This window comes from Loxodonta africana, chromosome 26, assembly GCF_030014295.1.
Source record: "Loxodonta africana isolate mLoxAfr1 chromosome 26, mLoxAfr1.hap2, whole genome shotgun sequence".
In the NCBI taxonomy this organism is placed as follows: domain Eukaryota; kingdom Metazoa; phylum Chordata; class Mammalia; order Proboscidea; family Elephantidae; genus Loxodonta; species Loxodonta africana.
Window position 1 is genome coordinate 25,968,484 of NC_087367.1, and position 72,089 is coordinate 26,040,572.

At 41.0% G+C, this 72,089-nt stretch overlaps 1 long non-coding RNA gene across 1 annotated transcript; it reads left to right on the forward strand.

Moving 5' to 3' along the window:
• The first annotated feature begins 47,697 nt into the window (after nucleotides 1-47,697).
• On the forward strand, nucleotides 47,698-56,413 carry LOC135228702 (uncharacterized). Its single transcript, XR_010319481.1, has 3 exons — nucleotides 47,698-48,571; nucleotides 48,900-49,007; nucleotides 55,054-56,413. It is a non-coding gene; the product is annotated as an uncharacterized LOC135228702 (long non-coding RNA).
• The last annotated feature ends 15,676 nt before the right edge of the window (nucleotides 56,414-72,089 follow it).

Consider the following 72,089-nt stretch of genomic DNA (forward strand, 5'->3'; position numbering starts at 1 on the left):
ACAAAAACCACAACTTATTAGTATGCTGTCTACAAGAGACATATTTTAGACAAGAAGACATGAATTTATTAAAAATCAAAGGGCGGAAAAAATAAATCAGGCAAATGGTAACAATAAGAGGTCAGGAGTGGCAATAGTAATCTCAGATACAACAGACTTTAAGGCAAAATTAACTATAAAAGACAAGGAAGGACATTATATGGTTATTAAAAGGACAATTCACCAAGAAGATATAATCTTAATAAATATCTATGCATCCAACAACAGGGCCCCAAAATACATAAAACAAACTCTAATGGTACCAAAAAGAGAAATAGACAGTTCCACAATAACAGTAGGAGATTTCAACACACTACTCTCAGTAAAGGACAAAACTTCTATAAAGAAACTCAACAGAGATATAGAAGATCTAAAAGGCAAATGAACAACAGGACCTCGTAGACATATAATGAACACTCCACTCAACAGCAGCAGAATACATATTCTTTTCCAAAGTACATGAACCTTCTCCAGAATAAGCCAAACAGAAAGTCTCAATAAAGTCCAAAACACTGAAATAATACAAAGCATTCTCTCTGATCACAGTGCCATAAAAGTAGAAATTGATAACAGGAAAAGCAAGGATAAAAAAAATCAAATATGAAAAACTGAATAACTCCTTGCTTAAAAACAACTGGGTAATAGAAGAAACCAAACAGGGAACAAAAAACTTCTTAGAATCAAATGAGAATGAAAACCACTGGGACACAGCAAAGGGAGTGCTCAGAGGTAACTTCACAGCAACAAGCACACATCAAAAAACAAGAATGGGCCAAAATCAAAACATTAGACCTACAGCTTGGAATCAGAAAGAGAATAGCAAAAGAAGTCAATAGCCACCAGAAGAAAGGAAATAATAAAGATTTGAGCAGAAACAAACAAGAGAACAGAAAAAAAAAAAAAAAAAGAATTGATGAGACCAAAATTTGGTTCTTTGAAAAGATAAACAAAATCGACAAACCTCTGGCCAAATTGACAAAAGAAAAACAGGAGAGGAAGCAAATAACACAAATAAGAAAGTAGATGGGTGGACATTACAACAGACCCAGCTGAAATAAAAAGGATCATAAGAGAATACCATAAAAAATTGTATTCCAACATATTTGAGAACCTAGAGGAATGCACAAATTTCTAAAAACATACTACCTACCTAAACTAACACAAACAGAAAATCTTAACAATCCCATAACAACAGAAGAGATTGAAGAGGTAATTAAAAAAATTCCCAACAACAATGGCAACAAAAAATCCTGGCATGGAAGGGTTCTCTGTAGAATTCTATCAAACATTCAGAGATCTTACACCAGTACTACTCAAACTATGTTAGAGAATAGATAAGTAAGGAATACTTATCTGAATACTTATCTGAATTCATTCTATGAAGCCAGCATAATCCTGATACCAAAACCAGGAAATGACACCAGAAAAAAAGAAATCTACAGACCAATATCTCTCATGGATATAAACCAAAAAACCAAATCCACTGCCATTGAGTTGATTCCGACTCATAGCGACCCACAGAGTTTCCAAGGAGCGCCTGATGGATCCGAACTACTGACCTTTGGTTAGCACCCATAGCACTTAACCACTACTCCACCAGGGTTTCCTCATGAATATAGATGCAAAATTCTTAACAATGTTCTAGCCAATAGAATTCAGCACCATATCAAAAAATAATACACCATGACCAAGTGGGATTCATATCAGGTATGCAAGTATGGTTCAACATTAGAAAATCAATCAATGTAATCCACCAGATAAATAAAACAACAGAAAAGAATCACGTGATCATTTCAATCAAAGTAGAACAGACATTTGAAAAAGTATAACACCCATTCTTGATAAAAACTATCAGCAAAATAGGAATAAAAATTCCTCAACCTAAAAAGAGCATCTATACAAAACCAACATCTAACATAATTCTCAACAGAGAAGGGTTGAATTCATTCCTTCTGAGAGCAAGAACAAGACAAGGATGCCCTTTATCATCACTGCTGTTGAACATTGTGCTAGAAGTCCTAGCTAGAGCAATAAGTCAAGAAAGGGCATCCAAATTGGAAAGGAAGAAGTGAAAATATCCCTACTCACAGAAAATATGATAGTATACATAGAGAACCCTAAAATTTCCACAAGAAAAGTACTGGAACTAATAGATTCAGCAGAGTAGAGAATACATTATCAACATACAAAAATCAGTTGGATTCCTATACACCAACGAACAGAAACTTCAAAAAGGAAATCGAGAAAACAGTATCACATATAATCACCCCTAAAAAAATAAAATACTTAGGAATAAATCTGACCAGGGGCATAAAAGGCCTATGCAAAGAAAACTACAGAACACTACTGCAGGAACCAAACGAGATGTACGTGAATGGAAAAATATACATGTCAGTGGATAGGAAGACTCAACGTTGTGAAAATGTCAATTCTAATGAAAGCTACAATTCTAATGAAAGCTATCTACAGGTAGAATGCAATCTGGATCCAAATACCAATAGCATTCTTTAATGGGTGGATAAACCAATCACTAACTTTATATGGAAAGGAAAGAGGTTCCAGATAAGCTAAGCATTATTGAAAAAGAAGAACAAAGTAGGAGGCCTAATACTATACGATCTCAAAACCTACTACACAGCCATGGTAGCCAAAATGGCCTGGTACTGGAACGATGACAGACAAGTACACCAATGGAACAGAATTGAGGACCTAGCTTAACACCATCCACCTAAGGTCAGCTGACCTTTGACAAAGGTTCAAAGTCCATTAAAAACTGACAAAACAAAATATCCATCCATAAAAAACAAAGCGCCAACACAAACACCAGAAGAGAAACCAGATAACTGGGAGCTCCTAAAAATCAAACACCTACGCTCATCCAAAGACTTCACCATAAGAGTAAAAAGGCTACCTACAGACTGGGAAGAAGTTTTTAGCTATGACATTTCCGATCAGCACCTGATCTCTAAAATCTACATGATACTGCAAAAACTCAACTGCAAAAAGGGAAATAACCCAATTAAAAAATGAGCGAAGGATATGAACAGACACTTCACTAAAGAAGACATTCAGGTAGCTAACAGATAGATGAGGAAATGCTCAAGATCATTAGCCGTTCAAGAAATGCAAATCGAAACTACAATGAGATTCCATCTCACTCCAACAAGGCTGGCATTAATCCAAAAAACACAAAATAATAAATGTTGGCGAGGTTATGGAGAGACTGGAACACTTACACACAGTTGGTGGGAATGTAAAATGGTACAACCACTTTGGAAATCAATTTGGCACTTCCTTAAAAAACTAGAAATAGAACTACCATACAATCCAGCATTCCCACTCCTTGGAAGATATCTTAGAGAAATAAGAGCCTTTACACTAACAGATATATGCACACCCATGTTCATTGCAGCATTGTTTACAAAAACAAAAAGGTGGAAGCAACCAAGGTGCCCATTGATAGATGAATGGATAAATTAATTATAGTATATTCACACAATGGAATACTACACATCAATAAAGAACAATGATGAATCCATGAGACGTTTCATAACACGGAGGAATCTGGAAGGCATTATGCTGAGTGAAATTAGTCAGTTGCAAAAGGACAAATATCTCATGAGACCACTATTACAAGAATTTGAGAAATAGCTTACACACAGAAGAAAATATTCTTTGATGGTTACGAGAATGGGAAGGGAGAGAGGGAGAGGGGTATTTGCTAATTAGATAGTACACAAGAACTATTTTAAGTGAAGGGAAAGACAACACACAATACAGGCGAGGTCAGCACAATTGGACTAAACCAAAAGCAAAGAAGTTTCCTGAATAAACTGAATGCTTCACAGGCCAGTGTAGCAGGGGTGGGGGTTTAGGGACCACGGTTTTAGGGGACATCTAGGTCAACTGGCATAATAAAATCTATTATGCATTCTGCACTCCACTTTGGAGAGTGGCGTCTGGGGTCTTTAAACTCTATAGCAAGTGGCCATCTAAGATGCATTGATTTGTCTCAGCCCACCTGGAGCAAAGGAGAATGAAGAACACCAAAGACACAAGGTAATTATGAGCCCAAGAGAAAGAAAGGGCCACATAAAGCAGAGACTACATCAGCTTGAGACCAGAAGAACTAGATGGTGCCCAGCTATAACTGATGACTGCCCTGACAGGGAAGACAACAGGGAACCCCTGAAGGAGCTGGAGAGCAGTGGGATGCAGACTTCAAATTCTCTAAAAAGACCAGACTTAATGGTCTGAATGAGACTAGAAGGACCCCAGAGGTCATGGTCCCTAGGCCTTCTGTTAGCCCAGGACACAAACCATTCCCAAAGCCAACTCTTCAGACAGGGATTGAACTGGTCTGTAGGATAGAAAATGATACTGATGAGGAGTGAGCTTCTTGGATCAAGCAGACACATGAGACTACGTGGGCACTTACTGTCTGGAGGGGAGATGAGAAGGCAGAGGGCGTCAGAAGCTGGCTCAGTGGACATGAAAACAGAGGGTGGAGAGAAGGAGTGTGCTGTCTCATTAGGAGGAGAGCAACTAAGAGTATATGGCAAGGTGTATATAAATTTTTGTATGAGCAAATGACTTGATTTGTAGACTTTCACTTAAAAAAGAAAAAAGCACAGTAAAAATTAAAAAAAAAGTCTGGATAAGACAAAAAACTGAGCTCTTCGAGTCCTTTTACACAGCAGTCTCGCTTATGGAAATTTATTCTAGGGAAATCATTCACTCGTATGCCAAAGATACGCATAAAGGTTATTCATCACCATATTGTTTATAATAGGAAAAATGTGTAATAACTGACCACAGCTCATTTTGGTTTGTGCATATAATGGAATACTTTGTATCCTTTTATAAGATGTTTCAGAAATGTTTAAATTGATACAAAATATGTTTGGAATATATCATTAAGTAAAAAGGGTAATTCAAAAAGTATTTTATCATTCATACACAGAAGAACAAGTATTAAGGAATAAAATTGATTGTCTTTGGGTAGAAAAAAAAAAAAGACCAGACCCATACCTCACATTATACATAAAAATTAACTCAAAGTGAATCAAATGCCTCGACATAAAACCTAAAACTATAAAGACCATGGAAGGAAAAATAGAGACAACTCTAGGGACCATAATATATGGCATAAATAGAATACAAGCCATAACTAACAATGGGCAAGCACCAGAAGATAAACTAGATAGCTGGGAGCTCCTAAAGATTAAACACTTATGTTCATTGAAACACTTCACCGAAAATGTAAAGAGAACCTACAGATTGGGGAAAAACAAAAAATTGGCTATGACGTATCTGACAAACAACTAATCTCTAAAATCTACAAGCTACTACAACATCTCAACAACAAAAAGATAAATAATCCAGTTAAAAAATGGGCAAAGGATTTGAAGAGATACTTCACCAAAGAAGACATTCAGGCAGCTAACAGACACACAAGGAAATGCTCACTATCATTAGCCATTAGAGAAATGCAAATCAAAGCTACATTGAGATACTGTCTCACCCCAACATTACTGGCACTAATCAAAAAAAGAAAATAACAAGCATTGGAGAGGTTGTGGGGAGATTGAAACTCTTGGGCACTGCTGGTGGGAATGTAAAATGGTCCAAGTACTGTGGAAAACAATACGGCACTTCCTTGGAAAGCTAGAAATACTATAATATTCAGCAATCCCACTCCTGGGCATATATCCTAAATAAGACCTGTCACATGAAGAGGCATATGCACACCCATGTTCACTGCAGCATTATTCACAATAGCAAAAAGGTGGAAACAATCTAAGCACCCATCAACATATGAATTGATAAACAAATTATGGCACATACACACAATGGAATGCTCCTCAGTGATAAAGAACAATGATGAGTTCTCAAAATATCTCACAATGTGGATGCATCTGGAGGGCATATGCTGAGTGAAATAAGTTAATCACAAAAGGACAAATATTGTATGAGACCATTTTTATAAAAGCTCAAGAAAAGGTTTACACAAGAAAGAAACAATTTTTGATGTTTATAAAGTAGGGGACGGGTAGGAAGAGAAAATCATTAACTAGATGGTAGATAAGTTTTAACTCTGGTGAATGGAAAGATAGTACACAATATAGGGGAAGTCAGCACAGCTTGAGTAAGACAAAGTCACAGAAGCTTCACAGGCACATCCAAACACTCGAAAAGTCTGAGTTACTGGGGCTGAGGGCTGGGGACCATGATCTTGGGGGTCATCTAGGTTAATTGGCATAACAAAGTTCATAAAGAAAATGTTCTACATCCAACTTCTCTGCTCTGAGTAGCATCTGGGGTCTTAAAAGCTTGCGAGAGGCCATCTAAGTACATCTACTGATCCCATCCCATCTGGAGCAAAGGAGAATGAAGAAAACCAAAGACATAAGGCAAATATTAGTCCAAAGGGTCAATGGGCCAGATGTACCATAGCCTCAACTAGCCTGAGCCCCAAAGAGCTAGGTGGTGCCTGGCTACCACTACCGGCAGCTCTGACGGGGATCACAATAGAGGATCCCGGACACAGTGGGAAAAAAATGTAGAACAAAATTCAAATTCACAAAAAACATAACAAAATAAAAGCAAACAAACAAACAAACAGAAACAGTCTTATTGGTCTGACAGAGACTGGAAGAACCCCTGATACTCTGGCCCCCGAACACTCTTTTAACTCAGAACTGAAGCTACTCCTGAAGTTCACCCTTCAACCAAAGATTAGTCAGGTCTATAAAACAAACAATAACATACATGAAGAATATGCTTCTTAGTTCAATCATGTATATGAGACTAAAAGGACAACACCCCCTGCCCAAAAGCAATGACTAGAAGGCAGGAAGAGACAGGAATAATGGAGGAATGGAAACCGGAAACTGGGATGTAGAAGGGAGAGTGCTGACGCATCAAGGGGATTGCAACCAATATCGCAAAACAATTTGGGTATAAATCGTTGAGTGAGAAACTAATATGCTCTGCAAATTTTCACCTAAAGTGCAGTTAAAAAAAAAAAAAAGCATCCCAATAAAAAAAACAATTTTCTAAAAGAGAATTGTTTAGACTTTTCACTACTTCTCAGCAGTCCCAAAAAGACCAAATGATGATATATAGTGATACATATAGTGATACATTAAAATGTTGAACCGAAATAAAAATCATACTAGAATCCCACAGCCAGCTAAATCATCATTCAAGAGTCAGGGTAAAATACAGACATTTCAGACAAAAACCGAGAGAGTTTACTATTCATAGAGTATTTTTGAAAGAAGTAGTATATACTTCAGGAAGAGGGAAATTGAACCCAGAGAGGAGTGGGGTAAAAAAGCAGCGATTTTTTTATTTTCTACATTTTTCTGATGTCTCAAAATTAAAGTAAAACAAAATAAAATAAAACATTTTCTATCTATTTATCTATTCTATATCTATCTAAAGAAGCACAGCTCCTGGTTGCAAACTTCTCCGAATAATTAAGTTCTAGACTAAAGGTAGTTTTTTTTATTTTTTTGCCTCTCAGCAGAATTGTTCTCAATCAAAAGTACCTGAGATAGGTTTCCTTAGGAAAAAGAAAGGAAAAAGCAAAACCTTCAACAGGTCTTTAGAGAATTGTTCTCTGGTAAAAGTTTGTGAGTCTCATGGTTTTAAAAACATACACTTCTACAGGTCACCTCTGGCTGAAAACCAAAAGCTTTGTTACAAAAAAATTACTGAAATTCTCTGCAAGAAGGTGAATCATCCATTTATAAGGCAGTCGAAGTCTCAGGAGACCTTGTCTAATGCAGATGAATGAGTTGAAAAGAATGCTAAGCCTTTGTTTCACAGATTTTAATTCTCTGACTAGATACTTCTCTGGGGGTAGTGAGAAGGAAATTTATGGAATAGTAAAAATTTGTAAACTTAAAGTTAAGAAGACATTCCTAAAGGAAATGTAAGATTTTGTTTTGTTTTTAATGTGGAAAATGGCAAGAGGGGCTGTAAAAATGATGGATGCTGGAGAACCGATGTTTCAAAACCTGTAAGGAATGCAAGGTACCAATGAAGAGAACAATACTATATCGGGAAATGAAATGTGGCAATAAAAATCTCTAATGGGGAAAGGAGCTTTCCAAAAAGAGGTTTTGTAATTCTATCATTCATTTGGCAAAGGTTCGAGCCCTTTTTTGGGTTGCCAGGAAAGATGCTTAAATCACAATTTTTATAGTTTCCTTCAATGGAATTGCAGGAAAATGGCCAAATATGCATGATTGAATATGGAATCAAATCTGATGAGCTGTGTTGTACTCTATATTGGGACTTGAATCCTCAATTTGGCTCCTTCCTTAGCTTCTTAGTCATTGTTCAATTGAGGGAGATTTATTGAGCCCGACTCTGTGCCAGAAAGTGTGCAAGGAGTCCAGAGGTCCTACTTCATTTCTCGAGGCCATTATTCTCCTTGGCAATTACTTCACAACTCTTCTCAATCTTCCAACACTTCATCCATCCTCTTCCCTCATAGCTGATGACCTTTCTCCTTATCTCATTGAGAAGATAGCAGCTAACAGAAGAGAGCATCCACTGTTTCCACCAGCTGTATCTACACATCCATCCTCAGCCTGCTGTCTGGTTACAGTGATTAACTGTCTGGACTCCAACCTGGGGCCAAACCCTCCACAGGTGCACTGGATCCCTTCTCCTGTCATTGACTCAAGGACTTAGCTCCAGCCATTCTCCTTTATCTTCTGCATCAGTTTTTCTCTGGCCTGGGATCATTTCCACTATCATTCAAGCACCTCCCTTGTTTCTACATGCACCCTCCACAAAGAGTTGTCTGTACATGCAGTCACCACTTTCTCTCCTCTCATTCTCTCTTGAAACCCTCCAAACAGGCTCTCATTTCCACCACTCTACCAAAACAGCTCTTGCCAAGTTCACTGACAACTTCATGTTGCCAAGTCCAATGATCAGATCTCAGTCCTCAGCATTTGACACAGTTAATCATGTCTTCTTTTTGACAGAATTTCACCACTTATTTTGGTTCTGTTTCTTATCTCAGTGTCCTTTGATTTACAAGGTTATTTCTTATATTCCTGACCTCTAACTCCTGGAAGCAGCAGTCAAGAAATCAAATAATGCATCGGATTGGGCAAATCTGCTGTGAAAGATCTCTTTAAATCATTAAAAAGTGAAGATTTCACTTTAGTGACTAAGGTGCACATGATGTTCACTTAGAGCACAATAAAAATTATTAAAAAAAAATTACCATCATCCTTCTCCTGCATTTATGACTGGTGCCCCACACATACTAGCTCCTTGTTGTCAATTGTTGAATTATATTCCCTCAAAATATCTGTTGGAATCCTCTCTCTTATACCTGTGGAAATAACACTGTTTGTGAATAGGGTTTTATGTTATGTTAGTGAGGCCATATCAGTGTAGGCTGTGTCCTAAATCTAATCACCTTTGACTTATAAAAAGAGCAGATTAAACACAGGAGTAAGCACAAAATAGGGGGGGCGGGGAGAGATATTTGCTGTATGAACATCTCAAGGAACCGAGGAACACTATAGCTACAGAAGCTAAAAGAAATAAGGATTTTCCCCTAGAGCCGACAGAGAGAGCCTTCCCCTATAGCCAGTGCTCTGAATTCAGACTTCTAGCCTCTACAATTGTGAAAAAATAAATTTGGGTTTTTTAAAGCCATCCACTTGTGGTATTTCTGTTACAACAGCACTAGCTAACTGAGCCACTCTCCTATAGTTTAATCTCCATAGACCCCGTTAAAAAAAAACCCAGATGAATCTCCATAGAGTCATCAGTAAATCCTTCTAAAACTTAGATCACTTCTCCCCTTTTGCTCCTAACCCTCCAAAGGCTTTCATGTCATTTAAGTAAGTAATTAAGCCCTTACAGAGGTCCACCATGTCCTGAGATATAATGAGGACATTATGTCTCTGACCTCATCTATTCCCATTCCTCACTCCACCCCAGCCAAGTCGGCCTCAGCACCCTCCCACTTCAGCACCTTTGTGCTCTGTTCTCTCTCTGCTGAATGCTCTTCCCCCCCATGGCTTATTCCCTTCCTTCCTTCACGTCTCCACTTAAATTTTACCCTGTAGAAGAGGCCTTCCTAGTCACCTGTTTGTAAGATAGCACCACCTCCTTATCACTCTCTAGCCCCATCTAGCTGCATTAGAATGTGTTGAGGATACAAAGTTTTTCTCTGAATTTTAAGATAAAATTTGCTCTCATTAACTGAAATTTTAGAAACAATTCAGGCTTCATTGATTGGAGACTGATTTTTTTTTTTTTAAATAATTTTTATTGAGCTTTAAGTGAACGTTTACAAATCAAGAGAGTCTGTCACATATAAGCTTGTATACACCTTACTCCATACTCCCACTTATTCTCCCCCTAATGGGTCAGCCCGCTCCCTCCTTTCAGTCTCTCCTTTCATGCTGGTTTTGCCAGTTCCTAACCCTCTCTACCCTCCCATCTCCCCTCCAGACAGGAGATGCCAACACAGTCTCAAGTGTCCACCTGATACAAGTAGCTCACTCTTCATCATCATCTCTCTCCAACCGATTGTCCAGTCCCTTCCATGTCTGATGAGTTGTCTTTGGGAATGGTTCCTGTCCTGGGCCAACAGAAGGTTTGGGGACCATGACCACTGGGATTCTTCTAGTCTCAGTCAGACCATTAAGTCTGGTCTTTTTATGAGAATTTGGGGTCTGCATCCCACTGATCTCCTGCTCCCTCAGGGGTTCCCTGTTGTGCTCCCTGTCAGGGCAGTCATCGGTTGTGGCCGGGCATCATCTAGTGTAAGACTCTGGTTCATGTGGCCCTTTCTGTCTCTTGGGTTCATAGTTGTCGTGTGACCTTGGTGTTCTTGTTCTTCATTCTCCTTTGATCCAGGTGGGTTGAGACCCATTGATGCATCTAGATGGCCGCTTGTTAGCATTTAAGACCCCAGATGCCACATTTCAAAGTGGGATGCAGAATGTTTTCATAATGGTATTATTTTGCCAATTGACTTAGAAGTTCCCTTAAGCCATAGTCCCCAAACCCCCACCTTTGCTCCGCTGACCTTTGAAGCATTCATTTTATCCAGGAAACTTCTTTGCTTTTGGTCCAGTCCATTTGAGCTGACCTTCCGTGTATTGAATATTGTCCTTCCCTTCACCTAAAATAGTTCTTATCTACTAACTAATCAGTACATAACCCTCTCCCACACTCCCTCTCTCCCCTCCTCGTAACCACAAAAGTATGTGTTCTTCTCAGTTTATACTATTTCTCAAGATCTTATAATAGTGGTCTTATACAATATTTGTCCTTTTGCCTCTGACTCATTTCATTCAGCATAATGCCTTCCAGATTCCTCCATGTTATGAAATGTTTCACAGATTCGTCACTGTTCTTTATTGATGCATAGTATTCCATTGTGTGAATATACCACAATTTATTTAATCATTCATCCGTTGATGGACACCTTGGTTGCTTCCAGCTTTTTGCTATTGTAAACAGAGCTGCAATAAACATGGGTGTGCATATATCTGTTAGTGTGAAGGCTCTTATTTCTCTAGGGTATATTCCAATGAGTAGGATTTCTGGGTTGTATGGTAGTTCTATTTCTAACTTTTTAAGAAAACGCCAGATAGATTTCCAAAGTGGTTGTACTGTTTTACATTCCCACCAGCAGTGTATAAGAGTTCCAATCTCTCCACAGCCTCTCCAACATCTATTATTTTGTGTTTTTTGGAGTAATGCCAGCCTTGTTGGAGTGAGATGGAATCTCATCGTAGTTTTAATTTGCATTTCTCTAATGGCTAATGATCGAGAACATTTTCTCACGTATCTGTTAGCTGCCTGAATATCTTCTTTAGTGAAGTGTGTGTTCATATCCTTTGCCCACTTCTTGATTGGGTTGTTTGTCTTTTTGTGGTTGAGTTTTAACAGAATCATATAGATTTTAGAGATCAGGCGCTGGTCAGAGATGTCATAACTGAAAATTCTTTTCCTATCTGTAGGTGGTCTTTTTACTCTTTTGGTGGTCTTTAGATGAGCATAGGTGTTTGATTTTTAGGAGCTCCGAGTTATCTGGGTTCTCTATGTCATTTTTGGTAATATTTTGTATTCTGTTTATGCCTAGGATTAGGGCTCCTAACGTCCCTATTTTTTCTACCATGATCTTTATCGTTTTAGTCTTTATGTTTAGGTCTTTGATCCACTTGGAGTTAGTTTTTGTGCATGGTGTGAGGTATGGGTCCTGTTTCATTCTTTTGCAAATGGATATCCAGTTATGCCAGCACCATTTGTTAAAAAGACTATCTTTTCCCCAATTAACTGACACTGGGCCTTTGTCAAATATCAGCTGCTCATATGTGGATGGATTTATGTCTGGGTTCTCAATTCGGTTCCATTGGTCTATGTGCCTGTTGTTGGTTGTACCAGTACCAGGCTGTTTTGACTACTGTGGCTGTATAACAGGTTCTAAAATCAGGTAGAGTGAGGCCTCCCACTTTCTTCTTCTTTTTCAGTAATGCTTTACTTATCCAAGGCTTCTTTCCCTTCCATATGAAGTTGGTGATTTGTTTCTCCATCACATTAAAAAATATCATTGGAATTTGGATTGGAAGTGCATTGTATGTATAGACGGCTTTTGGTAGAATAGACATTTTTACTATGTTAAGTCTTCCTATCCATGAGCAAGGTATGTTTTTCCACTTAAGTAGGTCCTTTTTAGTTTCTTGCAGTAGTACTTTGTAGTTTTCTTTGTATAGGTCTTTTACATCTTTGCTAAGATTTATTCCTAAGTATTTTATCTTCTTGGGGGCTGCTGTGAATAGTATGGATTTGGTGATTTCCTCTTCAATGTTCTTTTTGTTGATGTAGAGGAATCCAAGTGATTTTTGTATGTTTATCTTATAACCTGAGACTCTGCCAAACTCTTCTATTAGTTTCAGTAGTTTTCTGGAGGATTCCTTAGGGTTTCCCATGTATAAGATCATGTCATCTGCAAATAGAGATAATTTTACTTCCTCCTTGCCAATCTGGATGCCTTTTATTTCTTTGTCTAGCCTAATTGCTCTGGCTAGGACCTCTAGCACAATGTTGAATAAGAGCGGTGATAAAGGGCATCCTTGTCCGGTTCCCGTTCTTAAGGGAAATGCTTTCAGGCTCTCTCCATTTAGAGTGATGTTGGCTGTTGGCTTTGTATAGATGCCCTTTCTTATGTTGAGGAATTTTCCTTCAATTCCTATTTTGCTGAGAGTTTTTATCATGGATGGGTGTTGGACTTTGTCAAACACCTTTTCTGCATCAATTGATAAGATCATGTGGTTTTTGTCTTTTGTTTTATTTATATGGTGGATTACATTAATGGTTTTTCTAATATTAAACCAGCCTTGCATACCTGGTATAAATCCCACTTGGTCGTGGTGGATTATTTTTTTGATATGTTGTTGAATTCTATTGGCTAGAATTTTGTTGAGGATTTTTGCATCTATGTTCATGAGGGATATAGGTCTATAATTTTCTTTTTTTGTGATGTCTTTACCTGGTTTTGGTATCAGGGAGATGGTGGCTTCATAGAATGAGTTAGGTAGTATTCCGTTATTTTCTATGCTTTGAAATAGCTTTAGTAGTAGTGGTGTTAACTCTTCTCTGAAAGATTGGTAGAACTCTGCAGTAAAGCCGTCCGGGTCAGGGCTTTTTTTTGTTGGGAGTTTTTTGATTACCGTTTCAATCTGTTTTTTTGTTATGGGTCTATTTAGTTGTTCTACTTCTGATTGTGTTACTTTAGATAGGTAGTGTTTTTCTGGGAATTCATCCATTTCTTCAAGGTTTGCAAATTTGTTAGAGTACAATTTTTCGTAATAATCTGATATGATTCTTTTAATTTCAGTTGGGTCTGTTGTGATATGGCCCATCTCGTTTCTTATTTGGGTTATTTGTTTCCTTTCCTTATTTCTTTAGTCAGTCTGGCCAATGGTTTATCAGTTTTGCTTATTTTTTCAAAGAACCAGCTTTTGGCTTTGTTAATTCTTTCAATTGTTTTCCTGTTCTCTAATTCATTTAGTTCAGCTCTAATTTTTATTATTTGTTTTCTTCTGGTACCTGATGGATTCTTTTGTTGCTCACTTTCTATTTGTTCAAGTTGTAGGGACAGCTCTCTGATTTTGGCTCTTTCTTCTTTTTGTATGTGTGCATTTATCGATATAAATTGGCCTCTGAGAACTGCTTTTGCTGTGTCCCAGAGGTTTTGATAGGAAGTGTTTTCATTCTCATTGCATTCTATGAATTTCTTTATTCCCTCCTTAATGTCTTCTATAACCCAGTCTTTTTTCAGGAGGATATTGTTCAGTTTCCAAGTATTTGATTTCTTTTCCCTAGTTTTTCTGTTATTGATTTCTAGTTTTATTGCCTTGTGGTCTGAGAAGATGCTTTGTAATATTTCGATGTTTTGGATTCTGCAAAGGTTTGTTTTATGACCTAACATGTGGTCTATTCAGGAGAATGTTCCATGTGCTCTAGAAAAAAAAGTATACTTTGCAGCAGTTGGGTGGAGTGTTCTGTATAAGTCAATAAGGTCAAATTGGTTGATTGTTGTAATTAGGTCTTCCGTGTCTCTATTGAGCTTCTTACTGGATGTCCTGTCCTTCTCCGAAAGAGGTGTGTTGAAGTGGAGACTCTGATTTCATAAAAATATTGTCATTGTTAGTTGCCATCAAGTTGATTCCAACTCATGGAGACTCCTGTGTGCAGAGTAGAACTGATGATCCATAGAATTTTCAAGGCTGTGACATTTTACAAGCAGACTGCCAGGCCTGTCTTCCAAATATGTATAGCCCTGGTGGCATAGTGGTTAAGCTGTCATGGATTGAATTATGTCCCCCCCAAAATGTGTGTATCAGTTTGGCTGGGCCATGATTCCTGGTATTTTGTGATTTTCCTGTATGTTGTAAATCCTGCCTCTATGATGTTAATGGGGGAGGATGGGCAGCAGTTGCGTTAGTGAGGCAGGACTCAGTCTACAAGACTGGATTGTGTCTTGAGGCAATCTCTTGAGATATAAAAGAAAGAAGTGAGAAGAGAGACAGGGGTACATAATACCACCAAGAAAGCAGTGCCAGGACCCAGGGTCCCTGTACAGAGAAGCTCCTAGTCTGGGGGAGATTGATGAAAAGGCCGACAGAGAGAGAAAGCCTTCCCCTGGAGCCGACACCCTGAATTTGGACTTTTAGCCTACTTTACTGTGAGAAAATAAACTTCTCTTTGTTAAGGCCATCCACTTGTGGTATTTCTGTTATAGCAGCACTAGATATCTAAGACAGAATTTGGTACCAAGAGAGTGGGGTGCTGCTCTAACAGATGCCTAAAATGTGGAAGTGGTTTTGAAACTCTGAATGGATAGAGAACCAACAGCAGTGGAGAACCTGCAGTGGCAGAGAAGCACCAACAGGAGAGTACCAGCAGCAATGGAACCAGGTGACCAGCTCAAGATGCTGCTAGAGCCAACCCACGGAGCAAGAGAGCTGAGTGCCTGTGTGCAGGAGGCTTCCTGGTCGGGTGGGGTGTCTCCAGGCACTTATTGGCAGAGCTGCAATGCTTTGAAATACTTGCCCCAGCAGGGCAGATGTGGGTGTGAGGCCCAAGGAGTCGAGAGGCCAAGAAACCAGGAAGTAGAAGCTGAAGAGACAAAGAACACAAGAAGCTGAGGTGCCTCTGTCTCAAAAGGTATGGCCATGACCTCTGGGGTTTCAAAGGGTGGAGCCATGGCCTCTGGTGTTTCTAAGGGTGGCGTTGCCACTCAGATGGACTAGGATAATGGTGTGCCTAAAGCTGAGGGAGCAGAGCTGCCATCCCAGTGGGCCTGGAAGATGGAGCTGAAGCCCAGGGCTGAGGGGCCTCCACGCAGAACCTGGAGAGTGTGACCAATACCTACAGCCTGGAAGGCAGGGCCATTTGACTTGCTTGGTGCCTGTTACCCCTTCTTTTCCTCCAGTTTTTCCCATTTGTAGTGGAAATGTCTGGCTTGTGCGTGTTCTGCCATTGTATCTTTGGAAGCAAATAACTTGTATTCCAGATTTCACAGATGAAGAGGAATTTTTGCATTTTGGACTTGGGCTCAGACTTCTGCTGTATGATGGGGTGATTTTGTTTTGCATGTTGAAAGATGTGATTTTGGGGGGGCCAAAGGGTGGAATGTCATAGATTGAATTATGTCCCTCCCAAAATGTGTGTATCAGTTTGGCTGGGCCGTTAATTCCCAGTATTGTGTGATTTTCCTATGTGTTGTAAATCCTGCCTCTATGATGTTAATGAGAGAGGATGGGGAGCAGTTGTGTTGGTGAGGCAGGACTCAATCCACAAGACTGGACTGTGTCTTGAGGCAATCTCTTGAGATATAACAGAAAGAAGCAAGCAGAGATACAGGGGTACCTTATGCCACCAAGAAAGCAGTGCTGGGAGCAAAGCGTGTCTTTTGGACCCAGGGTCCCTGCATAGAGAAGCTCCCAGTCTAGGGGAAGATTGATGAGAAAGCCAAAAGAGAGAGAAAGCCTTCCCCTGGAGCTGATGTCCTGAATTTGGACTTTTAGTTCACTTTACCGTGAGAAAATAAACTTCTCTTTGTTAAAGCTATCCACTTGTGGTGTTTCTGTTATAGCAGCACTGGATAACTAGGCAGCTACTAACCAAAAAGTTAGCAGCTTGAATCCACCAGCTGCTTCTTGGAAACTCTTTGGGGCAGTTCTATTCTGTCCTATAGGGTTGCTATGAGTCAGAATCAACTTAACAGCAATAGGTTTGGCATATGTTATATATATATATATATATATATATATATATATATATATGTATGAGCTCTGGTGTCATAGCGGTTAAGCATTCAGCTGCTAAACAACAGATCAGTGGTTCAAACCCACCAGCTGCTCCATGGGAGAAAAATATGGTATTCTGCTTCTGTAAAGATTTATAGCCTTAGAAACCCTATTGGGCAGTTCTATGCTGTCCTATGGAAACCCTGGTGGAGTAGTGGTTAAGGGCTACGGCTGCTAACTAAAGGGTCAGGAGTTCGAATCCACCAGGCGCTCCTTGGAAACTCTGTGGGGCAGTTCTACTCTGTCCTATAGGGTTGCTATGAGTTGGAATCGACTTGACAGCACTGGGTTTGTTTTTTTCTGGGTTATGCTGTCCTATGGGGTCACTACGAGTTGGAATCGACTCGATGGCAAAGGGTTTGGCTTAAAAAGTGTGTGTGTGTGTGTGTGTCTGTGTGCGTGCATTAGTAGTTGGGACCAGTCCCTGGAGAAAGACATCATGCTTGGTAAAGTAGAGGGTCAGCAAAAGAGAGGAAGACCCTCAACGAGATGGATTGACACAGTGAATGCAACAATGGGCTCAAGCATAGCAATGATTGTGAGGATGGCACAGGACTGGGCAGTGTTTCGTTCTGTTGTACGTAGAATCAGTATGAGTTGGAACGGACTTGGTGGCACCTAACAACAACTATATATATATTCAATATATTATATATATACGTATACGTACATATATATTAATCATTTATTTTTGTTGTATCATCTATTTTTCTTTCTTCCTTAAATAAATGTAAGGAAGTTGCGAGGGGCTGTTGCATGTGGTGGAAAAGATGGCGGACAGAGATTTAGGCAAGTTGAGTTGTAGTCTCAACTCCGCCATTCACTGACTATGTGCCTGTGGGCCTATCAGCTCACCTCCCAAAGCTTCAGTTCTTTCCGCTGTGAAATGAGGATGATTGAAAGTGCTTCTGCTGGGAAATCAACCTGCTGAGGAACTTTTCTGAGTTAGTGTCACTTACCATGAACTCCGTTCCATTCCACTTCATCCGACAAATACATATCAAATATCTATCACATGCAAGGCACTATGTTAATGGCAATAGAAAATAAAAGGTATCCTTGCTCTCAGCTCATAAAATTGTAGGGAAGAGGAAACTTTGGCATATTAGAATTAAAACAAATATATTTTTAAATTAGGTAGTATAGCTTCGTACCCCACCCTCCTTTTCAGATGAGGAAACTGAGCAGAGAAGTGAAGTGATTTATTCAAGAACACACAGTTGCTAAGTAGTAGAGTTGGGGCTTTCCAAAGAGATCAACAAGTTTGATTAAAGGCAGAATTAAATTCATTCCCCCAACATTTAAAATCAGTTGTCATTGAGTCAGTTCAGACTCATGGCAACCCCATGTGTATAAGAGTAGAATTGTGCTGCATAGGATTTTCAAAGGCTGATTTTTCAGAAGCAGATCGCCAGGCCTTTCTTCAGAGGTACCTCGGGATGGACTTGAGTCTTCAACCTTTCTGTTAGCAGCTGAATGTGTTAACCGTTTGCACCACCCAGGGACTTCTCCTCAACATTAGCCATTTAAAAATATCAGAGTAAAGATTTCAAAGCTGAATGCTTCTTCTCTATTTTCATAACCTTTTAGAAGCTGTATGAGAGGGCTCATTGGGAGATGATTCTTGTATTTTTGCAGCTTGATAATCTATCTATACCAATATGCAAAAGCCGCCAGGATTGAAATGCTTAAAGATGAATAGCCTGTCCACCTGTGTACACAGTTCAGTGTTTGGACAGGATGAGCTATGATTAATTTAAATCAATAACTGAAAAACCACTCCACCCTTCCCTAAAGAAATGGAGGGAGGTGGAGTGCATGGGGTGAGGAATCACAAAATTCACAAAGAGCACCTGAAACTATCCATAAAATACAGCCATAGTTAATTCCTAGGTCAACACAATCCACCTTTGGTTTAATTAAAAAAATAAAAATAAAAACCCTATGAGCGAGAAAACCACAGGGATCTTGACACTCACATCCTAACTATGAACCCAGTTCTCCCAGACAATCAGGGAATCCTTTTCTAAGGCATTCAGTTCCCTGAACTTGACCTTTTTCAATGACTCTAGAGTGAAGAGGAAAATGACTGCCAGAATGAAGCAGAACTTTTTATTCTTTGGCCAGACTGGGTTATCAACAGAGAAACAAGATAATGATGCCTGTTGAGTGAGCACTCCTGAGGAGCCTTCTGTCAACCCACAGCTGCAGGAAACGAGGAGTAGCCATATAGGGTGGTGGGGGCTCCTGGAGGCCTAGCAAGGAAGAGTGTACTCTGTTCTCCCATAAATAAGGTCACCGCATCATGAAATCCGAGTGCAACTTAGCTAAAAGGGACCTGGGGCTTCACTTGTCCAGCCCCATCACTTCACACTGTGCCTTTGAGCTTTGAAACATTGGCCTCGGTGTTATCACATTTGATCCTCTCGACATTCTGTAAGGTAGGGTTGTTGTTGTTAGCTGCTATGGATTCGGCTCCCGGCTCATGGTGACTCCATTCACAGCGGAACAAAATGCTACCCAGTCCTGCTCACCATTCCTGTGATTGGTTGTGGTTTAGAATTTTGTGATCCATAGGTTTTCATTGGCTGATTTTCAGGAGTAGGTCACCAGGTTTTCTTCCTAGTGTGTCAGTCTGGCAGCTTCCACTGAAACCTGCTCAGCATCATAGCAACACACGAGCCCCTAGTGACAGATGGGTGGTGGCTGCACATAACGCGCATTGGTAGGGAATTGAACCCAGGTCTCCTGCAAGGTAGGGTACGTGTCAGTGTTTCTACTTTACGAGAGAAAATGAACTCAGAAAATGTTCAATGACTTGCCCAAGGTCACATGCAGCTAGTCTGTCAGCGAGAAGCCTGAGCCATGGTTGCATACTGAGTTTGGTACTGACCATTGCCAATCCTACAAAGCAGGACCCAAAGGTTGTCAAGGTGAGGTCACCAAGGGAGTTATTTAGCAATACCAAGGGAAGTGGTCACTGCTCAAACCATGGATGCATGTCATCCAGGGCAGCATCCTGCTTCCTTCCTGCCTATACCCTAAGTGTTCCAGGGATTCGCCCTCCTGCCATTTTCTACTTCTACCACCTGTTTTCCCACTGGGATTCCTCTCCTTCCAGGCCACTGAAAAAAACACCATGACATCCTGACTTCTCACTCCCACGTCTGCCCCCATGCTGACCCTGAGAATCAGGAGCATCCTTTCAGTGTTGTGAGGGGAGTTTTGTCTTTAAACTTAATAATCACAGAGGAATGCAATAAATTAATGAAATACCAGAGCTTCTACTTACTAGGAATTTAAAAATAATGGTAATCATTTTCCTAAAATAATAACTAAGTGCTTAGCATACAACGCGTCCTACTAGATGCTCAATCAATGGTAGATCTTGTCACCATTATTATAATTGCTCTCAGTAGCTCAGCTAATCAGAAGCAGAACCAATATTTGAACGCAGGCCTTCACACTCCTTACCCAGTGCTCTATTAGGGCTTTTTCACTGGGGTTATGATGCCTGAATTAAGTAGCATGGCTAAAAGAGCATTGTGAACTTGGGGGTGGGGGGCAAAGGTAAGGGTGGTGACTAACAAAGGTGAGGAAAAGGCCCACTCATTGGTCACTCAGGAAGGGCCATCTAGGGTCAACCCAGGAAATCCAGGGCTAAGGCTAAATGTATATGTTGCTTGAGAGGAAGGAAAACGCTAAAGGACTTCGTTCATGTTATAAATATTCATCTTTAAGTCATACCTCTTAATAGAAAGAAGAAGAATCTTGTGCTGGCCGGGGAGGAAAGAGTTGAGAAGAAAGAGAGGAAGAGCCTGTCTACAGTGCTGCCTATTTTGGTAGGGTACAAACCTTTTTGGGGGAACAGGTTTTAGAGTTAAAGAGCCTAGGTGGCACACATGGTTTGCAATTGGCTGCTAACCCACCCAGCCACTCCGCAGAAGAAAGGCCTGGCTAACCACTTCCAGGAAGATTACAGCCAGGAAAACCCTATGGAGAAGTCCTACTCTGTAACACATGGAGTTGCCATGAGATGGAATGGACTCCACGGCAATGGGGTAGATTAGAGTTCAAAGAGGAGCTGGCTAGAGAGGAAGATTTGGGGAAACCAGAAGGAGATTGGAGGCCTGGGAAATCGGAAAGATGCCTTCTTTCTTAACTTTGGACTGCTTCTAGACTGTACCTAATTGTGTGTACTCTCCAAAAAATCTCTCAGCCCCCCACAACCCCACCCAAGTTCTCCTCCCAAACCCACTGATCACTCCCCCACACCCACACGTTTATATCCGTCTCTATCCCAGTCCCCTGCAAAGTCCAGCAAAGCCATGCTTTCCTCAGCTCCTCCCGACAAGCCTTTCCCAAGACCCCGCCCCTGAGGGACACCCCACCCTTCCCCAGGCTGGCCATGTGGAGACTGTCTTTTTCCTCCCATCCCTTTACACTTGTGTATTTGGTTTTTGACGCAGGGCTGACCCCACATGTTATATTACTGTGTGCAGAGCGCATTCGGCAGGCGGATGACTTACAGCGCATGTTTGTCTTCTGTTCTTTCTATTAGGGGGCAGATGGATGTTTATAACATGATCCAAGGAATTTCATCCTCCTCTGGAAAACTGTGTAGGAGAGAATCCTAAAGAACAAAGAGTAATGTCTTTTGGGCTCCAGCCAAATGTTTGGACTTGTTCTAAAAAGCCCTACATTCACCTTCTCCTGTTGCTTATTGTGAACTTGCTTCTTCGCTGCAGCCTCTAGCTCACTCTGAAGGGAATCGTGACAAATGATTGAGCATCTAATTTGTTTTCATGGATAAACTTCTGTGCTGTGATGATGTATTATGGGTTTTTTTTAATCAAGCACCATGAAAGGCCGTGACACTCTCCTCTCCTGCACTGCATTGGGAGCCTCTGAAAAGTGAATCCAATTAAATTTCTGGGGCTACCCAGGCAGAATAGGAACTTCCTGTCACTAGAAGACGGCTTAGCAGTGTCTGCGTCTTCTAGGTAGGTACTTGGGAGGCAGTGTGGCCCGGTTGAATGGCACAGGATTTGGAGTCAACCCTGGTTCAATCACTTGGGGAAAAGTGTAGCCACTTTGAGCCTCAGTTTCCCTATCTTCAAATGGGGATAATAATAAATACCCTCCAAAGTTATTGCAAGGATTGAATAAGGTAAATCATTTCAAAGAGGATAATAATTAAAAATACTTCCTGATGTGTTTTCCTTTGATGAATTTCTTGCCATTGTTATGACCTTGGGGAAAGAAGAGAGTAGGTGCTGCCTCAAGGAGGGCAAGAATATTACGTAGGAGAATCCCCATTAGGCAATTAAAACTCTGGAAAGGATTCTGGGAAGTAAAATAACTTTGAGGGAATCCTAGAGCAGAGAGGTTCCCCTAGGCAGAGACAGAAAATGTTTTAAAAAAAAAAAAGAATTTGATGTATAATTGATTCCAACTCATGACAACCCCATGTGTTTCAGAGTAGAACTGCGGTTTTCAATGGGTCATTTTTTGGAAGTAGATACCAGGTTTTTCCACCAAGGCATCTCCGAGTGGACTTCAACTTTCAACCTTTCAGTTAGCAGTCAAGCACGTTAGCCATTTGCACCACTCAGGGACTCTGACAAAATGTTAAGTCCCCTTAAAGAATTACTGCATTAAATGTGCCATCCCTTAGGGTAGTGGATTGGAAAGGCAAAGTGGTAGCATAATGATCTAGGATACAGCATAGATTTTCTCCAAACATGAGGTTAAAAAAAAAAAGAGTGTGGGAATTCCTAGATTTCCTGGGACCTAGAGAAGACTGTACCAGTCCCAGGTGAAGCTGCACTACGGGGAAAAAGAACCTCACACAATGACTGTGGAGTAGAGGCTGCTTTTAGGTATGGCGTCATTAACTCTATGGCAACTAAAAATGACAACAGATGTGGGGCTGTAGAGAGGAAGGTCATGACTCTGTAGTATCAGGAAACTACAGAGTGAGTGTCTAGCTAGTTGTCCAAAGACCGGCGAATATGTTGCATGATAGAATCAGCAGTTAGGTGTCAAAAATACTGCAAACCAGACCACGTGAGGAAACCAGCAGCTGGGGTCAGCAGAGAACAGACCACGAGTGTTATCAGCATATCAGCCATGGACTTTAGCCACAGATACCAGACATGTGCCCAGAATACAGATCTAGAAACCACACTGGGTCACAGACCCAGCTGGTGAACCCTCTTCTTCATCGCCATGAGGACATGAGCTTCCCTCTTTAGCCTGATGCCATTGGTTGCTGGGAGATAGGGAATCTGAAAGATTAAGCATTTTTCCCAAAGATACTTAGGTTACCCTAAAGAATCTACTCAAACTTTAAGATACTGTTTTGAATTCAAAGACTCCTGTAAATGGAAAATTTTCTGCCCCCGTCCACTCTTCGGGAGTCCCTGGGTGGTGCAGTTAATATGCTCGGCGGCTAACCAAAAGGTAGGACATTCCAGCCCACTCAGAGGCACCTTGGAAGAAAGACCTGCTGATCTACTTCCAAAAATTCAGCCATTGAAAACCCCATGGAGCAGTTCTACTCTGAGACACATATGGTCACCATGAGTTAGAATACATTCAGTGGCAACTGGCTTGGTTTGCCCATCCTTTACCCTCTGGCCCAGTAGAATGGTGACTTATGAGGATTAGTTGCAGAGGTCCTTTGCAGACAAAAAAAGAGGCCCAAATGAGTTGTAGATGATCATATTTTAACCCTAACAACACCATAGAGTGTAGACACTCAATACATGTGAGTTCTCTTAAATGAAATTGAAAATATCAAATTGATTGGAATCCTTCAAAATGAAAAGATCAATTTAACTAAATTTACTTCTAAAGAAGCTCCTTTGGTATATTAAGTGGTATATCTAATGTGTCATTACCAATATACCAGCTTCTCTGGTACATTCTTGGCATGTTAAGAACTGCTAATACAGATTGGAGCCCTGGTGGCATAGTGGTTAAGAGCTATGGCTGCTAACCAAAAGGTCAGCAGTTCAACTCCACCAGCTGCTCCTTAGAAACCCTATGGGGCAGTTCTATTCTGCCCTATAGGGTCTCTACGGGTTGGAATCAACTTGATGGCAACTGGTTTGGTTTGTGTGTTTGTTTTTTTAATACAGGCTGAGACAGTAATGGTCCAGTGGTAAAATTCTCACCTTCTATGTTGGGGACCCAGATTTAATTCCTGGCCGAAAGACCTCATGCACAGCCACTACCAGTCTGTCACTGGAGGCTTCCATGTTGTTATGATGCTGCACAGGCTTTAGAGGAGCTTCCAGGCTAAAGCAGATTGGGAAGAAAGCCTGGCAATCTACTTCTGAAAATTAAACAATGAAAACCCTATGAGTCACAATGGTCTAATCCACAACTGATCAGTGGGATGGCACAGGACAGGGCAGGCTTTAGTTCTGTTGTGTGAAGTGTCCCCAAGAGTTGGGGATGGACTCCACGGGAGCTAACAACAGCAATACAGATTAAGAAGAAAACTTCTACATCTTATTGGGCGTGAACTGATTTTATTTATAATGCTGAAAGAGAAGAAAAATGGAAATATTTCGTTATGTTTGAATTTGTTTCTTTTTTATATTAAACACACAGTTAAGATTTTCCCCTGACACTCCATAAGTATGAGGTGGGTAAAGCTAATGCAGCAATGTCCCCTCTTTTGGTGCAATGACATTTTCACCGTTTATGGTGTTCCCCATCCTTCTCCATCTTAGTGCTCCAGGGTTTAGGTCATCATCTTAGCCAAATGCCAGTAAGTTATTGCTACCTTCCTTTTCCAGTTTTATTCAGATTTCTCCTAATTATTTTGTCATCCATTTTCACTGAGTCAACCCAAATACTCTCTATGAAATATATAATTATCTCCATTTTTCAGACAAAGAAGTAATGGATCAGCAGAGTTAAGTAACAGAGTCACTTACTGGTGCTAAAAATGAGGTGTTTTTGCAAAGAGAGGGACAGAGAGTAAGTTCCTACTTTATTCTGTTTCTTATGGAAAAAATTCTGAAAAAGTTAATCTTTATTTTTTATTTAAAATTATCCCCAACAAATTCTTTACTTTAAACTTGGGAGCAGAAATCCTCATGTGTTAAGCAAGTGTGTGGGAAATTCTGCCATCTACACTTACAACATGAAACCAAGAGTTAAGATATTCCTAAATATTTATAGCTCATATAAAGTGGTGAGAAGTTTGGCCTGATCCTCAAATTCTTTTTAAAATATGATTCTTAGAGGAGGCCCTACAGCCACAAACTGTAATCTGGGGATTGAAGGTGGTTGCCAGGTGCCCTACCATGTCTCTCCAATCACGGGCCTCCAGGAATCTGGCTAGGTGTGGAGAAAGGAAATATGTCTACCCACCTACCCTTTCCTCTTTGCAAATTGTCCAGAGGAGACCAACAACTGGGATAAGTAAATGACCCATTTTCAGATATTCCTTTCAAGACTCAATTATTTTCTCCTTTGAAATTTTTGTTGATGCTTTGTGTTTTCATTCCACCACTCGTCTTTTAGTTTGTTATACCGTGGTGGCTTGCATGTTGCTGTGATTCTGGAAGCTACATTATCGGTATTTCAAGTACCAGCAAGGCCACCTTTGGTGAACAGGTTTCAGCAGAGCTTCCAGACTAAGACAGATTAGGAAGAAGGATCTGACAGTCTACTTCTGAAAAAAAATATCGGTCAATGAAAACCTTATGAATAGCAGCAGAACATTGCCTGATACAGTGCCAGAAGAAGAGCCCCTTAGGTTAGAAGGCTGCCTAATCAACTTAGAGTCGACCTTAATGGCGTGGATAGAGTCAAGCTTTCCGGACGTTCATTTGCTGATGTGCCATGAGAAGAAACAGCTCCAAATATCCATTAATATTCAGAACATGGAATGTATGAAGTATGAATCTAGGAGAATTAAAAGTCCTCAGAAATGTAAAGAAACACATAAAGATCAATATCCCAGGCATTTAGAGAGCTCAAATGGACTGGTGTTGGCCATTTTGAATCAGGCAACCGTATGGTCTACTACACAGGCAATGACAAACTGAAGGGGAATGGTGTCGCATTTATCATCAAAAAGAATATTGCAAGATCTATCCTGAAGTACAAGGCTGTCAGTGCTAGGATAATATCCATATGCTTACAAGGAAGACCAGTTAATATGACTATTATTCAAATTTACACACCAACCACTAAGGCGAAAGATGAAGAAGTTGAAGATTTTTACCAACGTCTGCTGTCCTAAATTGATCAAACATGCAATCGAGATGCATTGATAATTACTGGTGATTGGAATGTGAAAGCTGGAAACAAGAAGAAACATCACTAGTTGGAAAATATGACCTTGATTCTATTTTGAATTAGTTTTTGTGTATTGTCTGAGGTATGGGTCCTGTTTCATTTTTCTACAGATGTATACCCAATTTTGCCAGCACCATTTGTTAAAGAGACTGTCTTTTCCCCCATTTAATGGACTTTCAAACTTTGGCAAAGATCAGACAACCCTAGGTAGATGTATTTATGTCTGGGTTGTGTCTGGGTTCTCAACTCTCTTCCATTGGTCTATGTGTCTGTCATTGTACCAGTACCAGGCTGTTTTGAGTACCATGGCTGCATAGTAGTTTCTGAAATCAGGTAGTGTGAAGCCTCCTAATTTGTTATTTTTCAGTAATATTTTACTTATCCAAGGTCTCTTTCCTTTCCATAATAAAGTTAGTAAATAGTTTTTCCATCCTTTTAAAAAATACTATTGGTATTTGCATTGGGATTGCATTATATCTGTAGATTGCTTTGGGTAGAACTGACATTTTCACAATGTTGATTCTTCCTATCCATGAGCATGGTACATTCTTCCATTTATGTAGGCCTCTTTTGGTTTCTTGGAATTGTCTTGACAGCAATGGGTTTTGGGCTTTTGGTTTCTTGCAGTAGTGTTTTGTAGATTTCTTTGTATAGCTCTTTAACATTCGTGGTCAAATTTATTCTTGAATTTTTTTTTTTTTTTAGGGGTGATTATACATGATATTGTTTTCTTGATTTCCGTTTTGAAGTTCTCTTTGTTGGTGTATAGGAATCCAACTGATTTTTGTATATTAATCTTGTATCCTGCTACTCTGCTGAATCTTTCCAGTAGTTTTCTTGTGGAATCGTTGGGATTCTCTGTGTATAGTATCATATCATCTGTAAATAGGGATATTTCTATTTCTTCCTTACCAATGTATATGCCCTTTATTTCTTTTTCTTGCCTTATTACTTTAGCTAGGACTCCCAGCACAATATTAAATAGGAGTGGTGATAAAGGGAATCCTTGTCTTGTTCCTGTTCTCAAGGGGAACGCTTTCAGCCTCTGTCTCTTGAGAATGATGCTGGCCATTTGTTTTGCAAGATGTCATTTATTGTGTTGAGGAATTTCCCTTCTATTCCTATTTTGCTGAGAATTTTTTTTTTAATCAAGGATGGGTGTTGGACTTTATCAAATGCCTTTTCTGCATCGATTGAAATGATCGTTTGATTTTTTTGTTTTATTTATGTGGTGGATTATGTTGATTGACTTTCTAATGTTGAACCAACCTTACATACCTGACATGAATCCCACTTGATCATGGTGTGTTATTTCTTTGATATGATGCTGAATTCTATTGGCTGGAATTTTGTTAAGAATTTTTGCATATATATTCATGAGAGACATTGGTCTGTAATTTTCTTTTTTCGTGGCTTTGGTATCAGGGTTATACTGGCTCCATAGAATGAACTGAGGAGTATTCCTTACTTACCTATGCTCTGAAATAGTTTGAGTGGTACTAGTGTGAGCTCTTCGCTGAATATTTGATAGAATTCTCCAGTGAAGCTATCTGGCTTTCTTTTGTTATTGTTGGGAATTTTTTTTTTTTTTTTAATTACCTCTTCAATCTCCTCTCTTGTTATTGGTCTGTTCAGATTTTCTCTTGTATTATGTTTGTTTAGCTAGGTAGTGTGTTTCTAGAAACTTGTTTCATTTTCTCTAGGTTCTCAAATTTGTTGGAGTACAATTTTTCATAGCATTCTGTTATGATCCTTTTTATTTCAGCTGGGTCTGTTTAATGTCCCTCATTTATTTGTGTTATTTGCTTTCTCTCCTGTTTTTCTTTTGTCAACTTGGCCAATGGTTTGCCAATTTTGTTGATCTTTTCAAAGAATCAACTTTTGGTTTCACTGATTTTTTTTTTTTTTTTCCTATTCTCTATTTCATTTCTTTCTGCTCTAATTTTTATTATTTCCGTTATTCTGGTGGCTGTCGGCTTCTTTTACCATTCTCTTTGTATGTTTTCAAGTTGTAGGCCTAAAGTTTTGATTTGGGCCTGTTCTTCATTTTAATATTTGTTTTTATCACTACAAATTAATCTCTGAGCACAGCCTTTGCTGTGTGCCAAAAGTTTGGGCATGAGATGTTTTCATTCTCATTTGATTCTAGGAATTATTTTATTCCTTTTTTGATTTCTTCTATCATGTAGCTGTTTTTAAGCAAGGTGTTATTCAGTTTGTAGTATTTAATTTTTTAATCCTTTCTTTTCCTGTTATTGATTTCTGCTTTTATGGTGCTGTGGTCAGAGAGAATGCTTTGTATTATTTTGATGTTTTGGATTTTATTGAGTGTTTCTTTTTGGTCTAAAATGTGGTCTATTCTGGAGAATGTTCCATGTGTGTTGGAAAAGAATGTATACTTTGCTGCTATTTGGTGAAGTGTTCATTGTAGGTCTATGAGGTGATTTTTTTTTTTATTTGGGTCTTTAGATCCTCTGTATCTCTGTTGAATTTCTTTCTAGATGTTCTGTCCTTTACAGAGAGTGGCGTGTTGAAATCTCCTATTGTTATTGTGGAACTGTCAATTTCTCTTTAAAGTGCTGTTAGAGTTTGTTTTGTGTATTTTGGGGCCCTATCATTGGGTGTATAGATATTTTTTAAGGTTATGTCTCGTTAGTAGATTGTCCATTTAATCATTATGTAATGTCCTTCCTTGTTTTTTATTGTTGATTTTTGCCTTAAAGTCTATTCTATCTGAGATTAGTATTGCCACTCCTGCCTTTTCATGGTTACCATTTGCTTGATATATTTCTTTCATCCTTTGATTTTTAGTAAATTTATGTCTTTGTGTCTAAGACATGTCTCTTGTAGACAGCATATTGATGGTTCATGTACTTTTATCCATTCTGCCACTTTCTGTCTTTTTATGGGCACATTTAAACCATTTACATTCAGTGTGATTATCAATAGAAATGAGTATTTCAGTCACAGTGTGCTTTTTTTTTTTTTTTGTATTGCCAACATTTTCTTTGTTACTCTTACTCTTCTGTGCTGAGTTCCTTTTGTTGTGGATTTTCTTTTCTTATGTTATTGCAGATTTTGTGTTTACTGAATCTTTATGCTTTTCTTCTTTTTTATTCTGATGAGTAGGTTTAATTTTCTTTGTGGTTACCTTGAAATTTATCCTTACCTTCCTAAGTTTGAACCGGCATTTTATTAGTTGATATTCCTGAAACGGCATCCATGGATTTGTCTTCAATATCACCACTGTTTCAAATTTTCTCCCAAAACTTTCTATTGAGGTGTCATTTCTAAAATTTTGTTGCTTATCTTTTTGGATTTCTAGTTGCTGTTTTTGTATGATTTCTAATTGTTTATTTCAACTTTTTTTCTTGTATTAGTCTCCTGAATTCTTCTATTGTTTTGTTTGTGTTTTCCTTGATTTTGGTTGTTTTCATTGGTTTTGTCTGTGCTTTCCTTCATTTCTTTCTTTATCTCTTGGACAGTCCTAAATGTTAGTCTTTTGAATTCCATATCAGGTAGTTCCAATGCCTTTTGTTCTACTGGAAGGTCACCTGATTCTTTATTTTGGTCATTTGCTGGAGCCATTTTGTTCTGCTTTTTTAGATGTTTCGATATTGTCTGCTGTCTCCAAGACATTAAGTTATGATTTTCTTTATATATTGATTGTATATTCATTTTTTTGCCCTGATTTTTGTTTTGTTTTTATACGGCAGGGTGGGTGGGCCAGGTGTGTTTTGCTGCTTGCTTGCCTGTGGTCATGGTAGTTCTTATCACCTTATCTGGGTGGGCAGGACAGCAACAGGCTGGGTAAGCCTGCTTCGCTGTACACTGGTTTAGTGAGATGGCTGAAGACAGACTGTGAGGGCACTGTCTGTCTCCTGATGTTGGTTCAGAAGTGTGGGAGCTTTCCCAACCCCTTGCAAGATAGGCGAGGGTCTCAAATGGGGGGTGATACAGGTTCCCTTTCCACTGTTCAGCAACTGGTCAAGTGGTGGGAGTGAGGGATGTTGCAGGCTGAGATGTGGTGGCTGGCCTGAGCACTGGGGGTTCTCTAGCCACAGCTGCATGTTGGGAGCTGTGGGAAGTGGGGGTGGCATACAGGGCTAGGTCGAGAGGAGGTAGAAAAGACAGAGAAAAAAAGTGACCGACAGTTGGTGGCTGGGTAGGCCTGGGGGCCAAAACATGGAAGGGGGTAGTAGAATTGGGACTAGGTCCCAGGGAGAAGGAAGAGAGAGAAAGACAGTGTGGTATGGGCTGGCAAGTGGGGGCAGGGTGTACCTGAGGGTTGATTGGAAGGGAGGGGGTGTGATATGTGGAACTAGGTGCGGGGGATAAAGAAAAGAAAGAAGAAAGAGAAATAAAAGCAAAAAAAAAAAAAAAAAAAGTGCAGCAGGGGCCAGCAAGTAAGGGTGGGGTGACCATAGGCCAGCAGCTCTCTCACCAAGGCAGCAAGGTGTGGCCTGGTAGGATAGGGTAGAGGTGGTGTATGGGGCTAGGTGGGAGTAATAAAGAAAAGAAAGAAAGGAAAAACATGAAAAGACAATAAAATGGCAACATGGCAGAAGCTGGTAGATAGGGGAAGGGTGGACCGAAGGAGTCTGTGTCCAAGTGGCTTTCTATTCTAGTGGCATGGCCTGGCCCATAGAGAAGGGACAGACATGGTACATGGGTTATGTGGACAGGAGAAAGAAAAGGAAGGGAGAGAAAGAGAAAGAAGGAAAAATATAATTAAAAAAATGGCACTGAGGAAGTTGGTTGGTAGGGGTAGGGGCCAGGTGGTTTCTCTTTCACTGGGCACTGCAGTGCAGCTGGTCAGGAAGGGGGAGAGGTGGTGCACAGGGCTAGGTGGGAAGGAAAAAGAAAAAGAATAAAGGGAAAGAGAGAGGAGAAAAAATGGCACTGAGGGAACTGGCCAGTGGGGGTAGGATGGACTGGGGGTGGTGGTAAGCCAGTGTCTCTCACCGAGTGACACAGCATGGCCTGTCAGAAAAGGGCAGAGGTAGCAAAGAGGGTAGACAGGAGGGGGACAGAAAAGCAAGAAAGGGATAAAAGAAAGAAAGAAAAAAAGGCTCAATGGGAGCTGGCTACTGGGGGGGCGGCCTTAAGGGCCAGTTGGAAGGGAGGGGATGTGATGTGCTGGTCTAGGTGGGAGAGAAAATGAAAAGAAAGAAGAGGGAGAAACAAAGGGAAAAAATGGTGGCACTGTGGAAGCCAGCAGGTGGGAGGGAGGGTTAGACCCAGGGCAGCCATGTGCCAGTGGTTCTGTAGCTGAGCTGTACCACACAGCCTGTCAAGAAGGGGTGGAGGCTGTGCATGGGGCTAGGTGGGCAGGTGAGAGAAAAGGAAAGAAGGGAAGGAGAGAGGAGAAAAAAATGAAGAGGGCTCTGAGGGAGCCAGCCGTGGGATTGTGGCAGAACTGGGGTGGCAGTGAGCTGGTGTCTCTCTTGCTGCATGGTGTGGTACAGCTAGTTGAGAAGGGGTGGAGAAGGCCCATAAGGCTAGGTGAGAAGGAGAAAGGGAAAGAGAGAGAAAAAAATGGTGCTGAGGGAGCTGGCCCATGAGGGTGGCGTAGACAGGGTGCAATGGTGGCCTCTTGAGAACAGTGGAGGCAGGATACAGGGCAAAAGGGTGAGGGGTGGGAAAGCATGTGTCTCTGGTTACTGGGTGCTCTGTCTCCTGTTGGGAGCTCCATGAAGTTGCCTTCCTGTACTCCCAGTCTAGGGTTGTTGCTGGCTGTGCTCCAAGATGGTGAAGCTCTGCCATGTTAGCTGGCAGAGGATCTCCACTCCATAGCTTTCTTTCCTTGCTCTGTCCTATGCTCTGTCAGTTTCTTCTTCCACTCTGTACTTGATCAAGTTCTTTATTCCTTCATTTAATGCTTAGGATTCCAGAATTGACGTTTGTATCTGTTTTAGTTTTTCAGGTCTTTGCTGCAGAAGGATGGCATGGTGCTCTGTCTAGTGCCATGTTGGCTCTGCCTCCCAAGCCATGGTATTTTCAGTCACCTCATATGCATGCAAAAGCGGGACTATGAATAAGTAAGACAGGAGAAGAATTGACACTTTTGAATTATAGTGGTGGCAAAAAATATTGAATATACTATGGACTGCCAGAAGAATGAAGAAATCTATCATGGAAGAACTACAGCCAGAATGCTCCAGAAACAAGGATGGTAAGACTCATCTTATGTACTTTGGCCATGTTATAAGGAGGGACTAGTCCCTGGAGAAGGACATCATGCTTGGTAAAGTAGAGGGTCAGTGAAAAAGAGGAAGACCCTCAATGAGATGGATTGACACAGTGGCTGCACAATGGGCTCAAGGATAACAATGATTGTAAGGATAGTGTAGGACCCGGCAGTGTTTCGTTCTGTTGTACATAGTGTCACTATGAGTCAGAGCTGACTTGACAGCACCTAACAACAACATGTTTTCACTAATGAAGGCATGCTGCTTAAAGGACCAATTCAGAATTTTTGTTATGCATTATAGGTTTTGATTCCCATTATCTGGGATCACAGTGACTCAGCAGACCCTGGATGACATAAAAATTGGGTTTAAAATTTTTTTTTAATTTTATTTCTTGAAAATTTGCAAAACATGAAGGCACTTGGCAAAGGCTGCACATACATTTTATTTTAGTCTCCTTCTTAACATTTTTATTATTTTAAAAATATTTTTATTGTGCTTTAAGTGAAAGTTTACAAATCAAGTCAGTCTCTCATACAAAAATTCATATACACCTTGCTATTTTTTTTTTTATATACTCCTAATTGCTCTCCCCCTAATGAGACAGCCCACTACTTCCCTCTACTTTCTCTTTTCTTGTCCATTCCACCAGCTTATAAATCCCTCTACCCACTCACCTCCCCTCCAGATAGGAGATGCCAACATAGTCTCAAGTGTCTACTTGATCCAAGAAGCTCATTCTTCACCAGCATCTTTTTCTATCCCATTGTCCAGTCCAATCCCTGTCTGAAGAGTTGTCTTTGGGAATGGTTCCTGTCCTGGGCCAACAGAAGTTCTGGGGGCCATGACCCCCAGGGTCCTTCTAGTCTCAGTCAGACCATTAAGTCTGGTCTTTCTATGAGAATTTGGAGTCTGCATCCCACTGCTCTCCTGCCCCCTCAGGGGTTCTCTGTTGTGTTCCCTGTCAAGGCAGTCATCTGTTGTAGCCGTGCACCATCTAGTTCTTCTGGTCCAGGCTGAAGTAGTCCTGGTTTATGTGGCCCTTAGCATTGTTAATGAAACTTTTCAAAACATGGTACGATGCATTCTTCTTTACTACAAAAGCAGTACTTACAGCCCAAATAAATAAAACCAAGGGATTTTTTTATCTCATGAAAATTACCACTGCAATTTATTCTTCATTACTGCAAAAGCAGTACTTACAAGCCAAATAAATAAAATCAAATGAATTTGAATTTCAGGAAAATTATCACTACTATGTATTCTTCATTATAAAAAAAAAAGCAGTTCTAAAAGCTAAGCAGCAGAAGCAGCTGCCCTGAGTACTGCAGAACTGTTTCCGTCAGTGGAGTCCACCTGCTACATGTAGAAGCAATGACTGGGCCCTAAGATTGAATGCAGGGTAAGAATAATTTATGGGGGTTTCAGTCTCCTGAAAAGTGCCACTGCAATGAATTAGTCTTTATTCCAAAAAAAAAAAAAAATTTTTTTTTTTTTTATTCCAAAGGCACTATTTACTGTTTAGAAGCTAGAAAAGCAGGGAGCCAGTAATACCTGGAAACAATGAACGGTATCAAGGAAAAATGGCCACTCTGACTGAATGAAGACTGACAATAGCTTATTCTCCCGAAAAGTACATTCTCATGAGGACACAGTAACTGGAAAACACAGTGAGGAGGCTTATCTCACAGAAATAAAGGCAAACCTGCCAAAAATTTAGAAAATTCACACACCAGGGAGGCTTCACCTAAGACAATGCTCAATCTACACAAAAATGAGGCTCCAACTCAGGATTTTTGAGTTTCATACATTTCAAAAGGCTTCAGCTACAAGACTAAACAAGTTAAAACTGGGCTCCCTCCTTTCCAAAGAACTCCATAAGCATAAAAAGTGGGTGGGTTACTGTATGTCCCAAGGGTTTTGAAAGGAATATATGTCTTTCATCTGTGAATAAGCAAAACCCACGGGCTCATCTTCTTCAGAAAGCAGAATAGATCCCCTTCTTTCCTGCCATCAGAAAAGGAGGGTTAGAGTTCTCCATGAACTCTCTAAAGTGTTCTGAAGTAAATTAAATCACAAATCCAAAGCACGATTTAGAAGGTGTTTGTCAAAACCCCAAGGATCCTCCAGGTCTGAGTTCGATCTACAGCCATGTCTTGGTGGTGGTGGCGGCGGGGGGGGGGGGGGAGGTGTGCTTAACTAACACCTCTACACAGGGGCCAACTTAGATGATGCCAACCCAGATGGTGCCAGTGTGATTTACTTTGCCTTTAGATCAGGGATGTTGAGAGTTTTACATCCCAAAGCGCCAACTTGAGCACTTGAAATCTACTTTTGACTCTTTTTTAAGTTCATTTTACCTAGTGAGAAGAAACATGGAAGTGATCATATTCTCCACCCCTCTGAGATGTCCAGGGAGTGGCTTAGCTGGTAGTTTTCAAACTTATTCTTTTTCCAAAGGAAATACACAGGGAAGTCCAGTACACATTACAACTAAAAGCCAGCAGCTCTGGGTGAAATAGAGGGCTGATGGGAGCCTCACCCTTTGTTCCCTTTCTTTCTGCCCCCCCAACCCCATCCCTGATACATCCCTTTGGAACTTCGTAAGACCCACAGAGCATAGTTTGGAAATCACTGCATATATAAAAAATATGAGAGAAAACCACACGTGAAAAATTATTACTAAGAGCTCCCATAAGTGTCATGCTTGCAGTTTGGGGAAGTATGATTCATTAGCCAAACAAAAACTTACCACCATTTCTTCAAGGGCACTTTATCCCAGGAATATCCAAGCGCACACAAAATGGATTTATTGTGTTGCCACAGTGGCTATATTAAATTTTACTAAGCACTGTCCCTTTGCTTTTGTTCTACTTAAATATTCAAGTCAGATACATTTTTATTGACCCAGACACTGCACTAGACTTAACGACAGTCATCAAAATATTTAAAACACAGATGTATCACAGGGAACTCCCAATAAAGATAGTTTGAAAAGACAAAAACATATAAAAAGTGGAATAACAATAAAAAGTATACATAGCAATTCAAAACAAATAAATGTTGCAGGACAATATTTAAGCAAATGCCAAAATGACTGTCCAAAAATAATTGCTATAGATGTTAAATATTGTATTTATTAGTTTCCTAAACAAACAAAACCCACATCCGTTGCTGTTGAGTCACTTCCAACTCATAGCGACAGAATAGAACTGCCCCATAGGGTTTCTGAGGAGCTCCTGGTGGATTCAAACTGCTGACTTTTTGGTTAGCAGCCAAACTCTTAACCACTACACCTGGAGGGTTTCCTGCCATAACAATTTGTCGCAAACCAGGTGGCTTAAAACAACAGATACCTGTTCTCTCGTAGTTTTATAGGCTAGAAGTCTGAAACCAAGGGCTCAGCAAGGCCATGCTCCCTCTGAAGGCTCTAGAAAAGAATCCTTCTTTGCCTCTTTTCTTGCTTAAGACTTGACAAGAGTCATCAAAATATTTAAAACACAGATGTATCACAGGGAACTCCCAATAAAGACAGTTTGAAAAGACAAAAACAACAAAAAAGGCTGTTCCCAGTAGTCCTTGGCATTTCTTGGCTTGTATCTGCGTCCCTCCAATCTCTGTCTCCAGCTTCACTTGGCCTTCTTCCTCGTATGTCTGTGTCTCCACACGTCTACTCTTCTTATAAGGACACCAATCATTAGATTTAGGCACCACCCTAATCTAGTATGACCTTACCTTAACTTGACTAATTACATCTGCAAAGACCCTATTTCCTAATCAGTTTACACTCTGAGGATCCAGGTAAACACGCATTTTCGGGGGACACTGTTTTACCTACTACAAGTGCTAAGGTTGACTTGTATTTTTACAGTGGCACTCTTAAGTATGGTACCTAGAAAAACGAAGAAGGTTAAATTTCACTCTACTTGGCTTTTTTTTTTTTGGCTATGGTCACACTGGCATGTTGATTTTGTTCTGGACGCCTAACTTTAAGAGGAACATGGTCCACGGGGTAATGGGTTTGACGTGAAGTTGTGTCCTGTGAAGAAGCATTGATAGAATTATAGCTGCTTTGTGATAAGAAGGTGGAGCATTAGTGTGATCAATTACCTAACTGGGGATTTTCAGGGAAAAGAATATGGCTGGACTCTCCACAATCCTTGCCCTCGCTGGAAACCCTGGTGGTGTAGTGGTTAAGAGTTCAGCTGCTCACCAAAAAGTCGGCATTTTAAATATACCAGGCACTCCTTGGAATCCCTAAGGGGCAGTTCTCCTCTGTCCTATAAGGTCACTATGAGTCTGAATCTGTGGCAACGGGTTTGGTTTTTTTGGTTTCCATCCTCCCTACTTGCGTGTCCAGTCAGTACTACACCAGGGGGCACTATTTACACAGATTGCAATGTGAAGAGTGCCCCTTAGAGCTGTGAAATGCAGTGGTCCAGTCACTGCCATGGAAAGGGATTTGATTTTTTCCCTGTGCCTCTAGAAAGTAGATAAAAATCAAACAGCAGAAGATAAAGGGAGTGAGATTTTGGTTCAAGATGAGGACATTCTAACAGTGAAAGATGGGAAAAGATAGAACAAGCAGCTCTAGGTATAGTAAGTTGCCTACCACTGGAGGTATTTGGAAAGGGGTCTTGTAGATGTTTACCTGTGTTTTATTGACCTTGCAAAAGCATTCAACTGTGTGGATCATAACAAATTATGGATAACATTGCAAAGAATGGGAATTCCAGAACACTTAATTGTGCTCATGAGGAACGTGTACATAGACCAAGAAGCAGTTGTTTGAATAGAACGAGGGGATACTGCATGGTTTAAAATCAGGAAAGGTGTGTGTCAGAGTTGTATCCTTTCACCATACTTATTCCATCTGTATGCCGAACAAATAAGATGGAAGCTGGACTATGTGCAAAACAATGGGACATCAGGACTGGAGAAAGACTCATTAACAACCTACAGTATGCAGATGACACAACCTTGCTTGTTGAAAGTGAAGAGGACTTGAAGCACTTACTGATGAAGATCAAAGATCACAGCCTTCAGTATGGATTACACCTTATCATAAAGAAAACAAGAATCTTCACAACTGGTCCAATAAGAAATACCATGATAAATGGAGAAAATACTGAAGTTGTTAAGGATTTCATTTCACGTGAATACACAGTCAATGCCCATGAAAGCAGCGGTCAAGAAATCAAATGATGTGTTCCATTGGCCAAGTCTGCTGCAAAAGACCTCTTTAAAGTGTTAAAAAGCAAAGATGTCACTTTGAGGACTAAAGTGTGCCTGACCCAAGCCATGGTGTTTTCAATCTCCTCATATGCATGCAATAGCTGGACAATGAATAAGGAGGAATTGATGTATTTGAATTATGGTATTGTCGAAGAATATTGAATATACCATGGACTATCAGAAGAATAAACAAATCTGTCTTGGAAGAAGCACAGCCAGAATGCTCCTTAGAAGGGAGGATGGTGAGACTTTGTTTCACCTACTTTGGACTTGCTATCAGAAGGAACCAGTCCCTGGAGAAGAATATCATGCTTGGTAGAGGGTCAGCGAAAAAAAGGAAGACCCTCAACGAGATGGATTGACATAGTGGCTGCAACAATGGACTACAACGATTTTGATGATGGTGCAGGACTGGACAGTGTTTCGTTCTGTTTTATATGAGGTCACTGTGAGAGGGAACAGATTTGACGGCACCTAACAACAACAACAGAGAGTAGTCCACATCTCTAAAATCCATAATAATGATAGCAGCCAGTGACTTGTGCTTTTACGATGTAGCTTCCTTGTGATATGTTATTTTTTTACAACCATTCTTCTTAGTCATCACAACAGTACTCAGAGGTTGTCATTGCTAGCTATTGTTGAGTTGTCCCCTGACTCATGGTGACTCCGTGCACAGTGAAACAAAATGCCACCCAGTCCTGAACCATCTCCATGGTCAGTTGGAGAATGGAACTCTTGTGATCCACAGGGTTTTCACTGGCTGGTTTTCAGAAGTAGATCATCAGACCTTTCTTCCTAGTCAGTCTTAGTCTGGAAGCTCCTCTGAAAGCTGTTCAGATCATAGCAACACTAGAGCCACCACAGGCCGATGGATAGTGGCTGCGAATGAAGTGCACTGGCCAGGAATTGAACGCAGGTCCCCTGCTTAGTGTGTTCAATTATTTAATTGTAGCTAAACTTGATCTACAAATAAAACTAAAGTGGACCTTGACCTTGCACATCAATGGCTAATACCATTTTTGTGGAAAAATAGTAGGTGAACTGGGATTTGTCTTCCTCTCCCTACTAACAGATATCTGTAGCTGGGACTCAGGGGTGAACCCTCACACCTGGGCACCAGATGGAGAAAGCCGTCCTACATGCAGCATATGTTGCCTGATCCAATTCCTTCACTCAGGCACCCGATGCACAAAAGACATGCAAAGACTCTTGCTGGATATTTTGATTTTGTCATTCCCCAAATGCCCTCTCCAAAAATAACATCTTAGGGAGGCAAGATGTGGCCTTACAAGATACTTCAGAGCTGCTGGTGGGACCTGAAGGCATCAGAGCACACTCAACGTCCACTGTCACTTTGGAAATACTGAAGATGAAAGGGAGAGGCAAAACCTTGAACTATGTGTGCATCCGACAGCTGCAGCTCTCCCATTGCTATTCCTGTGCTGTGCAGTGAAGACCACGGTGAGGCCCTTACAGACGCTCTGTTAGCGCTAAAACAGATGTTCCTTCAGCACTCACGTCTTAGGTGGCCACTTTCATGGGGTGGAAAAGGATAATCTAAACCTTCCTGTTCTTGCCAAAATAACCATGTGTAGGTCTTTGTTCTGCAAGTCTCAGGAACACACAGATAGATTTCCAAATGGTGGGAACCTCCTGTCCTGCTTGGTCTTTGGACAAACTCTTGTTCTGCCCATTTCACCCCAGTTTCCTGAAACCAAGGCAAGAGGGCTTCCATGGCTGGAGCCTGTGAGAGCTTCCTTTGTACAGAGTTTTAACAGCTAAAGCCATCAAGGCAGACAGTGAAGGCACTAGGCTTAAAGCCAACTACAGCAATGACAGATATTGCTTTGGCTGCCTGGGCTGAGGGGTCACCCCTCTGCAGGTCTGCTTGTCTTGACCTGGACTCTATTCCTGGGAGCAGGATGGAAGAATCGTTGCCCTTGGGTTGTGGTTGGCTCTGCCTGGCTGTAGGGGCGTATGGTAGAGTGTACCGGCCTGTTGCTGGTTCAAAAGCATAGGGATTCTTTTCCTCTTGAAGTTGATAGAGGAACAAGCTAGAGAGCAATAAAACCAATCCTCCAGAGAAATCTAAACACAGAAGCCAGAGGGTTATATTCAGATGTTTCCTGCATTTACTTTCTTCACATATTTAGAGCATTTGGGGGCAGAGAGAGAAAACAGAACGATGTGGATTTAGACAAGAGAGAGAGAGAAGGTTATAAAGGCACTTAGAGAGGGAATGTGATAAAGGGGAAAGAACAGACTTAAAGCAGAAGATTCACTTTGGAGTCTAATCTCTGTGTGGCCCTTGGCGAGTTGCCTTTCAGCCATAAGACCTGGATTGCTCATCTTAAAGAATGAGGTTGGATCTCTAAGGTCCCTTTCAGGTGTAAGATTAGAAGTTCTTAGTTATATAAGCAGGGTTCTTCCAAGATCATCATCACTTCCATAATCAAGAACTATTTATTGATTGAGCACCAGTGTGTGATTTTCTGAAGAAAAGATCAAGAAGTCATGGTCCTTATAGGCTAGATAGCTGTGATATGGACCAGCAATTAATTATGCGAGAGTATAAAAGCTCAACTAATTAAATGTGAATACTATGAATAAGCCAAAAGAAACGTTTATACCACAGGGCAGTGAGTGAAACCGGTCTATGCAGCTCCATTTTTCAATGGGTGGAATCAAAGGAAACTCAGCTCTGGACTTTTGGATGGTACCTTCTATTTCAATTTCTGGCATGGAGCATATCCCCAGTGTCTGCATGGAAGAGCTGTGTGCCACTGCCATTTGTAACAGAAATGAAACGGTGATGGATGAAACAGAAGGAACACCTCTGGGGTTGACTATCATAAATGCTGAAGACCAAGCCAGCACAGCCATGCTCACCCGAGTAGATTCTCTTTTATGGATGACCTTGGTCAAACTGGAGACTAAGAAAAGTTAGTTAATTTACCAACATTCAGTAAGGAGGAGAATTGAGATTCAAGCTCAAGCAGCCCGACTCCAGAGCAGTTTTAGCCACATTATACATTGCCTGCTTCAGGGTTCTGCCCACCTGAGAAGCAGTGGATTATCAACACTCAAAGGAAACCATCTACATCAATGATTCTCAATCCTGGCTGCATATTAAGATCCCCTGGTTCACTTTTAAAAGCTATCCACACCAGGCCATTCGCAGAGTTTCCAATATGCCTAGTATGAGGAGGAGCTCAGGCATCCACAGTTTTTAAAATCTCCCCCAACTCCAGATGATTCTAAGTGCAGTCATGGTGAGCATCAATGATGAAAAATGCCAGACTCCACATAAATCAAACTCAGATTCAGGGCTGCCTTCATCATATGTATCCATGGCAGATTTGAGGTTGTGGACACATATCTTTGAGTCCTCTAGAGATAGATGAGGCTCTAACCCTGTGAGAACTCTGGTCTCAGTGAAGAATTTCTGCACACCACAGGTTTCCACTGGAGGAGTCACCCAAAGGAACACAACTAGGAATTTTTTCTGGCTTCCAGTGCTCAAGTGGCTGTATGTTTCAAGAAGATAAGTTTAACTATTTACCTTCCTATTAACGGTTGAGCACTCACTCCTTACTTTTTTAGTTTCTAGGAGCAAGGGTTTCCCTAAACCCCCTTACTCCTTTTTTTGCCCCTAATGCCCCATGAAGGTGAGATGAGTTACCCAATGGTAACTAAGAGAAGGGAATTGGACATATGCAGCCCAGGCCCCTCCTCCCTCCCATTTTCTGAGTAAAGACTCAGGAAGTTTTACTTGTTAATGACTCCATGGAACCAGCCTCCCCTGAAAAGCTGGCTTTCTGCTTTCCTCTGTCATTCTTTACTGGGTCCCTCAGTGGGGAGGCTTAAGTTTCCTTAGACAGCCCACAATCATGTGGATAAAGATACTGCTTCCTAATTCTGGGGCACTGAGCAGGCAAGCCCATTTGGCTTATAGACTTAAAGCCGTGTCATACAGCTTAGCCATTTTCTTTAACAAAGGTGTTATTTTGATCTCCCTTTGCCTTTTCTCTATCCCTGAACTAGTTCAGATGTCCAGATGGGGGAAGGGGAGATGTTATGTATGGACCTTCTCAAATCCCACTAGTTTCCTTTAAAATGTCATTTTTTTCCTCCCTGTCCGTGTTATCCCACCTCCCTAACACCCCCATTATAAGGCATTAGTCTTTTCTTGAAATAATAATAATCAAACCATTTGTGATCCATATGTTTCTATCCAGGAGTGGCAACCAGAATTTCAGGATTAATTGCAAGAACTCTAAAGAGCTTTTTGGACATTTCCCCAAGAGTCTCCATGAATAGCAACAAGGATAAGCAGTAACCCAGGCTTCAGCTGTCCTCACTTCCACGTCAGTAAGTAGAGGCCAAAAGAAATGGCTTTTCAGATCTTCCACAGGATGTAAGACACAAAAAGCTCACTAATAAAAGGAACCAGACCCTTGTCATCTCACACTAATGAGGATACCCTTCTCTTGGCTTGAAGGGATCTGGAGAAGGACAAGCAGATAACCTTCAGTCTAAATAAGTAATATCATCTCTACTCTGGAATCTCTCGGAAGCATGCCGGTTATAGTGTGGCACATTTCCACCTTGGACTTAATCCAAAAAAGTAAATTGTCAGAAGGACCTCATTACAGCACGAGCCTCAGGGACGGTGTTAATCTGCAGGCTTCAGAGTAGCTGGTAAGATTCGGGTGCTAGCTGGTTTATCACTCCATGTTTGTTAATCCAGTCAAGACTAGTTACATAAGAATCAGTGACCCAGTTTGTCATGCCTCCATTCCTCATTCCTTCATGTCCAGTTGAGCTTCTAGCTTGTCTTTAAGGGCAACTCTGGGTGTCTGACAAAATAAATGCCTCTTGTTTGGAAGGCTTAATCCAAAGCATTTTCTCGTAAGCTTTTTTTTTTTTTTTAATTACCAGCACCTCTTCTCCATAGCAGAAAAACAAACAAAACAAAACAAAACAGCCCAGCTGCCATCAACTCAACTCTGATTCATGCTGACCTCCTGTGTGTCAGAGTAGAACAGCACTCCATAGGATTTCCAATGGCTGAAATCCTCTGGGTCTACTCAACCCTCCAATCTTTTTGTTGGTAGCTGAGTACATTAACCATTTTGCACCACCAAATGACTCCTGCTCCGTGTCATGCTCTTGGCTAACTGAAGGTGGTGAAGGTATGAGGATTCTTCTAACGGACTTGATCCTCCCATAAATGTCAGATGCCAAGGTGGTGTCCCACCTGGTCAGGCTCAGGTGATATAGGCATTCAGAATCTGTCTCAAGGCTATCATTGGCTTTAGATTGAAAAATGCCTTGGCTTGATTCACTAATGTAAGTGAGTTAATGACAGCTGGAAAAGCATGGAGCTTAAACAGAAAGAAGAGATGAGCAAGGGGCAGGAATTTGGACTCCAGAAGAACTGCCTAAGCACGGATTATCTTTATGTGGTATTTGACGAGAACAAACGATGTAAGAATTTTCCTTTTGTTCGTCTGGCCTTTGGCGTTGTTTACTTTCTTTTTATGATTCTGAACAGCACTTAAGGGTCTGGCAGAGTTTCTCTCCTAAAATCTTATTGTGAGAGGTTTTTATTTTTCAGCTGTTTCAAATCATAGCTGATAGCGTGAGTGCCTTGCCTGGGCTCCTCACTTTACCTCAGAAGAAATAAAGCTCACCCTTTAAATGACAATATTGATTGTCCACAGCTTTACATTCTCTACACTTAAGTTGCAGACTCCATTTAAAAATCTGTGTTCTCTCATTGGAAAAAAAACTATGGCGGACCTCCCCACTCTGCTGGCGTCTGGGTAATGACCTAACACTCATATTTTGGACGATGGCTGCATTATGTCAGATTGTCAACTACGTACAGAGCAATTCCTCATCAATGGTGGTTTTGTCAACTGTGGTTTTGAGGCAACGAGGTTTTATACTTGTCCTTGAAATTTTTAAAATATACAAGCTTTTAACATTTGCAGAACTTAATTCAGTTCTCTTTAAAAAGTAACCCAATTTGCTGGTATTCCTGCCCCTGTGTCAGTGAATCTGTGGGGTGGTGTAGACATGGATTTAAGTGCTGCCCTTTGAAACATGGGCAGAACATTAGCACAGAAAAACAAGCCCTCCAACCTTGCGATGATTTGTGAAAAGCTCAGATAATTTAGCAGGCGTTTTCCCAAAACCTGTGAAAAGTCAATGCGTGAGAGAGTGTAGCATAATGGTTTCTAGACCACACGCTAGAGCTGGACCCCCTGGGTTGAATCCCAGCTGCTCAGTTTTATTGCGTTGAATGGTGGCCCCTCAAAAGATATTTCTAAGCCGTAACCCCTGTAACATGTAAAATGTGACCTTAATTAGAGAAAGTATCTTTGTGGGTGTAATTCTTTAAGGATCCCTGAGATGAGATCATTCTGGGTTATCCAGTGGACCCTAAATCCAATGACAAACGGCCTTATAAGAGACAGAAGAGGAGAAGACACAGATACAGAGGAAGAGAAGGCCATGTGAAGACAAAGGCAGAGTCTGGAGTAATGCAGCCACAAGCCAAGGAATGCCTGGAGCTACCTGGAGCTGGAAGATCCAAAGAACAGATTCTCTGTAGTGCCTCAGAGGGAGCACAGCCCTGCCCATACCTTGATTTCAAAATTCTAGACTTCTCAGAACTGTGAGAGAATAAATTTTTATTGTTACAAGTCATCAAACTTGTAGTGATTTGTTACACCAGCTGAGTGACGTTGGGCAAGTTATTTAACCTCCATGAATCAGTTGCCTCTGAGTAAAACCCTCTTGCTAGGCTTTTTGTGAGGATGAAATGCCTTAATACAGGTGGCCAGCTTAGAGCAATGTCTTATATCCAGTGTATGCTTCTACCACGGCAGCAGGCAAATGCACAGAGCTTCGATTTCAACCACAGTCTGGAAAACAGAAACTTCTCGGAGAATCTGCCTCAGCAATGTTTCCCAAACAGCAGAAGAATACGAAACAGGAGCAGGGATCTGGGCAAGAGCTGTGATTTAAATGCCTCTAAATATGACTGGTTTTGGAAAAGTGTGACTTCAGGCAATTTTTGTGCTGGAGCTTTGAAAACATACTATGAAAAGTCATTTGCATGTTTTCTCTGAACTCATGCTCTCCATCAATGGGTCTGTACGGAGGGGCTTATTAGAGGGTCTTGAGAGGTTTGATGCCTAGGAGGCTGCACTTCTTGGCCTCAAATAGCCTTCCCTACTCTCAGGATCACTTGTTCTATTTTCCTGTGAATTCCTGAAAGACACAATTCTAAAAGAGGAATGCTTTCTAGGAAGAAGTCATAGATGTCCTAGTAAAGACTCGGAAAGTTTTAGCCTATTTTATGCATGAAGAAAAGGAGGCTCAGACAGGCACAGCAGCTGACACGTATGTGATAAGGACTTGATGGTAGAGCCAGCTTCCTCTCAGGTTCCTCACTCTAGGGGTGTTTGTTCTGGTAAGTAGACCTGGGTGTGGAAGACACGAGGGGCCAGGGCAAGCATTAGGACTTGTGCAGTTACCACAGCCAGCCCTAGGACTTGGATCGAGCATTGTTGAGACCTGAATTTGGTTTTCTTACAAAGTGAGCCAACTCTTAACTTGGCCAGGATCTTCCTGACTTACTAGGGTCATCCAGAACAAAGAGCAGATGTAAATGAACATGTGAAATTCAGCACCAGGCTTTATATCTCTGATCCTGTTTCCCAAAGCAACAACAACAATAACGATTCCCTTTCAGAATAGTTAGAGAAATCATTCTCATGTCAAAACAGGGCCTGAAATATAGTGGGTATTGAATATGTATGAGCTGTTGTTATTTTTATTACTATTACTATGGCTACTCACTATGGCCTTGCTTTGATCAGTCAAACTCACCAATATAAAATGAAGGTAATAATAATTTACCAAAAGAGAACCTGTGTGCATGGACTAAGGAACCATACTGCTTGGGCTCAAATCCTAGCTCTATACAAGCTGTGTGACCTTGGATGTGTTATTTAATTTCCCTGTGCCTTATTTTTCTCATCTATAAAATCAGGATAAAAATCATATATGCCTTGTAGGGTTGCTGTGAGAATTGAGTGAATTAATAAATATATAGCCCTTAGAACAGTGCTTGGCACATGGTATATGATCAATTAAGTGTTAGTCACTATACTACTTTTATTTACCCCACAGGCCATCAAAAGACGCATTGCACTGGGCAAAGCTGCTGCAAAAGACCTCTTCAAAGTGTTGAAAAGCAGTGATGTCACCTTGAAGTCATGGTGTTTTCAATTACTTCATATTCATGTGAAAGCTGGATGATGAATAAGGAAGACCAAAGAAGAATTGATGCCTTTGAATTGTGGTGCTTGCAAAGAACATTGAATATACCATGGACTGCGAAAAGAATGAACAAATCTGTCTTGGAAGAAGTAGGACCAGAATGCTCCTTAGAAGCAAGGATAGCAAGACTGCATCTCACATACTTTGGACATGTTGTCAGGAGGGATCAATCCCTTGAGAAGGACATCATGCTTGGTAAAGTAGGGGGTCAGCAAAAAAGAGGAAGACCCTCAATGAGATGGATTGACACAATGGCTACAGTGGGCTTAAGCATAACAGCGATTGTGAGGATGGCACAGGACCAGGCATTGTTTCATTCTGTGGTATATAAGGTTGCTATGAGTCAGAACCAACTCGATGGAACCTAACAACAACAACTGACCCCATAGGACAGTGGTGAAAATCAAATGGGGTAATGTATTTAGAAGCATGGAGCTTGTTCAATTGTTAATTATCACCATCATCATCACCATTAAATGACTCTCCCTGGTCATGGTGCCCTTGTGTTTGCTAAATATTGTTGTTGTAAGCTGATGTCCAATAGACCCCAACTCATGATGACCCCATATACAACAGGATCAGGCTGTTGTGATCCGTAGGGTTTTCACTGGCTGATTTTTAGAAGTTGATTACTAGGTCTTTTGTCCCAGTCTGTCTTAGTCTGGAAGCTCCACTGAAACCTACTTAGCATCAAAGCAACATACAAGCCCCCATTGACAGTTGGGTAATAACTGCACATGAGGCTCATTGGCCGGGAATTGAACCTGAGTCTCCTGCATGGAAGGTAAGAATTCTACCATTGAACAACCACTGCCCCCACCAGCCCCATTTGCTAAGTAACTAATGTTTATTGAGCATATTAATTGTGGTAGGCACTGTACAGAGAGTGTGTACTTGGAACAGCACTGAGCTGGAAGCCAGGTAAACCATTTAAAGTGAAACTAGTGCTCTGGAGTGACATGTCTGTGTTACACACCAAGTGGAATAGTTGTTTAGTCCCCAGAGTTTCCCTTTTCTGGGAAAACATCCGTTGTACAGTTTGCACTCCAGTGGCCCAATCTGTATAAAGTGGCGTTGCTCTCTGGCCATAGTTGATTAGCTTTGTGGTGAGCCCCAACCCAATCCCCAGACTTTTTCAAACCAGAAAAATAGGATCAGTCCATGTCTGGTGGCAGAGCTGTGCAATCTGAAGTATGAACCTTAAGTAACCAAGTTTCCAGCCAGTCTGCAATCAGAGCGAATGAAACTGAAGTGCAGAGAATACCAGAGTAGGCATATGGGGAGAGTCCAAGCAGCATTGAAACCATGGGACTCAGTTGTATGCCCGCCCTTCCTAAGTAAGTTGAGAGAGCCCATATCTTTCCAATTCATCCCTTGTTTTGCCTAAGTACTTTGAAAGCTATTTCTGTTACTTGCAACCAAGAGAGTCCTCTTCTGTCTCCCAGATCCAGCCAAAGCATCTTTTAGTCTGCAAAAACTTTCCCCACTTCTTTCCCACAAGTCAAGCGACCTGAGCCTGCCTCCCTATGCATCTCTGACCTCTTCTGGAGGGCAACTTCGCCTTTGGCCCAAATTTCCATCACCAGACACAGTGCTGGGGTCCAATGATAGCTTGGCTTTATTTTTAAATGAATATGTAAATGATGTAAAGGACATGCAATTTTCAGATGGTTGGTAAGACAGATTACCTCTAAGATCTTTTCCAAACTGGAGATTCTGTGTTGTGATTCTAGGTTATTTATAAAGGGGTATTCTGAAGAAGCTCAATGGATGGTTCCAGAATTCCAGAGATTGATAGTCTCAGCTTCATATTATTCAGCTTTTACTTCCACATCTTCCTCTTTCCTCTTCCTTTACATGGCTGTGTCTCTAGCACCACTGTTATGGTTTGGAGTCATGAGTTATGAGGCTCACTCTCAGGTTCACAAATGGAGTAAGGAGGGATAAAGGAGGGAAAGAGAGTTTGAAAACGAGAGATGACTTTGTGAAGCACTAAGAGGAAACTCAGACATGATGTACACATGTGAGAGAGAAATTTCCAGAAGGAGAAGTGAACTGAGTTGTAAACTGAGAAAGAGGAAGGAGGGTCAGTGCCTGCAGATGCATTGGCTTGTCAGTCCACCATGTGAAACAACTAAGTTGATGGAAGTTATGAGATGCTAAAATTCTCTGTTCCTGGTGACCTGAAAAGTTACTTTTGCTTCCCAAAGTGCTTAGTTTGATCCCAGGGAAAACTCTTGGCAGGGGAGAATCTCAGTGGTAATTGCAACAAAGAAAAACGTGGCAGCAAAGAAGCATGGGTGACTGTGTTAATCTGTGTTCTCCAGAGGAGCAAAACAAAGTGTATATAAATATACAGAGAGAGCAATTTACGTCAAGGAAACAGCTTATGCAAGTGTGGGGGCTGGTAAGCCCCAAATCAGTGGATCAGGTGATAGGCTGAAGACCTCTCCTGGCTCAAGTTGTTACAGGGACTAAGGAACTCAAAATCTGCAGGTCGGGTGGCAGGCCAGAGACTTCTGCAAGCTCATGTCCCCCAAGAACCCAGAGGTAAGAACAGTGCAAGGTTAAGAGATAGAGAGCTTTGCCAGAACATCCATTTATATACTGGAGGCAGGCCCCACCCCCAAAGAACCTCTCTTTTCAACTGATTGGCTGCTTACATCAGATCACAGAATGGAAGGTGATTACATAGTGCCTGCCAAGTCACTGAGAATGATAGCCTAGCCAAGTGGACACATAACATTAACCCTTACAGTGACTACCGTATTTTTACGAAAATAACTCGTGCGTTCCGCGTTTGTTTGCCAGCCATGCCCTCCCCCCGACCCAAGGTATTTTTGTAAGCTCGCTGTGCTAATTTTTTTTTTTTTTACAGCAACGTGTGGAAGAGGATTGGCATGGCAGCACTTATGAGGGTGCTTCATAGGGGAGGGACATGGCCAGCAAACAAATGTGGAAGGCATGTGTTATTTGAGCAAAATAGGTAAGTCTGTTTGCCTTCATGGGGGGGAGGGGGACTTTGGATGATTTCTTTGAAGCTCCTCTAGAGGCTTCCAACAATTATTTAGTGGCATCAAGTTTTTAATCCTGGACATCAAACTTGTTAAATTTTATCCTTGGGTAATCTGTTTCTCAGCTTTCTATGGAACTCTTCCTTTGGGACAAGCAGGGGAAGAAATATTTTATTTTTATTTCTTCCTGTTTTGCCTTCCCATCCCAGTTACAGCCTTGGAAAGGGAAAGTTACCTTGTCTGACTATGCTCTGAAAGACAAAAAGTGCTGGCCTTGTGATCTGTGGCACGGTTCCCTACAGGTCAGATGACCTTTTTCTTCACTCTCTGGTAGACAGTGAAAAGAGATGAGTGTGGGTCTTGTAGCCATTTAATGGCTTTGCCCACTATAGTATTTTGTACTATATACCATGGATACTTAGAAATGACAAGTGGACTCAGGCAGTCTGCGTGGCTATCTCCACGGAAAGGAGAGTAAGGGGCTTTCATATCTGCCTTGGTAATGGTAGGTGGTGGGCGTGGGATGACTTGTCCCACTGTATGTTTGTTTGGGGATCCAGTATTCATGATGGTGAGGAGCCTTGGATTCTGGGGTCTAACTGCCTGTGTTTGAATTCCAACTGTGCTCATTCCTAGGGAAGTGCATTGGCAAGTTATATAACCTCTCCAACGCAGTCTCCTAGTCTATAACACGGATAATGATAGCATGTACCTCACTGAGGCATTGCGAGGATTAAGCGATATAATTCATGTAAAGCACTTTTCTCAGTATCTGATATTTAATAAACATTAGTTATTTACTATCATTTAATACAGTAATAGTATTTCTAATAATAAAGTGAGAAAGCAATGGTCCATACCCTGCACTGGCCAGAGAACTTGCAACAAGAAGGATGCTAGAAGGTACACACAGGCCCTTCCTTGAGTTCAGCCCACTCCTAATAATTTAGTGTTGCCATATATGACAGTATGAAGGTCAAAAATGGTCATTTCCAAACTGGTGAGTTCCTTAGTGACTTTTTCTCACTTGGGGCAAGCTTCATTTGGTTCTTCTTTTAGTTTTCAGGGGTCATTTCAAATCAGCCATGAGATGGGGAACATTGCTCTATGGTAAGCTCAGTGGCATCCTGACAAAGCTTTCCAATGCTACAGACCCCAGGTGGTGGGTGGAATGATTGATTCAGGCTTCCCTGGTGGAAGCTTGCTCAGCATTACAGACACACTCGCTCCTCGGGGTTGCAGAGACAAATCTGGTCATCAGAAAGAAGGCAGTAATAGCTGAACTGCCCTTCTAGGCAAAATGGTGGCTCTCTCATTTTTAAAGAAGTTAGGGAGAGGATGTTTTTCTTCATGACAACTATTTATTGTGTGAGATTTCAGAAGACAATTATAAGAAAACAAATTTATAGAGACACCGTGAGAAAGATACACGAAAGAGAATTGAACCCAAAAAGACTAATTTTGCAGTCCATACTCAGCCAAAATTCCCATTGAATTAAATCACAAACTGCATAATTATGTACACAAAATGCCTTTAAAGTTCTTCTATAAATTCGGAGAAAAAAAGAATAGCCTGCTTAGAACTACTAAGGCAAAATTCTTTACTGTGGATTTATAGATTTTTCTTTTTAGAGCAAGTGGTCCGCAAATACCTTTTTTTTTTTTTTTAATTATAAATAAGGAGGAACAGATTCTATGCCCTCACAACTTCTACTCCGTGACAGCGGCCAGGCACAAAGGACAGAGTTTATGGAAAAAGGGAACGCTGAATTCCAAGCCTCTGATGGTGAAGTTGTAGTCTGACTGAACATTGTGTACATTTTAAATCTACCATACTTTGAAAACCACATATTACTTAAGATCTCGAATGGTTTATCCAAGTACTTTCAGGCCTTTATCATAATGTTATTTATTTCTTACTTTATTTTTTTAAACGAGTGAGAGAATCAAGTTATATTAGTGAAAATATACAAGTTATCTAGTTAATTTAGAAATTCTACAGAGTTCTAGATTTCTCTTGATGCTTGCCATCATTTCTGCATGCTGAAATCAGCAGTTTCTACAGACGCAGACCTGGGTTATGTCGAAAGCTGCAACGAATTGGTCCCTGCTGTATGAAAGCTGTCATTGCTGCTGTGACCCACAGTTGAACAGTGACTTGGGGACATGGCTGGCCAAGGAGAAGGAAGTTGCTGTGAAGAGCCACTGTTAAATAGCTGGATCCACAAACAAATACACAATGGGCCAAGTCATCTCACCCCTACCACCTACCATCACCAAGGCACATATGAGAGCCCCTACTCTTTTTTTTTTAACCATGTAGGCTGCCTGGGTCCGCTTATCATTTCAGAGTGTTCCTTCATTCAGCTCTTAATGCTACTGAACTCTGATTTCATGATGTGGAAATGTATAGGATGAAGTAGGACTAGAGAGATGTGCCGTTGGTTCCACACCCCCGTGAGAGTGAATGGTTTACACATAAATTAGTTATCAACTAAATTGTGACCATAAGAGTTATATAAGAAGAAAAGAGAAGAATTCTCCTTTTCTTTTTTTAGAAGTTATATAAAGTTACCTGTATTTATTTCCTGGGACTTTCAAGATAAATTACCATAAAGCAATAGCTTAAAACAGCAGAAATGTATTGTCTCACAGTTCTGGAGGCTAGAAGTCCAGATTCAGGGTGTAGACAGGGCTATGCTCTTTCTGAAAGCTCTAGCTGAAGGTTTTTTCTTGTTTCTCCCAGCTTCTGGGAGCCCCAGACGTTCCATGGCTTGTGGCAGAATCCCTTTAATTTCTGCCTCATTTTCACATGGCTGTCTTCCCTCTGTGTCTCTCTCTCTGTGTCTTTTCTCCACTTTTTATAAGGACATCAGTCATGTTGGAGTAGGGTCTACACTACTCTAGTATAACTCATGTAAAGTAATACATCTGCAAAGACCGTATTTCCAAATACGGTAACACGGGTTAGGACTTCAACATATGCTTTGGGGGGACACAATTCAACCCATAAGTGCCATACAATTTCATCTATAAGAAGCGTTCACAATCATCATTTCATTTGTTGTTAGGTGCTGTTGAGTTGGTTCTGACTCACAGCAACCCTATGTACCCTGCACCATGCTCATAATCATTACTATGTTTGAGCTCATCGCTGCAGCCACTGTGTCAATCCATCTTGTTGAGGGTCTTCATCTTTTTTGCTGACCTTCTACTTTATCAAGCATGATGTCCCTCTCCAGGGACTGGTCCCTTCTGATAACATGTCCAAAGTACTTGAGACAAAGTCTCACCATCCTTGCTTCCAAGGAGCACTCTGGTTGTGTTTCTTCCAAGACAGAATTGCTTGTTCTTCTGTCAGGCTGTGGTATATTCAATATTCTTCACCAGCAACATAATTCAAAGGCACCGATTCTTCTTTGGTCTTCCTTATTCATTGTCCAGCTTTTCTATGCATATGAGGTGACAGAAATTACAATGGCTTGGGTTAGGCACACCTTAGTCCTTAAAGTGGCTTCTTTGCTTTTTAACACTTTAAAGAGGTCTTTTGCAGCAGGTTTGCCCAATGCAATGTGTCATTTGATTTCTTGACTGATGTTTCCATGGGTGTTGATTGTGGATTCAAGTAAAATGAAATCCATGACAAAGTCAACTTTTTCTCCATTTATCATGATGTTGCTTATCTGTCCAGTGTGGGGATTTTTGTTTTCTTTATCTTGAGGTGTAATCCATACTGAGAAGGCTATGGTCTTTGATCTTCATGAGTAAGTGCTTCAAGTCTTCTTCACTCTCAGCAAGCAAGGTTGTGTCATCTGCAGGTTGTTTATGAGTCTTCCACCAATGCTGATGCCCCCTTCTTCTTCATACAGTCTAGCTTCTTGGATTGTTTGCTTAGCATACAGATTGCATAAGTATGGTAAAAGGATGGAACCCTGATGTACACTTTTCTTGATTTTAAACCATGCAGTATCCCCTTGCTCTGTTTGAATGATTGCCTCTTTGTGTGCAGGTTCCTCATGAGCACAATTAACTGTTCTGGAATTCCCATTCTTTGCAATGTTATCCATAATTTGTTATGATCCACACAGTCGAATACCTTTGCATAGTCAATATAACACAGGTAAACACCTTGCTGGTATCTTTTGCTTTCAGCCAAGAACCATCTGACATCAGCAATGATATCCCTTATTCCAAATCCTCCTTAGAATCTGGCTTAAATTTCTGGCAGTTCCCTGTTCATGTATTGTTGTGGCTGCTTTTGAAAGATCTTCAGCAAAATTTTACTTGTGTGTGATATTAATGATACTATTCGATAATTTCCACATTCTGTTGGGTCACATTTCTTTAGAGTGGGCACAAATATGGATCTCTTCTAGTCAGTTAGCCAGGTAGCTGTTTTCCAAACTTCTTGGCACAGACAAGTGAGTACCTCCAGCTCTGTATCCCTTTGTTGAAAACATCTCAATTGGTATTCTGTCAATTCCTAGAGCCATGTTTTTTTTGCCAGTGCCTTCAGTGCAGCTTGGACTTCTTATTCAATACCATCAGTTCTTGATCCTATGCTACTTCCCGAAATGACTGTCAATGAATTCTTTTTTGCTATGGCGACCCTGTGTATTCCTTCAATCTGCTTTTGATTTTTCCTGAGCCATTGAATATTTTCCCATAGAATCCTTCAAAATTGCAACTCAAGGCTTGAATTTTTTCTTCACTTCTTTTAGCTTGAGATATGCTGAGCATGTTCTTCTCTTTTGGCTTTCTAACTCCGGGTCTTTGCACATTTCATTATGATATTTCACTTTGTTTTCCCAAACTGCCCTTTGAAATAGTCTGTTCAGCTCTTTTACTTCATTTCTTCCATTTGTTTTAGCTACTCTACATTCAAAAGCAAGTTTCACAGTCTCTTCTGATATCCATTTTTGGTCTTTCCTTTCTATCCTGTCTTTTTGATGATCTCTTGCTTTCTTCATGTACAATGCCCTTGATGTCTTCCCACAACTCGTCTGGTCTTCTTCAGTTATTCGTGTTCAATGCATCAAATTTATTCTTGAGATATTCTCCAAATTCATGTGGGATATGCTCAAGGTCGTATTTTGGTTCTCATGGACTTACTCTAATTTTCTTCACCTTCAACTTGAACTTGCAAATGAGCAATTGATAGCCTGTTCCACAGTCAGCCCCTGGCCTTGTTCTGACTGATGATATTGAGCTTTTCCACTGTGTCTTTCCACAGATATAATTGATTGGATTCCTGTGTTTTCCATCTGGTAAGGTCCACGTGTATAGTCACCATTTATGTTGTTGAAAAAGGTATTTGCAAGGAAGAAGTTGTTGGTCTTGCAAGATTCTATCGTGTGATCTCCAGAGTTGTTTCTATCACCAAGGCCATATTTTGCAACAGCAGATCCTTCTTTGTTTCCAACTTTTGGATTCCAACCACCAGTAATTATCAATGCATCTTGATTGCATGTTTGATCAATTTCAGACTACAGAAGTTGGTAAAAATCTTAAATTTCCTCACCTTTGGCATTAGTGACTGGTTTTTAGGAGTTTGACAGCCTTGACTTCAGGATAGGTCTTGAAATGTTCGTTTGGATGCTAAACACGATGCTAATCCTCTTCAATTTGTTATTCCCAGCATAGTATACCATATGATTGTCTGATTCAAAATGGCCAGTACTAGTCCATTTCAGCTCATTAATGCCTAGGATATTGATCTTTATGCATTCCATTTCATTTCTGAGGACTTCCATTTTTCCTAGATTCATACTTCATACCGATTATTAATAGATGTTTGCAGCTTTTTCTTCTATTTTGAGTCATGCCACACCAGCAAATGAAGGTCCCGAAAGCTTAACTCCAACCATGTCATTAAGGTCGATGCTACTTTGAGGAGCCAGCTCTTCCCCGGAGGAAATTTTGAGTGCCTTCCAACCTGAGGGGCTCATCTTCCAGCAGTATATCAGACGAGGTTCTCTGTTATTTGTGAGGTTTTCACTGCCCCTTTTTTTTTTTCAGAAGTAAACTGCCAAGTCCTTCTTCCTTCTGTCTTAGTCTGGAAGCTCAAGCTCAGCTGAAACCTGTCCACCAAGGGTGACCCTGCTGGTATTTGAAATACTGGTGGCAAAGTTTCCAGTATTGCAGCAACAAGCCAGCCACCACAGTATGACAAACTGACAGACTCTATGATATGGGCAGGGATTACTGTTTTCATTTTACCAATTAAGAGAGAATCTCAATAACAAATATAGGAAAACTGCTTGATCCTATTAGCATTATAAGCAGCATACATTAAAATAACACAAAAGCATATTTTGACCATCAAAGTAACAAAGCTATGGAGTATCAAATTATCAAGATTAGAAAGGAGATAATGCTTTATGCTGGTAAGTTTGCATTGAGACATGCAAAATTGTGGCTGGCAAAGGAGAAGAAAGTATGCTTTGGTTAAGCATTTTAGAAGAGCAATTTGCAATATGTATCAAGTCATTTAAAAGTATTCATACCTTTGGACTCAGTAATGTCATTTCCAGGGTTCCCTTCTAAGAAAGTAATAAAAATGTGGACAAAATCTGTATGTAAAGTATTTCTCACAATGCTCTTTATAATGATAAAACTCTGGAAATAACCCAAATACTTAATCATAAGGAAATAGTTATGATACATCTACATAATGGAATATTATGAAGCCCCCAAAATTGATGTTTTGGAAGAACTCTTAAAATGATGTGAGAAGGTGTCCAGAATGTAATGTTAAAAGCAGGGTGAAGGACTTACATGATGGCATGATCACAGCTGTGTAAAGACATGAATGTAAATCCTTTCAAACTAGCCTGGAAGAAAATAAAACTAGTTTTTTGAGGTTTCTGGGTCATGTATAATTTTGGATTTAAAAAATTGTTGCTATTGTTAGTTGCTCTCAAGTCGATGACTTTATGTACAACAGAACACAGTGTTGCCTGGTCCTGGTTTTGTTTGTTTTTTCTTCTGATTATAAAAATAACACTTACCCTTTTCTAAAAATATGGAATGTACTAATAAGTACAAAGGCCTATGTTTTACTTTTATAATCAGAAAAAAGAAAACAGTAAAAGTTCTTCTTTTAAAAAGTAAAAGAAATATGCTCAGAGACATTAGTTAACTTTTCCAAAGTCACATGACTGCTAAACAGAGGACCTACCACCTGAACCCATTTCTTCTGCCTCTAATCCCTACATCTCTGTTCCCATACCATGGTGTCTCTGAAACATTTAGCTTGAGCAACACATCACTAATGGTTTAAATGATTAGAAAACAAACCATTCACAGAATTACACTAGAGTCCATTACTGTTTTGATTAGCCTAGCAATATTTACCCATAGTAAGCCTAGGGTAGAACACGGCCCTCTGTATTTTTGAAAGCACTCAGGGCAGGACTGTTTTTAAACTGCTCTAGACAGTGCTAGAAATGTGTTCCATAGGCGTCTGTATGCACAGTAAGTCACAGCTGATAATTCCCCTATTTTAGGTTGGAAAAACTCCTCCTTGAGATCAGGATACATTTATAGCTTGAGTGTACTGGCCGTTGAGTTCTACAAACACTTCGCCTATCTACCCAATGGTTACTGGTGGAATCCCCTCACTTCCTATTGCCGCCTGCATTGGTTATTTATTGCTGTTTAACAAATTACTCCCAAAACTTAATGTCTTAAAACAACAAACATTTATTATCTCAGTTTCTGTGCACAGGAATCAGGGCACAGACTAACTAGGCGCCCTTGGCTCAAGGTCTCTCTTGAGGTTGCAGACAAGCTGTTGGCCAGGACTGTGGTCTCATAGGATGACCAGAGGGGAGAAGGAAGGTGGAGGGATTTGGCTTCCAAGCTCACTTATGTAGTTCTTAGTGGGCTTTAGTCCCTCTCCACAGGGCAACCTCACAACATGGCAGCTGACTTCTCACAGAGTGAGCAACCCAAGACACACAGAGAGAGAAACACACACGCCCACATACAGAGAGAGAGAGAGAAAGGAAGAGAGAGAGAGAAAACCCAAGATGGAAGCCACAATCTTTTATGGCCTGATCTGGGAAGTGACATCCCATCACCTTTCTATATTCATTAGAAACAAGTGAATAAGTTCAACCTGCACTGGGTGGGGTGGTGGTGGTGGTGGTATTGCACAAAGATGTGAATACCAGAAACCAGGGGTCATTGAGGGCCATCTTAGAGGCTGTTTGCCACACCGTCCTAGGCAAACAGCAGAGCTAAAATTCTGCACCAAACCACCCTTACCTCCAACCTTCAGTTTCTACCTGTTAAGCAAGCAGAATTGGGGCTGGAGTGAACTCTGCCTGCAGATGGTAATAATAGGCCCAAAACAGAAGGAAAGCCGACCTGTGAGTCTGTGCAGTTCAATGCATGAATTTTCACATGGACAGCATTGGCTATGGACAACACCTCAGGTATCGCTGGAGAGACTGCATTAGTCAACAGGGTCACTCACTCTCTTTTTGTCTTTTAAAGGAGTGCAACTTTCAAACAACCTTGGGAACAATTGTTTTCAAGTCGTTCATATCTTTTCTGGCCCTAACTCAATACTCAATTCTCCTAGAAAAGGTACTCATTCTCTTCAGAAGACAGACAACAAATATTGTGTAATATTTATTTGTTTTGTATATATTCATAAATATATACATATATATGTATATGTGTGTTTATCTGTATACACACATAGATACACTCCACTGGGACCACCTGGGATTCCCTACCCCACTGTCTCAGCTCAGCCTTGGTTGCAGACCCTGCTAGTAATGTAGACAAAGCTAGGCATCCAGACTCAACTAGTTTATCAACTAGATCTGCCGTGTGAAGTTAAATCCCACTTGCCATCTGGCTGCCAGCTGACTGCTGCTACAGGCATTTGCTGTTCAGTCAGAGCCACAAATTAAAGCAGCAAGTCCAGCTGTGCCATGGCTGCTTTTAGGATGGGGTGTTTTCCAACTCTTGCTGTAAAATCTCTGGTAAGGAAGGAGACTCCCCATTGTCATTTCAGCTGCCAAGACATTTCATGCTAACGAACTGTGAAAGGGAAGTCGCTAATGATATGAAATCCTTTTTTATGGCCAGGGCTGGGCCAAGGCCACCAAACAGGCAGTGTTTTTCCCATGCTGCCGGCCCACTAGGAGATGTTCCCAATGACCAAGGCTGACCTCATTGTTCATGGAAGGTGGGAAAAGGACAGGCCAATCCATGTGCAAATGCCCAAGGACTCTGGGGACATTGGCATGATTCCATAAACTACTACACCTTCCCCTCAACACCTTGACATTTTAGAAGGGAGCTGTTAACTAGGTTCAGAGTAAAAAGGAAGGGAAATGCTTTTGGCAGATCATCTAGGAAAAGTAGAAGTAATTCCCAAGGTACCTGTTTGAGTTATGGAAATCCTATAAACATTGCTGGCCCACTGGAGTCCATGTGCATCCCCAATTCACACCAGCTGATGGCCTGCAGACTTCCACAAAGGGATTGCTAAGGGAAGCACTGTGCAGTGGAAGGTCCCTGCTTTGGAGTCAGACAACCAGCTTCCGAGTTTCACTCTCGCTTATTTCCTATGTGCTCTTATGTAAAACTCTAGAGATTTCTGCATTTTATATGCTTATCTATATGATTTTAATGACTATGTCATATGAGAGTTATAAAATTCAGTCAGGTAATATACATAAACAGGAATTCTGAAATAATGTCACTAATAAAAAATATCTCCTTTACCATTCTGTCCCAGTGACAGAAATTCTGCTACCTGAGATTCCACTCTGGGGTAAGGAGCTGTTTTCCTGGTGTTCTCTTTAAAAAAAAAGGTAACAGAGAATCTGTGAATGATCGATAAGTGGAGTTATTCTCTCCAGTAAGTAAGTAGTTTCAAAGTACTGAAGGGTTGGGGGAAGGTAAGAGAGAAAGGGATTTGGGGGAGCATGGGTGCTGCCTTTACAGAGCAGAAATGAGGCAGGGCATGTGGTGGTGATGGGAAATCATAGGCTGGGTGGTACTGGTTGTGCTAGGACATTTCTAGGAGCGAGAAGGGGAACTTTGCATGGGAGGACACTTGATTTGAGTCTGACATTTGAGTTACACAAGTCTCTACCTCCCACTGAACTGCAAGTTCTTGTTTCTTGTTCACCAGTGTTTCCCAGGGCTTGTTATAGTAATTGCCAGGCAATAAGTTGCTCAAAGAATGTTTATAAAATAAAAGCCATATTTGGCAGGCTTTGGCCTTTTGCTCAGGGTCAGCCTTTATTCCTCTAACTAGCCAGAGTTTTGGGGGTGCCTCTCTTGGGCACACTTTCTGTTACGGATCAAGTTGTGTCCCCCCAAAATGTATATTCAAGTCCTAGCCCCTGTACCTGTAATGTAATCCTGATTGGAAATAGGGGGTTTCTCTTGTTGTATTAATGAGGCCATAATGATGTCAGTTGGGTCGTAAACCTAACCCTTTCTGAGTGATGTTTTATAAAGGGGAGTACATACTTAGAGAGATACAAAAGAGGAAGATGCCATGTGACAACGAAGGCAGATGCATCTATAAGCAGCAAAAGAACACCAAGGATTGCCTGCTGGCAATCATCAGAAACTACAAGAGAAGCCCACAGAAGAAATTGGTATGACCGAGACCCTGATTTGGACTTTCAGCCTCCAGGGCTGTGGGGAAATAAATTCCTATTCTTTAAAGCCACCCATTTTATGGTATTTTATTATGGCAGCCATGGGAAACTAAGATACTTCCTTCCCTGATGTTTGGCCTTCTATGATAATTCCTCGGAGGCATTCCAGCCCTGGAAATGGCCTCTGGATTGTACCAGAAGCCTTGTACAGAGGTCTGCATGGTGTGGCCCCACGTACAAACAGGTTGGTACCTCATTATCTAAGACTTCCCAGAGTCTGAACAGGCACTGATTCCAAGTATGTCATGCGGGTGTAGGTGAAGTCCCTGAGGCAGGTGTCTGGCCCTACAGAACAAACAACGCTGTCGTCAGGTGCTAAGGAGCCAGCCAGCTCCAGTGTCCATGGCTAGCCCAACCCAATGAGTCCAGGTCCAGTGCTCCTGGTCCCTTTGGGTTCCCATTTCTATAATGATCCCCTCTCTGATCTGTTTTATAATTATTCTATATGAAACTGAATCAAATATTATAGCTCTTTGGTGACTAAACCAACTTTGGTGACTAGGGGGTAGAAATAATTCAGGAAAAAACAAACAAAATAAAACCTTGCTACCAAGAGATTGAATTCTGGGGCCAAGAAAATCAGAAAGTATCAAATGAGCTTTCACCTGGTTAAAATAACAGCTCAATTTTCCCTTGTTATCTAGGACATTCATGAGATGTTTTTGAAGTGCTAGATGCCTAATCCTCAGAGCAGGTTGAAACACCTTCCCTGCAATTTTGTTGACAAATATGCAAAGGCTTCTGACATTGGGCCTGTGAGAAGGACTGGGAACCAATGACTCCCAAATTGTCCCCTTAGTGAGCATCACCTTTGAGAAAGATGTGCCCTGGTCCGTGTTCCACCCTCACCTTCTGACCCAGTTTTATGATTTTGCCCCCTTCCTTTCTTTCTAGAAAAAATGATTGAAAAAACTATTTACTTACTCTTTATCCCTACAAAACATGTTTGTATGTTTAAAAATTAATATTTAACCAACAAGTGAATCACTAATGTCCCATGGTTTGGGGGTACAGTGGGGAATTTTGTCGTATCAAGGGAATTCCCTTGGAGTCCCTCAAACTCACCACAGAAGTACCCACCTATTTCACATATGAGCAAAGACAGGGTGGCCAGGGGAGAGTCTGAAGTTTTGAACATTTAAGGATGAGAGTGGACATTCCTCTGAATTAAATGCTTTTTGAACTCAACAGAGGTAACCTCAACGGGGGAAGATCAGTGGCCACTGGTTTTATCCTAATACTAAGCCAGCCCTAGAACCGGGGGCTATAGGAATCCAGCTAGAGGGACCTCACAGCACAGGTGGGCCATTCCTAGTGGGCACTCTGGTATTGAGGGGCTATTTTTGGTGACAGGGGCAGAAATGGCTGATCTGGAGGAATACTTTAGTCTAAAGAAGGCAAGAAGGCAGGCCAAAATGTGCTGTCAGACTTATCGGCATTATCAGAAATACATTTCACACTTTTTTTTTTCCCCTACAACACTGAAGTTCTAACAAGTTTTACAGGAAGTGTCATTTGGTTGGGAGGTGTCCCAATCTAATTTCTCAATCAGTGTTTATACTAGCTCTAGTTCTGTTGAACAACTGAGGTTCCCTCAGCCTTTAGAGAGCCCACGGGGATCCAAATGCATGCAAGTATCTAGTCCAGTTCAATTCTATCTCAGAGCACTCCCTCACACAGAGGGTGCTAATGGATGGTAGACATTATTATCTATGGCAGGCTGGGTTCATTGTACTCAAAGCGGGCTGTGTCTAGGTCCTTGTTTCTCTAGCAGTCCTAGGTATGAGGGTGTCATCTTGCTTTGCAGTTGGAATTCTTCACAGTCAGTCTGGCTCACTTCAATGTTACATTCAGTGAATGTGGCTCCCAGTTTGGCTGGCAGGTCCCTTCTTGTCAAAACTCTTCTGACCACCCTGCTCAGTCCTCAGCACAGGGTATCAGGTTGACCAGGGAGGTGAGGCTCTGGAGTCAGTACCTCATGGGCACTGGACAATGAAAGAACAAGACCAATGGAAGGGAAGGCCCGAGGAGGCAAAGTTCCACTTTGGAATCACTGCCCCAGAAGTTCAGGCCCAAAGCATGGTGGCAGAGGCCACTTCTCCAGTAGCTCCCATGGGTGTTGATGGTGCAGAGTGTCTTCACAGCAGTTTTTGGGTGAAGGTGGCCCTCCTCAGGCTCAGCTTAGAGGATTTTGCACCCTCAATGCCTGAGCCACAACAATCAACTTGGGGGTTTAAGTTTATCACAGTCACACATCAGGGCGATCTTGCTCTGAATTAGGACTTACTATCTGTAGTCTCATAGACCCAAAACCATACTTTTCCCTCTTGCCCCCATTCTGTCTCAGTGCTGGGCTAGCTCTCTGGTCCTATTATATCCTGAACTCAAGGTAATTATATCAGTGGCCCAGGATTCACACACAGGTCTGTTTTGACAGTCTGTGCTCCTACCACCACATGGAAGGAGCTGAAATAAATGTCTATTTCAATGACCCTTGAGTAGCAGGTAATCAGCTGGGCAGCAGAAATAGTTCTGCTACAGTCAGAAGTGGAAGAACATATGTGTTTACAATATACGTGTCAGGAACATATTGTTGGGAACATGCATTGGAACATGTATGTCAGAAATAGCCTGAAGAAGGAAGGACTTTATTAGGTCCAAGCAAGTTATGCTATACTTCTTGCTGGGGATTTTGCTCTATGAAAATGTTCTTTCCCAGAGACTAAAAATCGAGTTACCTAGTTCAAGAGCTGCAAAGAACTAGGCTGGTCATGGAAACTCTTTCTAATACAGAGAACTGGATGCTTGAGAACAGGGGCTCTGCATCAGGAGCCTGGGCTATGCAGCCGTGGGCAAGTCACTGCCTCCTTCGTGTCTCTCCAGTATAAAATATGAGTAATAATTGAATCTTCTTTGAAGCTTGAGGATTGATTATGATGATGTATATGAAGAGTTCAGTGCAGTGCCTATTATGTAGTAAAGCTCTTACCTGTGTGACGGGCGTCTTAGTTATCCAGTGCTCCTATAACAGAAATACCACGAATGAATGGCTTTAACAAAGAGAAATTTATTTCCTTACAGGCTAGTAGGCTAGAAGTCCAAATTCAGGGTGTCAGCTCCAGGGGAAGTCTTTCTCTCTCTGTTGGCTCTGGAGGAACATCCTTGTCATCCATCTTCCCTTGGCCTGGGAGCATCTCAGAGCAGGAACCTTAGGTTCAAAGGACGTGCTCTTCTCCCGGTGCTGCTTTCTTGGTGGTATGAGGTCCCCAACTCTCTGCTTGCTTCCCTTTCCTCTTATCTCTTGTAAGATAAAAGGTGGTGCAGGCCACACCCCGAGGAAACTCCCTTTACATTGGATCAGGGAAATGACCTGGTAAGGGTGTTAAAATCCCACCTTAACCCTCGTTAACATAAAATTACAATCACAAAATGGAGGACAACCACAGAATACTGGGAATCATGGCTTAACCGAGTTGGTACACACATTTTTGGGGGGACTTAATTCAATCCATGACAGCTGGTATTTGGGGAATTTTTCCTGCCTTAACACTACAGACAGAAGAGTTGCCTCCAGTAACTTTCAGAGTTGTCCAGAGGGTTGATAGGAGTCCCCTCTGTGAGTCCCTAGAGTTTTCCCTAAGGAGCAGGGTGATCAGAAGTCAGCTCTGCTCAGGGATGTACCACTGAAAGATTTGCATGTGGGTAAGGGTCTGCTTGCTTCAATCTATGGGGACAGATATGAGGGATTAGTCTGAGCTTCTGGAAATTTTCCTTATAAGAATATTCACACTGCACCCAGAACAAGGTCTTTCTTTGCCCATGTGAATAGATGACTCTATTAACAATGAAAATCCACAAGGCAAATCAGATATAAAGCCAGGGTCTTTTTGTACTTGTTTCTGAGAGCAAAGTATTCCTTACCTGCAGCCTTACCTCCCTGGGATTTTAATATTAAACACTTGTACACCACGGCCCACATGTGCATACAACGCATACCGCCCTAAACCTGCTATCCAACTTTCAAGATATTCTTTAGGGGAAGGACTAAGATCTGAGATCTTAGGACCAGAATCCTTCCTTCACTTCTTAAAGGTTTGATTTTTAACATTCTTTCCTTAACCTTTTGCTAACGCACTATAGCCAAGCAAGCCCGTAGCCATCGAGTCGATTCCGACTCATAGCGACCCCATAGGACAGAGTAGAACTGCCCCACAAAGCACTACAAGATAGATTTATATCAACATTTTAAAACCACCCACTGAGTTACTCCAATCTCATCCGGGGATGGGACTCACTGACGACACCCTCATATCTCATTCACATTAATTTTGCTGGCCCTTCTTCACCATTGTTGGGGGGGGGGCATCTTTATCATTATCACGGTCACTAATAGACTGCTAACCACTTCCTGTGCCTGTTTGGTTTATAATAAGCTTCCTTTGGTCGCCCATCTGGAAGTGAATTCAATTGCCCATATGTGGGTGAGTATGTATGTAGTAACTTAGGCTTAGGGACCATTTCTCACCTTGTTCTTTAGCTTTGCAGGCAAGCTGAGTACAGGGATCCTATTGATTTTTGTGGCCTGGAGTTGGGTTGCTCACAACGAAAATGAAACATACTCAGATCAGTCCCATGGAGCATGGAGCAAGCAGAGAAATGAGCCATAAATTCTGATGTACTTAAGTAAAGGCAGCAATTGGATTTAGTCCTCTCTTTGTGTGCAGACCAAATGCTGAGGTTGGACTTAAACTGATTATACAGCGCAGATCTTTGAAGCTTTTCCTATGAAAAATAATTTCCATTATTCACCCTACCCGCATCAGTTCTTCTAGCAAAAGTAACTACCATATAGATTGTATACAACTCAGCTTACCGCATTCATTGGTGCCAGGCACATTTGAGGTGGGAGAAAGAATGAGAATGGAGAGATTTTCTACTCTATCTCCATGTGTTTAAGGGATAAAAAAAAATTTTTTTCTTATACTCTATTTACTTTTTAAAATGGTGTTATTATTCTCTAATCTGATACAATTTTATTTTTAAAGTCCATGGAAATATGGAAATTGACACCTTTTGGAAGGGATTTGAACTGTATTTCTGTTGTTTCTGTCAGGCAAACACATCTGAACGACTTCCTACCTCTCTTGCTGGAGTATTAGACTTGGCACCCTTATTGAAAGTCACAGTATTGAATTGCTCTGTTTCAGGGATGAATCTAATGGCATACCCACATTTATGCCAAGCAAGTGCATGTCCTATCTAGAAGGAGACAACCAGCCATGCCAGCCCCAGAGGCCATGATCATGACTTTGATCCTTCCGATAAATTTCTAAAGAGATTAAGTTCCATAAAACTTTTAAACTTCAGAATCTCATATGTTGAAAAGAGCAGAGGCTGTTGAGGTCATGCTCATTTTGAATATTTTTCTTTTAATTATTATTATTTTTGATGATATAAAAAGACTGATGGGTGATTGTTTTTTGATGAAACTTCTGTGAGGAGAGTCAAGGTAGAATTTCCTCTGTGTGTTTTGTTTGCTTCCTTTCTTCCCACTTCTCTTTGCTCATCTTGCCAAAACTAACGTTTCTCTATGGCTTTGGTATGCTTTCTCCTCTAGCAGGACTTTTGATCTCTAAAGATTTAAAGTTTGGAATAAGCAGTGGTGGCCTCGAGTTTACAGGAGAAAGTCTTAATTTCTTACTGTCTTGCTTTTTTGAACTTGGCTGTCATTCAGTAATGTGACCTCCCTTACAGAAGATCCAATCAATCAAACCAAAACAGTTCTGGGCAATCATCTGGTGAATTTGGAACAGTGTAGCCAGGCTGAAATAAGCCTTTGGGAAGTCATGAATTCACCACATGTGACCCCTGACTGTGCTTAGCACTGGTCATGTAGTCCTGGTTTAAGGATCTAGATGGAGCCCTGAACCAGGGCGAGAGGCCCTCATATTACTTCTAGTCGGTATTGGTCTATCAACTTCTTAAGGAACCATTGTAATCTGTCCTTTTTCCCAATCTATTGGTCATTCTCCTTTGGAGGGATGTTAAGCTTTAGTTTTCTGATTATTGTATAGGGTCACTGTGAGTCAAAACTGACTCGACGGCAACGGTTTTGGTATTTTTTGGTTTGGTAGGGCATCTTAAGCAGAAAACCAGTAAGACCAGTGCTTATGGCTAATCTCCATGTGGGCAACACCTGCGCTCTATTCTGCTACCCAAGCTGATCCTGGCTACCATCCTGCAAAGTCAGACCACAATTCAGGCCACTGAGCTAACTGTATGTGTAAATTGGACAAATTCATCCCACTTCTGTAAAACTGCCATCGGGGAAAATTATGCTGTTTGAAACTCTTTACCAGATCACTTTGTTTCCTTATTAAGAATTATAAAAAGATAGGCAGTATCTGATAACGTATAAATTATGGGGACAAATTTGGTCTTTTTTTTTAAGACAGAAGTTTTTGTTGTTGTTGTTTTGTTTTTTTGCTGAATTAGCAAGGCCGATGGTGGCGGCGGCAGGTGGCATCGGAAACCTGGTGGGGTATCTAAAGGTCCGCAGTTAGAATCTAACAGGTGCTTCTTGGAAACTCTATGGGGCAGTTCTACTCTGTCCTATAGGGTTGCTATGAGTTGGAATCGACTCGATGGTAGTGGGCTTGGGCATGGTGGCATAGTGGTTAAGAGCTATGGCTGCTAACCAAAAGGCCAGTAGTTTAAATCCACTAGGCACTCCTTGGAAACTGTATGGGGCAGTTCTACTTGTTCTATAGGCTCACTATGAGTCGGAATCGACTTGACAGCAATGGGGTTTTTTTAAAATAATTCCTGAAGTCTTACAATTTCCTTTTTCTGATGAAACTAGGGGTATTTGGTTTTGAGTTGCCAATAACATAATCTACTCTGATTAGTTTAAGCAGGAACAAGATTTACTAAAGGATAACAGGTAGATCGAAGAAACCCCAGGAGGGTCTGAGAGTGGGTTCTGAGGTTTTCAGGAACAACGTCTATCACCACCATGGGAACTTCTGGTACAAAATTGCCTTTGCCACCACTGCTTCACACCAATGACAAAATTGGGAAGAATACCAACAACTCTGCCAGTGCCAATCCTGAAGACCCAGATGCCTCTACAACTACACCGCTTCTTCTGCAGGCAGCCACTTCCTCAGGCTGCTCCTCACCAAATCCAAATCTCACACATTGGTGAAATCTAGGTCACCCTAGCTGCCACGGAGCTGGGGTATGCAAAATTTTTAGCTCCAATCTTGGTTCCCTCTAGCTTCTACTTTACCAAAAGGTAAGGAGGGTGGAAATCATCAAAATTAAAAAGTTTTGTGCTTCTAATCAAAGGACACTATTGAGAAAGTAAAAAGACAATCTACAGAATGGGAGACAGTTTTGCAAATCATATGTCTGATAAAAGACTATAAACAACTATTATAACAATATGAATAGACAGATAACCCAATTAAAAATGGGCAAAAGATCTGAATAGATATTTCTCCACAGAAGATATACAAATAGTCAATAAACACATGAAAAGATGCTCAATGTTATTAGCCATCAGGGAATTATAAATCAAAACCACATTGAAATATCACTTTATATCCACTAGGGTGATGATAATAAAAAAAGACCTATAATAACAAATGTTGGTGAGGACGTAGAGAAATTGGAACCCTCATATACTGGTAGTAATGTAACATCGTGCATCTACTTTGGAAAACAGTTCCTCAAAAGGTGAAGCATAGAGTTGCCATATGACCCAGTAATTCTATTCCCAGGTACATGCTCAAGAGAAATGAAAATGTTTTTGTTGTTGTCAGGTGCCATCAAGTTGGTTATGACTCATAGTAACCCTAAGCATAACAGAACAAAACACTACCTGGTTCTGTACCATCCTCGCAATTGTTGCTATGTTTGAGCCCATTGTTGCAGCCGCTGTGTGAAATCCATCTCATTGAGGGCCTTCCTCTTTTTTATTGGCCCTTTACTTTACCAAGCATGATGTCTACACAAAAACTTGCACACGAGTGTTCACAGCAGTATTATTCATAAAAGCAAAAAAGTGGAAACAATCCATATGTCCGTCAACTAATGAATGGATAATCAAATGTAGTATATCTGTAGGATGAAATATTATTTAACCATAAAAAGGAATGAAATACTGGTACATGCTACAACATAGATAAACCTTGAAAACAGCATGCTAAATGAAGGAAGCCAGTCATAAAGGACCACATACTGTATGATTCCATTTATATGAAATGTTCATAATAGGCAAATCTACAAAGATAGAAAGTAGATTAATGGTTGCCTAGGACTGGAGAGTGGCAATGAGTTTGGGCTGTGATGGATAGGGGTCAGAAGGTTTCTTTTGGGGTGATGAAAATGTTCAAAAATTGATTGTGGTCAATGTTACACACTTTGAATATACTAAAAGCCATTGAATTCTCCACTTTAAATGGGTGAATTGTATGGTATGTGTCACGGACTGAACTATGTCCCTCCAAAAATGTGTGTTTCAATTTGGGTGGGCCATGATTCCCCATATTGTGTGGTTACTCTCCATTTTGTGATTGTAATTTTATGTTAGAGAGGATTCGGGTAGGACTGTAACACGGCCCTTAACCAGGTCACATCCACTACCAAAGTAAAGGGAGTTTCCTTGGGGCGTGGCCTGCACCACCTTTTATCTTACAAGACATAAAAGGAAAGGGAAGCAATCAGAGAGTTGGGGACCTCATACCACCAAGAAACCAGTGCCAGGAGTAGAACTCGTCCTTTGGACCCGGGTTCCCTGCACAGAGAAGCCCCTTGTCTGGGCAAAGATTGATGAGAAGGCCGACAGAGAAATCCTTCCCATGGAGCTGACACCTTGAGTTTGGACTTTCAGCCTATTTTACTGTGAGCAAATAAATTTCTCCTTGTTAAAGCCAACCACTTGTGGTATTTCTGTTATAGCAGCACTAGATGACGACGACAGTATGTGAATTATTCCTCAATAAAACTATTGCAGTAAGGTGAAAAAATACAACCCTGCCACACACCTTTTTCAGTTTTAAACCATGCAATATCCCCTTTGAACAATTGCCTCTTGATCTATGTAGAGGTTCTGCATGAGCACAATTAAGTACTCTGGAATTCCCATTCTTCTCAATGTTATCCATAATTTGTTGTGATCCACACAGTCAAATGTTTTTACGTAGTTGATAAAACACAGGAAAAACATCTTTTTGATGTTCACTGCTTTTGGCCAAGATCCATCTGCCATCAGCAATAATATCTGTTATTCTACATCCTCTTCTGAATCTGGCTTGAACTTCAAGAAGTTCCCTGTCAGTGTATGTCTTCAGTCATTTTTTAATTATCTTCAGCAAAATTTTGCTAACATGTGATATTAATGATATTATTTGATAATTTCTGCATTCTGTTTGATCACTTTCTTTGGAATGGGCATAAACACGGATCTCTTCAAAACAATTGACCAGGCAGTTGCCTTCCAAATTTCTTGACATAGACAAGTAAGCACTTCCAAAATTGCATCTGTTTGTTGAACCATCTCAAATGGTATTTCATCAATTCTTGAAGGCTTCTTTTTTGCCAACGCCTTCAGCTTGGCTTGTACTGGTGGTTCTTGATCATACATTAACTCCTGAAATGGTTGAACATTGACCAGTTCCTTTTGGCACAGTGACTGTGTTTTCCTTTCATCCTCTTTCGATGCTTTCTTTGTTACTCAATTTTTTGCTCATAGAGTCCTTCATTATTGCAACTTGAGCCTTGAATTTTCTCTTCAGTTCTTCCAGCTTGAAAAATGGCCATCATGTTCTTCCCTTTTGGTTTTCTAACTCCAGGTCTTTGCACATTTCAAATAATGCAGAAAGCTGGGCTATATAAAGAATGCACCATCAGGATTGGAGGAAATCTTATTAACAACTTGAGATAGGCAGATGACATAGCCTTGTTTGTAGAAAATGAAGATGACTTGAAGCACTTGCCGATGAAAGTAAAGACTACAGCCTTCAGTATGGATTACATCTGAATATAAAAAAAAGAAAAAAAAATCCTTATAACTGGACCAATAAACAACATCATGATAAACAGCAAAGTAATTGCATTTGTGAAGAATGTCATTCTTCTTGGATCAGTAGTCAATGCCCACGGAAGTAGCAGTCAAGAAATCAAAAGACTAGGGACCCTAATTAAAAAACAAAAAACCATTGCTGTTGAGTCAATTCCGATTCATAGTGACCCTGTGGGACAGAGGAGAACTGCCCCATAGGGTTTTCAAGGAGCAGCTTGTGGATTCAAAGTACCAACCTTTTGGTTAGCAGCCAAGCTCTTAACCACTGTACCACTAGGGCTCCAGGGGCCCTAATATGTGGTATAAATAGGAAACAAACCATAGCTAACAATGCACAAACACTAGAAAATAAACTAGATAACCGGGAGCTCCTAAAAATTAAACACTTAACGCTCATCAAAAGACTTCACCAAAAGAGTAAACAGAGAACCTATTGCCTTGGAAAAAAATTTTTTGGCTACGGTATATCTGACAAGGGTCTAACCTCTAAAATCTGTAGAAAACTGCAATACCTCAACAACAAAAAGACAAATAATCCAACTAAAACACGGGAAAAGGATAGAACAGACACTTCATCAAAGAAAACATTCAGGTGGCTAACAGTCGTATGAGGAAACGCTAAGGAACATTAGCCGTTGGAGAAACACAAATCAAAACCACAGTGAGATACCATCTCACCCCGACATAAATGGCACTAATTAAGAAAAAAACAGAAAATAACAAAAGTTGGAGAAGTTGCAGGGAGATTGGAACTCTTATGCACTGCTGGTAGGAATGTAAAATGGTACAACCACTATGGAAAACAAAATAGCGCTTTCTTAAAACGCTAGAAATAGAAATACCATGTGATCCAGGAATCCCACTTCTCGGAATATACCCTAGAGAAATAAGAGCTGTCACATTAATAGACTTATGCGCACCCATGTTCATTGCAGCATTGTTCACAACAGCAATAAGATAGAAATGACCTATGTGCCCCTCAACAGATGAATGGATTAACAAAGTATGGTACATACACACAATGAAATACCACACAACGATAAAGAGCGATGACGATCCATGAAATATCTCACAACATGGATGCACCTGGAGGGCATTATGCTAAGTGAAACAAACCAATTACAAAAAAAAAATTACAAAAGGACAAATATTATATGAGGCCACTATTATAAAAACTCAAGAAAAGGTTTACACACAGAAACAAACAAACACTGATGTTTACAAGGGAGGAGAGGGTTGGGGAGGGGAAATCACTAACTAGATGGTAGGTAAGTGTTAACTTTGGTTAAGGAAATGTCAGTACCCAATATAGGGGAAGTTAACACAACTTGACCAAGGCAAAGTCATAGAAGCTTCCTAGGCACATCCTAACATCCTGAGGGACTGAGTTACTAGGGCTGAGGCCTGGGGATCATGGTCACATGGGTCGTATAGGTCAACTGGCATAACAAAATTCATAAAGAAAATGTTCTACATCCAGCTTTGGTGAGTAGCATCTGCAGTTTTAAAAGCTTGTGAGCAGCCATCTGAGATACATCCACTGATCCCATCCAGAGCAAAGAAGAATGAAGAACACCAAAGACACAAGAGAACTATTAGTCCAAAGGACTAATAGTCCACAAGTACCACAGCCTCCACCAGCCTGAGCCCGGAAGGACTAGATGGTGCCCGGATACCACTGGCTGCTCTGACAGGGGTCAAAATACAGGGTCCCAGACAGAGCTGGAGAAAAATGTAGAACAAAATTCAAATTCACACACAGACAAAAAAAACAAAAACCAGACTTACTGGTCTGACAAAGGCTGGAGGAACCCCAAGATTATGGCCCCCAGACACATTTTTAACTCAGACCTGAAGCCACTCTGGAAGTTCACCCTGCAGCCAAAGACTAGACAGGTCTATAAAACAAACAATAACATATGTGAGGAATGTGCTTCTTAGTTCAATCATGTATAGGAGACCAAACGGGTAACATCTGCCCAAAATGAAGAGAAGGTAGGAAGGGAAAAATGGACGGGTGGAAATGAGGAACCAGAGGTAGGGAAGGGGAGAATGTTGACATATCAAGGGGATTGCAACCAACGTTACAAAGCAATTTGTGTATAAATTGTTGAATGAGATGCTAATCTGCTCTGTAAACTTTCACCTAAAGCACAATAAAAGAAAGAAATCAAACTATGCATTGCATTGTGCATATCTAATGCAAAAGACCTCTTTAAAGCGTTAAAAAGCAAAAATGTCACCCTGAGGACTAAGACATACCTGACCCA